The sequence below is a fragment of the Oncorhynchus kisutch genome, linkage group LG25 (assembly GCF_002021735.2).
Source record: "Oncorhynchus kisutch isolate 150728-3 linkage group LG25, Okis_V2, whole genome shotgun sequence".
NCBI lineage: Eukaryota > Metazoa > Chordata > Actinopteri > Salmoniformes > Salmonidae > Oncorhynchus > Oncorhynchus kisutch.
Genome location: NC_034198.2, coordinates 2,234,754 through 2,306,842, shown reverse-complemented (window position 1 = coordinate 2,306,842; position 72,089 = coordinate 2,234,754). Strand labels below are relative to the sequence as shown.

The following is a 72,089-nucleotide window of genomic DNA, read 5'->3' as shown; positions in this document are numbered from 1 at the left end:
TTTGGTGTTAAATCAATCCCAGAACAACAGCAAAGGACCTTGTGAAGATTCTGGAGGAAACGGGTACAAAAGTATCTATAAACACAGTAAAATAAGTCCTATATTGACATAACCTGAAAGGCCGCTCAGCAAGGAAGAAGCCACTGCTCCAAAACTGCCATAAAAAAAGCCAGACTATGGTTTGCAACTGCACATTGGGCCAAAGATCATACTTTTTGGAGAAATGTCCTCTGGTCTGATGATACAAAAATATAACTGTTTGGCCATATTGCCCATCGTTATGTTTGGAGGAAAAAGAGGGAGGCTTGCAAGCTGAAGAATACCGTCATTTATTTGATCATCAATCTACATACAATACCTCATAATGACAAAGCGAAAACAGGTTTGCAAAAATGTTTGTAAATATATTCAAAATAAAAATAACTTATTTCCATAAGTATTCAGACCCTTTGCTATGAGACTCGAAATTGAGCTCAGGTGCATCCTGTTTCCATTGATCATCCTTGAGATGTTTCTACAACTTAATTGGAGTCCACCTGTGGTAAATTCAATTCACATACCTGTTTATATAAGGTCCAACAGTTGACAGTGCATGTCAGAAGAAAAAACAAGTCGGTAGAGCTCCAAGACAGGATTATGTCGAGGCACAGATCTAGGGAAGGGTACCAAAACATTTCTGCAGCATTGAAGGTCCCCAAGAACACAGTGGCCTCCATCATTCTTAAATGGAAGAAGCTTTGTAACCACCAGACTCTCCCTAGAGCTGGACTTACGACCAAACTGAGCAATCGGGGAGAAGGGCCTTGGTTGGGGAGGTGACCAAGAACCCGATGGTCACTCTGACAAAGCTCCAGAGTTCCCCTGTGGAGATGGGAGAACCTTCCAGATGGACAACCATCTCTGCAGGACTCAGTAAAAGGCAAATAACAGTCCGTTTGGAGTTTGCCAAAAGGCAACTAAAGGACTCTCAGACCATGAGAAATGTTGTGACATTGCTACAATTAATGCGATGCCGATTATTTTATCAAATAAATTAACTATGTTTAATTAATACGATGATTAAATTAATTATTTAACAATTTGGGCACCACGGAAAAAGTACACAATTTCAGACAGAGGACAGAGATGTGAGCGTCGAATTGTTGCCAAATTTGCTGTCTTTACGTATAAAGTAAAGGTTAAAAGCCTGGGTAAAAGACACGAAAATAAGCATGAATGATCCGTTCCTGAGGGAGCATGCAGAACGGAGCAATCTTCAAGGAAAATAGATTGAAAGGGAAGTGTGTAGCTCTCGAATAATGAAGAACCAATGTGTGTCTGTGAGCAGGTCTTGTGAGAGAGAGCTTTCAGTTTTGTGCAGATGAGGTATATACATTTTATATGAATTATACATCTAATTTATTTCTGTATTGTTCTATCATGATGGAACTACATTAAAAAATAAATTATACATCGAATTTATTTATTTATTGTCCTATCATAATGGAATGGTCCACAACTCTATACCCACCTGAATGACCCATACACTAAAGAGAAGTCCCTAACTGTTTTATGGGCCTGCTGTAAGCTGCCTATATGCAGTCAAAACAGAAAGATAAATGTGGTCAGAGACCTACTAGAGCAGCACTGCCCACTAAATATTCTGAGCTTGCCTGGCAGGGTTGGTCCATCAAAGCCAAAGACCCCTAAAGGGAGAGCATAATATACAAGGAAATTCTCAAAGCTGCTAATGAGAACCTTGATGACCTTGTACCTAGCCGGTGGGTATTCTGGTGGGGTGCCTCCATCCAGGTAGTGGCAGTGCTGGCAAAATGATCACAACGGGGGACAGGCGTGAGTGTGTTTCAGGGGAACGGGTGGATATGATCTCCATCATCTCAATCTCAATCATCTGTAACTGTATATCTATTCATACATCAGATCCTTTCTTGAGTTGGACAATATCTCTCTCATCATCACTCAATGCCTAGGTTTACCTCCACTGCATCCCCATCCTACCATACCTTTGTCTGAACATTATGCCTTGAATCTATTCTATCGCACCCAGAAACCTGCTCCTTTTACTCTCTGTTCCGGACGTACTAGACAACCAGTTCTCATAGCTTTTAGCCGTACCCATATCCCACTCCTCCTCTGTTCCTCTGGTGAGGTAGAGATAAATCCAGGTCCTGCAGCACCTAGCTCCACTCCTATTCACCAGGTGCTCTCATTTGTTGACTTCTATAACCATAAAAGCCTTGGTTTCATGCATGTTAATTTATTCACTGCTTTAGCACACTCTGCCAACCCAGATGCCCTAGCCGTGTCTGAATCCGGGCTTAGGAAGACCACCAAAACCCCTGAAATTTCCATCCCTAACTATAACATTTTCTGAGAAGATAGAACTGCCAAAGGGGGCGGTGTTGCAATCTACAGCAGAGATAGCCTGCAGAGTTCTTTATTACTATGCTGGTCTGTAAAACAATTCGAGCTTCTACTTTTAACTTATTGGTGACAGGGGGCAGTATTTTCACGTCTGGATGAAATGCATGCCCAAATTCAACTGCTTGCTACTCATCCCCAGAAGATAAGATATGCATATTATTAGTATTTGGATGGAAAACACTCTGAAGTTTCTAAAACTGTTTGAATCATGTCTATGAGTATACAGAACTTATTTAGCAGGCGAAACCCTTTTTTTTTAGGTCACGCTTTTAAGAGTTTTCATTGGGAATCCAGATTTCTAAGGGACCCTCTTCCAGTTCGCTTCCACTGGATGTCAACAGTCTTTAGAAATTGGTTGAGGTTTTTCCTTTGTGTAATGAAGAAGTACGGCCATCTTGAACGAGGGTAACTTGAAGTGTATTGTTAGAAAGAGGCGCATGACCAGAAAGCTAGCTACAGTTTGTTTTCCTCCTGTATTGAACACAGATCATCCCGTCTTCAATTTAATTTAATTATTTACGTTAAATACCTAAAGTTGTATTACAAAAGTAGTTTGAAATGTTTTGGCAAAGTTTACAGGTAACTTTTGAGATATTTTGTAGTCACGTTGCGCAAGTTGGAACCAGTGTTTTTCTGGATCAAATGCGCCAAATAAATTGACATTTTGGATATATATCGACGGAATTAATCGAACAAAAGGACCATTTGTGATGTTTATGGGACATATTGGAGTGCCAACAAAAGAAGCTTGTCAAAGTTAAGGCATGAATTATATTTTCTATTTCTGCGTTTTTGTGTCGCGCCTGCAGGGTTGAAATATGCTTTTCTCTCTTTGTTTACTATGGTGCTATCCTCAGATAATAGCATTGTTTGCTTTCGCCAAAAAGCCTTTTTGAAATCTGACATGTTGGCTGGATTCACAATAAGTTTAGCTTTAATTTGTTATCTTGCATGTGTGATTTCATGAAAGCTAGATTTTTTATAGTAATTTATTTGAATTTGGCGCTCTGCATTTTCACTGGCTTTTGGCCAGGTGGGACGCTACCACCCCACATATCCCAGAGAGGTTAAAAATCCACCTTTCCAGAAACAAGTCTCTCACCGTTGTCGCTTGCTGTAGACCACCCTTTGCCCCCAGCTGTGCTCTGGACATATGTGAACTGATTGCCCCCCATCTATCTTCAGAGTTCGTGCTGCTAAGTGACCTAAACACCCCGGCTATCCTACAATCTAAGCTTGATGCCCTCAATCTCACACAAATGATCAATGAACCTACCAGGTACAACCCCAAAGCTGTGAACACGGGCACCCTCATAGTTATCATCCTAACCAACTTGCCCTCCAAATACACCTCTGCTGTTTTCAACCAAGATCTCAGCAATCACTGCCTCATTGCCTGCATACGTAATGGGTCTGCGGTCAAACGACCACCCCTCATCACTGTCAAACGCTCCCTAAAACACTTCAGCGAGCAGGCCTTTCTAATCGACCTGGCCCGGATATTTCCTGGAAGGATATTGACCTCATCCCGTCAGTAGTGGATTCCTGGTTATTCTTTAAAAGTGCTTTCCTCATCATCTTAAATAAGCATGCCCCATTCAACAAATGTAGAACCAGGAACAGATATAGCCCTTGGTTCTCTCCAGACCTGACTGCCGTTGACCAGCACAAAAACATCCTGTGGCATTCTGCATTAGCATCAAATAGCCCCCGTGTCACGAATCCCGCCGAAGGTGGTTTCTCTTCCTGTTCGGGCGGCACTCGGCGGTCGTCGTCGCCGGTCTACTAGCTGCCACCGATCCCCTTTTCTGTTTCAGTTAGTTTTGTCTGATTTGTTACAACTGTTTGGGTTTTGATTTGGGCTATTTAAACCAGGTATGCCCGCCTGCTTTTGTGCGGGCTTGTTTTTCTGTTCATGTGGTGTGTATTCTCGTGGACTATTTTCTCCGGACTGTTTGGTCCTGCTTTTGGGCTGGTTTAAGTGATACGCCTTAGTGTTTGGCGTTACTGTTACTTGTTGTCCTGGATTAAAAGATCACAATTGAACTACCTCTGCTCTCTGCACCTGACTTCTCCACCCACTACTCCTATAAGCCGTGACACCCCGTGATATGCAACCTTTCAGGGAAGCTAGAAACCAATATACACAGGGAGTTAGGAAACAATGAGCGAGCTACATGACATTGAGCATGAAGTCACTCAGGTGTCCCACACAAATGTACCCAAGTGGCCGAATTGGTACAGTGATACATTTGGAAGGAAATAACTATATACAAAATACATAAATGCTATTCTATCACCCCCCCCCCCCCCCAATTTTTTTTTTATATAAAAATAATAACAATAGTTAAACATAAACAAATAACAAGGGTAACTATTTACAATATTGTGAAGACCCTCAGTCCTGTACACAACATTGTGCTGCTGGTGCCATGGCCCATAACAGTCTCTTTCTGCTGTAAAGCAGAGGGTTACGGAACAGGTGGTGCAGGTGATGGGGCATTTCCTGTGACAGCGCACAACGACGCCTCCTTACTGTGCCCTTTTTGCCCTGAGGCACATTCATGCCTGCAGAGATGAATCTGGGCAGGTGAACACCACAGGTTGGAGCAGAAGGGACAGAGGTAGAGGGGACAGAAGGTGCTACAGTGGACTTGCTGTAGCTAGCAAGCTCCTGGATGAGCAGCTCCCTGAAGTCTAGCTGTGAGATGGGGGGCTGTCCACAACTCTCAGCCATTTCCTTCTGGAGGATGAAGGCATTCACCACAGCACTGTCGATGAAATTATAAAACAATGTCTTATACCATTTCATTGTCTTGTGGAGAACCTTGTCAGATGCACTGATAGGATACTACAGGTCCACACCTCCCATGCCCTTGTTGTAGTCCGTCACAGCAGCTGGAATGGGGAATTTTTTGGTGGTCAATGCACCAGTAGCGTCCTTCACACGCCTGACGACGTGATCGCCACTGAAGGACTTAGTTGTGGTAGTTGTGCACATGACCACCTCTCTGGTATCCATCCACTTTACAAAGAGCAGGGCATCCTCGGGAATCCATCTCATGGTACCCCAAACAATCCGCTTAGGCATGTCATTCACCCTGGTTTTTGGAAAGCCCACTCTGTTGGCCCGAATGGTGCCACAATCCCACACATCCCGCTTCCTCAGCTCTGTAAACAGGGTAGGGTTTGTGTAGAAGTTGTCCACAAACAGTTTGTAGCTCTTCCACAGCAGTTGAAAATCTAATAACTCCATAACAGAATCATAACTCAGTCCATTACCGGTCGCACAACTGCTCTTCCCCTCATAAACAAAAGAATTGCACGTGTAGGCACACACAGAATCAGCCAAAACAAACAGTTTGTAACCCCATTTGGTTGGTTTGTTACACATGTATTGTTTGAGGCTGATTCTGGCCTTTGAGGCTACCATCCTCTCATCGATGGACAGGTCCTGGGCAGGCTGAAAATAGGTCTTGCAGGCCTCAACGATGTTGGTGTAGAGAGCTTTGATTTTGCAGAGCCTAACAAACCTTGGTGTGCCTCTCTTCTTCTCATTATCCCCATCAACGTCTGGGTCACTGATATGAAGCGCCCGTGAGATAGTCAGAAACCTTTTACAAGACATGACAGTCATGGGGAAAGGCAGTTGATAGAGAGCTGACGTTTTCCAGTAGTCCCTTGGAGTTTTCAACTTCACCAGCTCCATGTAAATGACCATTGAAAGGTAGCAGAAAAGGTCTGACCTGGAAATGGTCTTCCATGCCTCTTTCTTTCCTGCCTGCTTCTTAGTCCCGTACTTATTGGTGTTCGACACCAGGGAATCAACAACTGATGAGGTGAAAAACAGTTGAAAAAGTTGAAGGGGGCTGTACTTTGCAGTCATGTCTAGTTGAGGTCCTGGCTGCCTTTTGGTTCTAAAGACTGGTGGATTTGGTTCCACATCATCTTCTAACACAGAGTGCCAACGACCCTCTGGCCCTCTGTCTGCAGGTTTCTCTCTTACCCACCTCCTCTTCTTTGTCACTGACTTCACATCTCTAGATGGCCGGGTAGGTGTGGAGCCGGAGACAGCGGGGGTCCTGCTGGATGAACCAGCTTCAGAGGGAGATGGACACCTAGACATTGGCAGCTCATAATCAGAATCACTGCCACTGTGAAAGATACAAAAATAAATCAGTAACAATACTTTCACGTATGAGCCCTGTATCAACACGTAATATAAACAGATATATATATATAGAGTACAGGGAACATAATCACTATGGTGAAGTGATGAAGGGCTGTTCCATTTCATGTTTATGGCAAATAAATGTAATAAATACAACACACACACACACTATAGCCAATGTGTACTTTACATATTTCATTACTCATGATATTTTTATACATTGCAAGTAAAATAAGAAAATCGGAAAAAAAATCTCAAATTAATAATATTTGATATTATTAATTTCAAACGACATTAGCATTAGACCATATTACCAGTCCAGCATGGCATCTTCACCGTGCAGGAAGATGTCTTCCGCCTGGGAGTCAAAACTAGCTTCGCTGAAAGATTCATCTTCCTGAAGCAACTCGGTCTCGCTTTCTCTATCAATTTCCTCTATAATTTGGGTTAAATCTGTATACCTAGACTTTGATTGAGCTTTTCCTGTTTTATTCGCCACAATTTAAATATATAAACTGGCTGAAAATGCTCTTGACTATGTACTGCTATGCGTAACACTTGTGGCTCCGTCAAGTAGGATTTGCACTAGCGAATTAACCTCTTTTACGCCAGAGTTTACGACAAAGGATGGTCTTCGAACGTATAACCATTACATATTGCCGTTTACCTCAGCTCATTGGCTATCTTCCAAGCTAAATTTCAAGATGATCAGTGGTCATTGGGCCAAAATACAGTCAATCAACGATAGACCGGTCCTACCATTGGTGCGCAATGAGGTCATTGATTGGTGTCTTCAAATTGGTTTGTTCCGGTCAATACGTCCCGGGAAAAGAACCATCAAGTATGGTTGTGTTAGTAACAACCAGAGGATTGCAATGAAACCAACCATGACTGGATAAACGTTTGTTTAGTGTGTGTAATTACCACGAACGCTTCATCCAAAGTTGAATGAGACGGAAATCACAACGCAAGCAGTTTACAAATGTTTTGTGTTAGGCTATAAAAATGGATGTTATTAAACAAAACTAACATTCACTGTGTAGTTAGGACACTTGGCATTGCCACCAGAGGAAGATCTTCAAAGGTAAGCGATTCATTTTATTTTTATTTCTGACTTTCGTGACGCTAAAGCTTGGTTGGAAAATGCTAGTAATACTTGTGTGTGCGGGGAGCTGTCCTCAGAAAATCGCATGGTTTGCTTTCGCAGTAAAGCCTTTTTGAAATCTGACACAGCGGCTGGATTAATAAGGCCTTCATCTTTTAAATTATAAGATACATGTATTTACAAGAATGTTTACTATAACAAATGGTGTATTTAGAATGTTAGCTCTCTGCAGTTTCACCGAATGTTGGCATGGTGGGATGTTAACCTCTCTAAGGTAGGTGAGACGCAAACAAACAGATTTCTGAAAATGTTGAATCCCACCGTACCTTCTCTGCTATGCAATCTGGTTTCAGAGCTGGTCATGGGTGCACCTCAGCCACGCTCAAGGTCCTAAACGATATCATAACCGCCATCGATAAGAGACAATACTGTGCAGCCGTATTCATCGACCTGGCCAAGGCTTTTGACTCTGTCAATCACCACATTCTTATCGGCAGACTCAACAGCCTTGGTTTCTCAAATGATTGGCTCGCCTGGTTCACCAACTACTTCTCTGATAGAGTTCAGTGTTTCAAATCGGAGGGCCTGTTGTCCGGACCTCCGGCAGTCTCTATGGGGGTGCTACAGGGTTCAATTCTCGGGCAGACTCTCTTCTCTGTATACATCAATGATGTCGCTCTTGCTGCTGGTGATTCTCTGATCCACCTCTACGCAGACAACACCATTCTGTATACTTCTGGCCCCTCTTTATACACTGTGTTAACTAACCTCCAGACGAGCTTCAATGCCATAAAACTCTCCTTCCGTGGCCTCCAACTGCTCTTAAATACAAGTAAAACTAAATGCATGCTCTTCAACCGATCGCTGCCCGCTCCTGCCCGCCTGTCCAGCATCACTAATCTGGATGGTTCTGACTTAGAATATGTGGACAACTACTAATACCTAGGTGTCTGGTTAGACTGTAAACTCTCCTTCCAGACTCACATTAAACATCTCCAATCCAAAATTAAATCTAGAATCGGCTTCCTATTTCGCAACAAAGCATCCTTCATTCATGCTGCCAAACATAACCTCTTAAAACTGACCATCCTACTGATCCTCGACTTCGGCGATGTCATTTACAAAATAACCTCCAACACCCTACTCAACAAATTGAATGCAGTCTATCGCAGTGCCATACGTTTTGTCACCAAAGCCCAATATACTACCCACCACTGCGACCTGTACGCTCTCGTTGGTTGGCCCTCGCTTCATACTCATCGCCAAACCCACTGGCTCCAGGTCATCTACAAGTCTTTGCTAGGTAAAGCCCCGCCTTATCTCAGCTCACTGGTCACCATAGCAGCACCCACCCGTAGCACGCGCTCCAGCAGGTATATCTCACTGGTTACCTCTGAAGCCAATTCTTCATTTGGCCGCCTTCCAGTTCTCTGCTGCCAATGACTGGAACGAACTGCAAAAACAACTGAAGCTGGAGACACATCTACCTCACTAGCTTTAAGCACCAGCTGTCATGGCAGCTCACAGATCACTGCACCTGTACATAGACCATCTGTAAACAGCCCATCCAACTACCTCATCCCCATACTGTATTTGTTTATTTATCTTGCTCCTTTGCACCCCAGTATCTCTATTTGCACATTCATCTTCTGCACATCTACCATTCCAGTGTTTAATTGCTATATTGTAATTACTTCACCAACATGGCCTATTTATTGCCTTACCTCCCTTATCTTACCTCACTTGCACACAATGTATATAGACTTTTTTCCTACTGTATTATTGACTGTATGTTTGTTTATTCCATGTGTAACTCTGTGTTGTTGTATGTGTCGAACTGATTGGCTTTATCTTGGCCAGGTTGCAGTTGTAAATGAGAACTTGTTCTCAACTAGCCTACCTGGTTAAGTAAAAGTGCAATGAAATAAATCATGTTTGCAAACAATGTTAAAAATGAGGCCATGTCGCCACTGGTGCAACCTGGAACCAATTTTCAGCCTAGCTCAGTGCTTTCTGCGGTGCCAGCAGAAAATACGAAGCGTAGAGGTTGGTCATGTTCTCTAGTTGCACTGTGATTTGCTCAGTATTCTTTCACTTTCACTCATGGGGATACGACATCACCGCAGAATCTACGGGCAGAGCTCGAAAATTCAAGCCCCATGGGTGCTACCATAGAATTACATTAGAAGTACCCATCCAAGAATGCTCATGGTAATTGGCCACAGATAAAATGATCTACAATCACGTTATATCAAGCTTTGTGTAATGGGATTCTTCCGTCGAAGGAGAGGCGGACCAAAACGCAACGTGGTTAGAGTTCATGTTTTTTAATAAGAAAACTAAACGTGAACAGAATACAAAACAATAAACGTGGCAAAAGCGAAACAGTCCTAACTGGTGCAGAAAACGCAAAGACAGGAAACAACCACCCACAAAACCCAACACAAAACTGGTTACCTAAATATGGTTCCCAATCAGAGACAGAGACAATGACTAACACCTGCCTCTGATTGAGAACCATATCAGGCCAAACATTGAAATAGGCAAATTAGACACACAGCATAGAATGCCCACCCAGCTCACGTCCTGACCAACACTAAAACCAGGAAAACACACAATAACTATGGTCAGAACGTGACACTTTGATTGTACTGATCATGTTCATATCATACTTTCAAAATCTTGGCTAGCAAGCTAGACAAGCATTCATCATCATGAATCATGTTGAAAATCCTTTTCAATCCTTCATATGAAGGATATGAAGAGAAATGACAGATAAAACGTATCGGTGCTTATTGGACATAAACATTACACAACAAGTTGGAAATCACAAATTCAACAATGAGTGGTTTGGAAGGAATCAGTGGCTAACTGCAAGCATTGGAAAGCAATCTCCAGCCTGCTATTCAGTGGAGTGGTTGTGTGGTCCAAGTCTGGGTTTAAGGGTCACTTTTCACAGTCACATGCCATGGGCCAGAAAATGTTTTTTACTACTTTGGTAAATATTTCTTAACTCTTTCTTGAACTGCACTGTTGGCTAAGGGCTTGTAAGTAAGCATTTCATGGTAAGGTCTACACTTGTTGCATTTGGCACATGTGACAAATAAAGTTTGATTTGATGGCGGAAGCTCAATCAAGCTAGTTGTCTTGACTTCTTTCATAAGTCATTCTCATTGGCACCAAACGTGAAAAAAGTGTTGATAGGGATAGAATGCGGTCGGACCATCAGATAATTGGCATATACATTACTCTTACTGAATTTCCACGTGGGTGAGGATATTGGAAATTTAATCAAAGGCTTTTGGATGATAACTTGTTTTTAACTAGGACAGAGGAATTTATGACTGAATGTTTCCGACATAACATAGGTACAGTAAATCCACTTATTGTATGGGATACTTTTAAATGTGCCTTTAGAGGCCATGCTATTCAGTACTTATCTCTAAAACAAAAGCCATTTAGGTCAACGAGTCCATACTAACAAAGGAAATAGGTCTAACAGAACAGATAGACAGCAATACAAACTGTACCATAGAGACGCAGAACAGATAGATAGCAATAAAAACAGTACCATAGAGACTCAGAACAGATAGATAGCAATAAAAACTGTACCATAGAGACGCAGAACAGATAGATAGCAATAAAAACTGTACCATAGAGACGCAGAACAGATAGATAGCAATAAAAACTGTACCATAGAGACGCAGAACAGATAGACAGCAATAAAAACTGTACCATAGAGATGCAGAACAGATAGATAGCAATAAAAACTGTACCATAGAGACGCAGAACAGATAGATAGCAATAAAAACTGTACCATAGAGACGCAGAACAGACAGATAGCAATCAAAACTGTACCATAGAGACGCAGAACAGATAGACAGCAATCAAAACTGTACCATAGAGACGCAGAACAGACAGATAGCAATAAAAACTGTACCATAGAGACGCAGAACAGATAGATCGCAATAAAAACGGTACCATAGAGACGCAGAACAGATAGATAGCAATAAAAACTGTACCATAGAGACGCAGAACAGATAGACAGCAATAAAAACTGTACCATAGAGACGCAGAACAGACAGATAGCAATAAAAACTGTACCATAGAGACGCAGAACAGATAGATCGCAATAAAAACTGTACCATAGAGACGCAGAACAGATAGACAGCAATCAAAACTGTACCATAGAGACGCAGAACAGATAGATAGCAATAAAAACTGTACCATAGAGACGCAGAACAGATAGACAGCAATCAAAACTGTACCATAGAGACGCAGAACAGATAGATAGCAATAAAAACTGTACCATAGAGACGCAGAACAGATAGATCGCAATAAAAACTGTACCATAGAGACGCAGAACAGACAGATAGCAATAAAAACTGTACCATAGAGACGCAGAACAGACAGATAGCAATAAAAACTGTACCATAGAGACGCAGAACAGACAGATAGCAATAAAAACTGTACCATAGAGACGCAGAACAGATAGACAGCAATAAAAACTGTACCATAGAGACGCAGAACAGATAGATAGCAATAAAAACTGTACCATAGAGACGCAGAACAGATAGATAGCAATAAAAACTGTACCATAGAGACGCAGAACAGATAGATAGCAATAAAAACGGTACCATAGAGACGCAGAACAGATAGATAGCAATAAAAACTGTACCATAGAGACGCAGAACAGATAGACAGCAATAAAAACTGTACCATAGAGACGCAGAACAGATAGATAGCAATAAAAACGGTACCATAGAGACGCAGAACAGATAGATAGCAATAAAAACTGTACCATAGAGACGCAGAACAGATAGACAGCAATAAAAACTGTACCATAGAGACGCAGAACAGATAGACAGCAATAAAAACGGTACCATAGAGACGCAGAACAGATAGATAGCAATAAAAACTGTACCATAGAGACGCAGAACAGACAGATAGCAATAAAAACTGTACCATAGAGACGCAGAACAGACAGATAGCAATAAAAACTGTACCATAGAGACGCAGAACAGATAGATAGCAATAAAAACTGTACCATAGAGACGCAGAACAGATAGACAGCAATAAAAACTGTACCATAGAGACGCAGAACAGACAGATAGCAATAAAAACGGTACCATAGAGACGCAGAACAGATAGATAGCAATAAAAACTGTACCATAGAGACGCAGAACAGATAGATAGCAATAAAAACTGTACCATAGAGACGCAGAACAGATAGATAGCAATAAAAACTGTACCATAGAGACGCAGAACAGATAGACAGCAATAAAAACTGTACCATAGAGACGCAGAACAGACAGATAGCAATAAAAACTGTACCATAGAGACGCAGAACAGATAGATAGCAATAAAAACTGTACCATAGAGACGCAGAACAGACAGATAGCAATAAAAACTGTACCATAGAGACGCAGAACAGACAGATAGCAATAAAAACTGTACCATAGAGACGCAGAACAGATAGACAGCAATAAAAACTGTACCATAGAGACGCAGAACAGACAGATAGCAATAAAAACTGTACCATAGAGACGCAGAACAGATAGATAGCAATAAAAACTGTACCATAGAGACGCAGAACAGATAGACAGCAATAAAAACTGTACCATAGAGACGCAGAACAGACAGATAGCAATAAAAACGGTACCATAGAGACGCAGAACAGATAGATAGCAATAAAAACTGTACCATAGAGACGCAGAACAGACAGATAGCAATAAAAACGGTACCATAGAGACGCAGAACAGATAGATAGCAATAAAAACTGTACCATAGAGACGCAGAACAGATAGACAGCAATAAAAACTGTACCATAGAGACGCAGAACAGACAGATAGCAATAAAAACTGTACCATAGAGATGCAGAACAGATAGATAGCAATAAAAACTGTACCATAGAGACGCAGAACAGATAGATAGCAATAAAAACGGTACCATAGAGACGCAGAACAGATAGATAGCAATAAAAACTGTACCATAGAGACGCAGAACAGATAGACAGCAATAAAAACTGTACCATAGAGACGCAGAACAGATAGATAGCAATAAAAACTGTACCATAGAGACGCAGAACAGATAGATAGCAATAAAAACTGTACCATAGAGACGCAGAACAGATAGATAGCAATAAAAACTGTACCATAGAGACGCAGAACAGATAGATAGCAATAAAAACGGTACCATAGAGACGCAGAACAGATAGATAGCAATAAAAACGGTACCATAGAGACGCAGAATAAGTTGGAGGAAAAACTAAAATAAATTGAGGAACTTATTCAACAATGATCAAGTGTAATATATTATAAGAATAAAGCGAACTGGATGGAATATGGGGGAAAATGCACCAAATTAATGTTTTATCTTCAACATAGAAATGACTGAAACTTGTTAAAAATGACGGTCACCTATGATTCACCAAATGATATTTTGAAAGACCGAAGCTAATTATATCTATTAATAATGAAGAAAGAAAGAAAGAAGACTCATGTGAAGGTGAAATTACAGAGGAGGAATTTCTTGATGCAACTGAAACATTTTAAGACCTGTAAAACTCCAGGGCTGGATAGCTTACCAGTTGAGGTATACCAAACTCCAGGGCTGGATAGCTTACCAGTTGAGGTATACCAAACTCCAGGGCTGGATAGCTTACCAGTTGAGGTATACCAAACTCCAGGGCTGGATAGCTTACCAGTTGAGGTATACCAAACTCCAGGGCTGGATAGCTTACCAGTTGAGGTATACCAAACTCCAGGGCTGGATAGCTTACCAGTTGAGGTATACCAAACTCCAGGGCTGGATAGCTTACCAGTTGAGGTATACCAAACTCCAGGGCTGGATAGCTTACCAGTTGAGGTATACCAAACTCCAGGGCTGGATAGCTTACCAGTTGAGGTATACCAAACTCCAGGGCTGGATAGCTTACCAGTTGAGGTATACCAAACTCCAGGGCTGGATAGCTTACCAGTTGAGGTATACCAAACTCCAGGGCTGGATAGCTTACCAGTTGAGGTATACCAAACTCCAGGGCTGGATAGCTTACCAGTTGAGGTATACCAAACTCCAGGGCTGGATAGCTTACCAGTTGAGGTATACCAAACTCCAGGGCTGGATAGCTTACCAGTTGAGGTATACCAAACTCCAGGGCTGGATAGCTTACCAGTTGAGGTATACCAAACTCCAGGGCTGGATAGCTTACCAGTTGAGGTATACCAAACTCCAGGGCTGGATAGCTTACCAGTTGAGGTATACCAAACTCCAGGGCTGGATAGCTTACCAGTTGAGGTATACCAAACTCCAGGGCTGGATAGCTTACCAGTTGAGGTATACCAAACTCCAGGGCTGGATAGCTTACCAGTTGAGGTATACCAAACTCCAGGGCTGGATAGCTTACCAGTTGAGGTATACCAAACCTTTTTTGATATTATTATGATAATTATCATAAATGTACTATATTACGTATTGGATTACAAAAAAAAAAATACAGATTTTATTTACCATGTAGTTACCAATAAAATGGTCTGATGGTGATGTGATATACTCGGTATACATATCCCGAAATAAATACATAATCTCACTATAATACATTTTAATAGAAAGTTAGCAAAAATAGATAAGATCTTGCTACCATGGAAAGGCAAATACCTGTCTATTTGTGAAAAAAAATCACCCTGATTAACTCTTTAGTCATATCCCAGATGACCTATTTGCTTATGGTCTTGCCTACACCTAGCGATCTGCTTTTTAAATGATATGAGAAAAAAAGATTCCATTTTATTTGGAACGACAAACCAGACTAAATTAAACGGGCCAATTTATATAATGAATATGAATTTGGAGGGCAGAAATGATTAAATATTAAAGCATTAGACCTCTCACTAAAGGCTTCAGTCTCACAAAAGTTATACTTAAATCTGAACTGGTTCTCAAGCAAATGATTAAGAATGTCTAACCCTATGTTCAAGAAAGGCCTTTTTCCCTTTATTCAGATTACAACCTCTCACTTTCAGTTATTTGAAAAGGAAATCATCTCCCAAATATCGCTACAGCACAAAACATGGTACAAACATTATTGGGCACAGACAACAGCACAAAGGGCAAGAAGGTAGAGACAACAAGTTTGAGTGTTTGTTGCAGCTCGTTCCAGTCGCTAGCTGCAGCGAACTAAAAAGACGAGAGACCTATGGATGTGTGCTTTGGGGACCTTTAACAGAACGTGACTGCCAGAACAGGTGTTGTTTGTGGAGGATGATGGCTGCAGTAGATATCTCAGATAAGGGGGAGTGAGGCCTATGAGGGTTTTATAAATAAGCATCAACCAGTGGGTCTTGTGACGGATATACAGAGATGACCAGTTTACAGAAGAGTATAGAGTGCAGTGATGTGTCCTATAAGGAGCATTGGTGGCAAATCTGATGGCCCAATGGTAAAGAACATTTAGCACCCTTACCTGCCGATCTATAAATGATGTCTCCATAATCTAGCATGGGTGGAATGGTCATCTGAATCAGGGTTAGTTTGGCAGCTGGGGTGAAAGAAGAGCGATTACGATAGAGGAAACCAAGTCCAGATTTAACTTTAGCCTGCAGCTTTGATATGTGCTGATAGAAGGACAGTGCACTGTTTAGCCATACTCCCAAGTACTTGTATGAGGTGACTACCTCAAGCTCTAAACCCTCAAAGGTAGTAATCACACCTGTGAGGAGAGGGGTATTCTTCTTACCAAACCACATGACCTTTGTTTTGGAGGTGTTCAGAACAAGGTTAAGGGTAAAGAAAGCTTGTTGGACATTAAGAAAGTTTTGTTGTAGAGCATTTAACACAACATCTAGTTTGAGAAACAGACGCCTCAAAAGTCCTCAACTGGCAGCTTCATTAAATAGTACCTGCAATCCACCACATTAACAGTGAAGAGGCGACTCCGGGATGCTGTCCTTCTAGGCAGAGTTGCAAAGAAAAAGACATATCTCAGACTGGCCAATAAAAATGAAAGATTAAGATGTGCAAAAGAACACAGACACTGGACAGAGGAACTCTGCCTAGAAGGCCAGCATCCCGGAGTCGCCTCTTCACTGTTGAAGCATTCCAGGTGAAGCTGGTTGAGAGAATGGGTGGCTACTTTGAAGAATCTAAATTCAAAAATATATTTGGATTTTTTTCAACACTTTGTTACAACATGATTCCATATGTGTTATTTCATAGTTGTGATGTCTTCACTAGTATTCTACAATGTAGAACATAGTGAAATAAAGAAAAAACCCTTGAATGAGTAGGCGTGTCCATACTTTTGACATAATGTGTATATTTATGGTGTATATACAGAGTGCATTTGTAAAAGAGACCTAGGTCTCAAGATGTCTTTCCTGTGAAAATAATAATACAAAATCACTAATAATTTCACTGTAATCGATTCACAAAAACATAGTCAAGAACACACTTCATTGTTTTAATACTGGAATGGATTTGAAAAAGAACAGATTAAAAAACTATTTACAAGTTTAAGTCCAATTCAACAGTTTTTTTAGTTAGAAAAAACAAAACAAAACATGGAACTTGAAAATGTCACCATAGTTTGATGCACAGTAGGTCAACAAACTTTCACACGGACAAAGTCAAAAAAGAAATCTAATTATTTTCCAACAACTTCAACTAATACTACACATAGGATCCTTAAAAGGGCAATACAATCTATACATTTGTATTTATTTATAATGAACACACTTGCTATCACAAAACAGTTTAGCAAAAGGCCACATTTCCAATGAACTGTTTTGACCACTGTAACTCTTCTCTGTTGATTCACTCTCTTTCTCTCCATACACAGCACACCATTTTCTGATGCATGTCATCTTCATAAATTACAACATTGGGGGCATTCGACGTTGCAGCCGACTTTAAAGGTTGATTTCCTGTTGACAACATTGCAGACGCATTCCAGATCTTACTGTACAATGCATGGATAGGTATTTAACATATCAGCTAACCACATCATATGATATAGCAATCTGACGGGCCAACTGCACAGTCGATGACTTGGCACACAACCATTGATTGATGCAATGGAACGCCTGCACATCATGTTGGGCTGAAACTCGGCCATTACCTTCTATCTCCTCTACCTCAGAATACAGCCCTCCCACTCATATCCAGGTAGGACCCCTGAGCGTGGGTGTGGCCATGCTGGTGCTGCCTGTACATGTGCCTGAGAGGTATGGGGAAGGACGAGCGGGGGTCCTGACAGAGGCGCAGAGGATAGGAAGAGAAGGGGGGATAGAGTGCAGGGGGTGTGGAGGAGGAGGAGACACAGGATGAAAGAGAGGGATCCAGTGGAGGCAGGAGTGAGGGATGGTGAAGTACCATTTCTGGAAGATAGGGTGCGCCAGAGTTGAACTGGGAGAAGGAGCCAATCTCGGTGGGCGCTATCGGGGGGTAGGAGGAGGGCGTGGTGGTCTGGTTCTGGAGACATGCCGTTGGAGGGAGGGAGTGGTTGGTCAGGGAGAAGGGTGGGATGTGAGAAGAGGCAGAAGGCTGGAAAGAGGCGACGGACACAGAGGGAATGGCGGAACAGGAAGAGGGTTGGTAAACTGGATTAGGAAGGGAGGATGGGGGGTGAGTGAAGGAGGAAGGAAGAAAGGACGACCCAACAGAGGGAGCTTGGATCTGAGTCGGGATGGGAATAGACACAGAGTGGACGGAGCCGGAGGAAGCATTCGGAAGAGTCCAATTTTGAACTGAAGAGCAAGAAGAGAGGGATGAAGGGAGAGAGGGAAAGGGATAAGATAGAGGTGCGGAATGGGAAGAAAGAGAGTAAGGGAGAGAGGGAACGGGGTGTGATTGAGAAGTTGAGGGACTTGAGAGGTTGAAGAGAGACGGAGGGGTGGTTTGGATGACGTTGGAGAGAGGTAGGTTTGGGTAGGGGTATGCTGTGGGGTTAAAGACCAACAGAGGGGGAGTCTGGTTGGAGATGGGGACAGCTTGTAGAGCCTGGTTCGGGGGAGTGAGCATGGAATGGGTGGTCACCCCATTCTGCTGGATGGGTTGACAGGAGGGAGGAGGGAGTGATGGAAAAGAGGTATTTGTGGGTGTATGAGGACTGAGCAGGCCTTGCTGTGGGATGGATGGAAGGATGGATTGACAGGAGGTGGAGGACAGGAGAGGCTTGGGGGAGGATGAAGTGGAAATAGGCACGGTGGGGTAGGTGAAACTAGTTTGCTGAAGCGAGGGAGATGTGGTGGAGGAAGGGAGGGTAGGAGAAGAGGAGAGAATAGAGGGATAGTCAGTGGTGGCCATGGATGGATAATTAAAAGCAGAAGTGGGGGAGGGTTGGGGGATGGAGGGATCTGAGCGGTAGGAGGACGAAGACTGAGGATGAGGAGCAGGGTCAAAAGAGGAAGAACCAAGAGGAGTAGCTGGATATGTCCCATTGTAAGTGGAAAGACTCATAGAGACGGACCTGCAAGGTAAAAATAAAATACAAATCTCATTATTGTAACCTGCTGTGAATGTAACTGACACATAACAGCTGACCAAAGGTGTTGTACCAATGACTTGTTAATTATTTAAAGACATGGATGGGGTACATCTCAATACTCTAAAGTGTCTTTGTATCCATCTGCACTCACTGACATTAAAGGAGGTTGCAGGTGAAATCCAGCAAAGTCTAGGTAGGCATCCTCGATCTCCACATTGCTTTTATATAGCCAGGATTTTCATATCAGTGCAGATGAAGCATATATATTTTTAAATGTAACCTTTATTCAACTAGGCCTGTCAGTTTAGAATAAATTGTTATTTACATTGGTGGCCTACTGGGGAACAGTGGGTTAAACTGCCTTTTTCAGGAGCAGAATGACAGATTTGCACCTTGTCAGCTCGGGGATTTGTTCCAGCAACCTTTTGGTTACTGGCCCAACGCTCTAACCACTAGGCTACCTGCCGCCCCAAAGAGCTAACCTTGGCCGCAGATCCTTACTTTAGACAATCAGCATGCACCCATTGTGAACTTAAATGTTTATAAACCCAAAACTCACCTGTCCATCATTCCATCGGAGACTTTGTTGCCCGATGCATCTTGTGGCCCCTTGGTTATATCGGCCGTGATGTTAGCTGTGATGTCAGTCATCTGGGAGGCAATGAAGGTTTGGCCCACCAGGTCTAGAGCCTGCTGCTGCTCTGGAACAGGGCTCTCCTGGAAAGGCGTTTCGTTGGAGCCATACCCACACACAGACTCAGGGAGAGGGGGAAGGGATGGAAGAGATGCCAGGGCCAGGCTCTGGAGGTCGGGGGAGGAGGAGGAAGAGGAGTACTGAGACAGGAGCTCAGTGGAGTCACACGGGTCACAGCTCACTGAGAGAGAGGTTCGAGAAAGTAGATATAAAATAGAGGGACAGAAAAACAGAGTAAAATAGGATTTTTGTTGATCATTGTAAAAACAATAAACAAAGCATATGCATAAATCAAATCATTGAGGAGGACACAGAAAATGGTCAGAAAAGCATCATCATTGAGGAGGACACAGAAAATGGTCAGAAAAGCATCATCATTGAGGAGGACACAGAAAATGGTCAGAAAAGCATCATCATTGAGGAGGACACAGAAAATGGTCAGAAAAGCATCATCATTGAGGAGGACACAGAAAATGGTCAGAAAAGCATCATCATTGAGGAGGACACAGAAAATGGTCAGAAAAGCATCATCATTGAGGAGGACACAGAAAATGGTCAGAAAAGCATCATCATTGAGGAGGACACAGAAAATGGTCAGAAAAGCATCATCATTGAGGAGGACACAGAAAATGGTCAGAAAAGCATCATCATTGAGGAGGACACAGAAAATGGTCAGAAAAGCATCATCATTGAGGAGGACACAGAAAATGGTCAGAAAAGCATCATCATTGAGGAGGACACAGAAAATGGTCAGAAAAGCATCATCATTGAGGAGGACACAGAAAATGGTCAGAAAAGCATCATCATTGAGGAGGACACAGAAAATGGTCAGAAAAGCATCATCATTGAGGAGGACACAGAAAATGGTCAGAAAAGCATCATCATTGAGGAGGACACAGAAAATGGTCAGAAAAGCATCATCATTGAGGAGGACACAGAAAATGGTCAGAAAAGCATCATCATTGAGGAGGACACAGAAAATGGTCAGAAAAGCATCATCATTGAGGAGGACACAGAAAATGGTCAGAAAAGCATCATCATTGAGGAGGACACAGAAAATGGTCAGAAAAGCATCATCATTGAGGAGGACACAGAAAATGGTCAGAAAAGCATCATCATTGAGGAGGACACAGAAAATGGTCAGAAAAGCATCATCATTGAGGAGGACACAGAAAATGGTCAGAAAAGCATCATCATTGAGGAGGACACAGAAAATGATCAGAAAAGCATCATCATTGAGGAGGACACAGAAAATGGTCAGAAAAGCATCATCATTGAGGAGGACACAGAAAATGGTCAGAAAAGCATCATCATTGAGGAGGACACAGAAAATGGTCAGAAAAGCATCATCATTGCAATTAATGATTGTAGGATGGAAAAGGAATGAACAAGTTGAATGAAATTTGAGTAATATTATTAAACTCACCAATATCTAGAGGTTCATTTAGCTTCCGCTTTTGCCTCACGTCCCTCTGTCTGGAAGAAAATAAAAATAGAGATAGGTGAGTGTATGTGGAAATATTAGTGTGTGTGGATGTGCGTGCAGGTGTGTGTGTGTGAGCATGTGTGTCTGTGTGTGCTATACCTTTTGCTATTCATGCCATCCTCTCTAAAGCCCTTAGCGAAGGGATTGGATTGGATCTTCAGTTCAGTGATCTGCCAATCAGTCACACAGTCAGTAAGCATTATGAGAAGAATAGAAAGTATTGTATATTAGAAGTGTATAAAAACATTCTCTGAGAAACTATATTATCTTTTACCCATTTGTTATTTTATGCATATATACTGTCACTCGTTCTCTCTCTCTCTCTCTCTCTCTCTCTCTCTCACACACACCCTTCACCCTTCCTTCCCTTACTTTATTGTTCTGGTAGGCGGTGACGGTGAGGAACTGGGTCTCTGGGAAGATGAAGGAGTGTTGCCCTCCCCCCCACCTCAGCACGTCCCTGGCCTCAATCACGTGTACCCGTGGCTGGTAACGGTGGAGGGAGTGGAGGATGATCTACGAGAAAGAAGAGAGAGCGAGGAAGGAAAAAAGTCATTATTATTGTCATTAAGATGATCACCTATAAAACACACACACAACACACACACATCAACCCCCCCTCCCTCCCACACACACACACACTCACTGTCATACTTTATTTCTCCCACTATACTCACATATCCCTGTGTGTCCAGCGTGTTGTTGGTGAGCTTGGCGCGGTGGAAGGAGATGCTCCTGCTCTGCCAGTGGGCACCCGTGGCTGGCGAGTCTGGGTGGATAAACACCCGGTCGGGTAAGCGGGCCTCAGCGCCACCCACCACCTGCCAGGTGTCACCCTGGAAGCGGTAGCGAGAGGTGTCCATGGCCACCATATCCAGCAGCAGGATGTAGCGCAGCGCCGGGTTCAGGCCTGACAGCTTTACCCTCAGCTGGGGGAACATCCGCCTTGGAGGAGGGAGGAAAGAGTGGACGAAGGGAGACAGAAATCAGGTGGGGGAGAAAGAGAGGGAAAGATAATGATTTTATTACACAAATGTATTACACAATTTTAGAAGCATTACAAAGTATCAATGGCAGCTAGGCTGAATTATTTGATTCAATTTACACATTACATTGGAAGAGAGGAAAAGATAGAGAGAGAAAGAAGAAAAGGGAAAGAAAGAGAGAGAGGGATATAAGGAAAGGGAGGGAGATAGAGAGAAAGAAACAGAAGGGTGAGAGAGAGAGAAAGAAATAAGGGAAAGAAAGAGAGAGAGGGATATAAGGAAAGGGAGGGAGATAGAGAGAAAGAAACAGAAGGGTGAGAGAGAGAGAAAGAAATAAGGGAAAGAAAGAGAGAGAGGGATATAAGGAAAGGGAGGGAGATAGAGAGAAAGAAACAGAAGGGTGAGAGAGAGAGAAAGAAATAAGGGAAAGAAAGAGAGAGAGGGATATAAGGAAAGGGAGGGAGATAGAGAGAAAGAAACAGAAGGGTGAGAGAGAGAGAAAGAAATAAGGGAAAGAAAGAGAGAGAGGGATATAAGGAAAGGGAGGGAGATAGAGAGAAAGAAACAGAAGGGTGAGAGAGAGAGAAAGAAATAAGGGAAAGAAAGAGAGAGAGGGATATAAGGAAAGGGTGGGAGATAGAGAGAAAGAAACAGAAGGGTGAGAGAGAGAGAAAGAAATAAGGGAAAGAAAGAGAGAGAGGGATATAAGGAAAGGGAGGGAGATAGAGAGAAAGAAACAGAAGGGTGAGAGAGAGAGAAAGAAATAAGAAGTGGGAGAGAGAGAGATTGATAAATATAATCATTTTGTGAAGGCATTTCCCAGTAAATGCATTTCCTTTATTAACCTTTGACCTTTTAGCAGTGGAGATACATTTAAATTTAAAAAAATCGCAACATGGGTCACAGATGGACAGCACTCACCTGCCCTTCTTGGTGATGATCATCTCTGTGCCCACGGAGCAGAAATGTTTCCACAGTGAACCGTTCTCCAGCTCCATCTTGACGCTGTCCTGCTGGCCTTTACAGGTTGACTCGCTGGGGGCGGGGGGTGGGGCCAGAGGGTGAGAGGGCATGGCCCCGGCAGCCATGTCATAGGAGGAGGGGTAGAGGGGCATGTGGGCAGGAGGTTCCCTATCTGGTAGGGGGGGGGGGGGCATATAATTATAATTAATTGGCTTCAGTTAGGGTTCAAGTAAGCATGGGAGTGCTGTGCAACCTAACATCTAAATTAAAGGACATTTCCACCCAAAAACAGGAATGCCACCGGTATGATGCTAAATGCATCTTATTGGCTCTATTTCTGTATTTTGAAAGTTTTAAAAGTATTTCAGGACTATATCAACATTGGACTAATGAAACAAATACCAAAAGATCATTTTTGGGTGAAATTTTCTAAGGGGCCAGGGTATCCCCATTTCAATTTGTAGCATTGGTGGCATAGTCATAACAAATGACACCACAATAAGTAAATAAGTAATTCCAATCCTGAATTTGGTGTTGATCAATGACCATTTTGGCATTGAGATAAGCATTACCACATAATGTTAACACTCTGACATTCATACTAATACATTTGATCAGATCTTATCATAAAACAATGGTAACGATTGACACATTTTGACAAGGTCAACTTGAACCATGATCTGAATTGGACTGGGTAATTATGACAGTATTTCAAAGGATTAACCATGAATTGTAAAGCACCACATGACATGCACACACACTGATGCTTTCTCTCAAATACACATTGACACAGACAGACAGATGCACACACTCGCCTCTATAGTAGCAGTCTCCCACTCGTTGGTGCCCAAGGGCCAAACTGGGGTACATCTCCACACTCAGCATCTCTTCGTTCTCGCTATACCTCTCTTTCTCTCCTTTTCCTCTCCCTTGCTCAGTAACTCACTCGATTTATCTCTTTCTCTCTCTGTCCATTTACTCCCAATCAGTGTGTTTGTTCTCCAGTGCGATTTGTCCTTGATGTTTCGATCTTGTCCTTGTAGTATTCTCTGAGTTTTCTTTTTGGCTATGGTATTTCTTCTTTTTTTCCCCCTTCACTCTGTCTGTCTTGTCCCTCTCTCTTTCTCTTCTTTAAGTGTCCCTCTCGCTCAGGGCCTATGTGTTATATAGGTGAGTGAGGCTTCACACGTCGGGCCAAATGGTTTTCACACTTCCTTCTTTTTAACTCTCCCTAGGACCAACCTGCAGGCTGCAGGCCCCCTCTCTGTTCTCATTCTCTAAACAGACAGCTGACCAACACAAAAACAGCACAGAGCAGCGTGTTTACATCAAGAAATAAGGCCAGTTATATACACACACACAATATATATATATACACAGTACCAGTCAAAAGTTTAGACACCTACTCATTCAAGGGTTTTTCTTTATTTTTAGAAAAAATGTATTGTAGAATAATAGTGAAGACATCAAAACTATGAAACAACAAGTAGTAAGCAAAAAAGTGTTCAACAAATCAAAATATAATTTATATTTGAGATTCTTCCAAGAAGCCACCCTTTGCCTTGATGACAGCTTTGCACACTCTTGGCATTCTCTCAACCAGCTTCATGAGGCCACCTGGAATGCATTTCAATTAACAGGTGTGCCTTGTTAATTTGTGGAATTTATTTCCTTCTTAATGCGTTTGAGGCGATCAGTTGTGTTGTGACAAAGTAGAAATAGCCCTATTTGGTAAAAGACCAAGTCCATATTATGACAAGAACAGCTCAAATAAGTAAAGAGAAACAACATGAAAGTCAGTCAATCCGGAAAATGTCAAGAACATTTAAAGTTTCTTCATGTGCAGTCACAACGACTATCAAGCTCTATGATGAAACTGGCTCTCATGAGGACCATCACAGGAAAGGAAGACCCAGAGTTACCTCTGCTGCAGAGCATAAGATCATTAGAGTTACCAGACTCAGATATTGCAGCCCAAATAGATGCTTCAAAGAGTTCAAGTAACAGACACATCAACCTCAACTGTTCAGAGGAGACTGTGTGAATCAGGCCTTCATGGTCGAATTATTGCAAAGAAACCACTACTAAAGGACACCAATAAGAATAGACTTTCTAGGGACAAGAAACACGAGCAATGGACATTAGACCGGTGGAAATCTGTCCTTAGGTCTGATGAGTCCAAATTTGAGATTTTTGGTTCCAAACGCTGTGTCTTTGTGAGACGGATGATCTCTGCACGTGTGGTTCCCATCGTGAAGCATGGAGGAGGAGGTATGATGGTGTGGAGATGGTTTGCTAGTGACACTGTCAGTGATTTATTTAGAATTAAAGTCACATTTTTTTGCAAATTTAGTAAAACAGAAATACCTTATTTACATAACTATTCAGACCCTTTGCTTTCAGACTTGAAATTGAGCTCAGGTGCATCCTGTTTCCATTGATCATCCTTGAGATGTTTATTCAACTAGATTGGAGTCAACCTGTGGTAAATTCAATTGATTGGACATGACTCTGAAAGGTACAGACCTGTCTATATAAGGTCACACAGTTGACTGCGTGTCAGAGCAAAAACCAAACCATGAATTGTCCGTAGAGCTCCGAGACAGGATTGTGTCAAGGCACAGATCTGGGGAAGGGTACCAAAACATTTCTGCAGCATTAAAAGTCCCCAAGAACAGCATGACCTCCGTCATTCTTAAATGGAAAAAGTTTGGAACCACCAAGACTCTTCCTAGAGCTGGAAGCCACGGCCAAACTGAGCAATCGGGGGAGAAGTGCCTTGGTCAGGGAGGTGACCAAGAACTCGATGGTCACTCTGACAGAGCTCTAGAGTTCCTCTGTGGAGATGGGAGAACCTTACAGATGGAGAACCATCTCTGTAGCACTCCACCAATCAGACCTTTATGGTAGAGTGGTCAGATGGAAGCCACCCCTCAATAAAAGGCACGTGACAGCCTGCTTGGAGTTTGTCAAAAGGAACCTAAAGACTCTCAGACCATAAGAAACAAGATTATCTGGTCTGATGAAACCAAGATTGAACTCTTTGGCCTGAATGCCAAGCGTCACGTCTGGAGGAAACCTGGCACCATCCCTATGGTGAATCATGGTGGTGGCAGCATCATGCTGTGGATGTGTTTTTCAGGGGAACGGACTGGGAGACTAGTCAGTATCAAGGCAAAGATGAATGGAGCAAAGTACAGAGAGATCCTTGATGAAAACCTGCTCAACAGCCTTCAGGACCTCAGACTGGGTCAACTGTTCACCTTCCAATAGGACAACTACCCTAAGCACACAGCCAAGAAAATGCAGGAGTAGCTTTGGTACAAGTTTCTGAATGGGAGAAACTCCCCAAATACAGGTGTGCCAAGCTTTTAGCATCATACCCAAGAAGACTCAATGCTGTAATTGCTGCCAAAGGTGCTTCAACAAAGTACTGAGTAAAGGGTCTGAATACTTATGTAAATGTCATATTTTAGTTTTGTATTTTTTATTTGATTCTAAAAACCTGTTTTTGCTTTGTCATTATGGGGTATTGTGTGTAGTTTGATTGGGGGAAAAAGTCTGTAACCTAACAACATGTGGAATAGTCAAGGGGTCTGAATACTTTCAGAAGGCACTGTATATATACACTACATGACCAAAGTATGTGGACACCTGCTTGTCAAACGTCTCATTCCAAAATCATGGGCATTAATATGGAGTTGGTCCCCCCTTCGCTGCTTTAACAGACTCTACTCTTCTGAGAAGGTTTTCCACTAGAACATTGCTTTACAGATTTGCTTCCATTCAGCCACAAGAGCATTAGTAAGGTTGGGCGATTCAATTATCTCCACAAACCATTACTCTCGCTTTCAGCATTGTCATGCTGAAACAGGAAAGGGTGTTCCCCAAACTGTTGCCACAAAGTTAGAAACACAGAATCGTCTAGAATGTCATTGTATGATGTAGTGTTAAGATTTCCCCTCACTGAAACAAAGGGGCCTAGCACAAACCATGAAAAACATCACCAGACCATTTTTCCTCCTCCACCAATCTTACCAGTTGGCACTATGCATTGGGGCAGGTAGCGTTCTCCTGGCATCCGTCAAACCCAGTTTTGTCCGTTGGACTGCCAGATGGTGAAGCGTGATTCCTCACTCCAGAGAACGCATTTCCACTGCTCCAGAGTCCAATGGCGGTGAGCATAACAAAACTACAGCCGATGAACAGTTATTGGGCTTCCAGAGGTAGTTTGAAACTTGGAGGAGGAGGATAGGCGATTTTTACACGCATACACACTTTAGCACTCGGTGGTCCCGTAATGTAAGCTTGTGTGGTTTACCACATTGTAGACGTTTCCACTTCACAATAAGAGCACTTACAGTTGACCGTGGCAGCTCTAGCAGAACAGAAATTTGACAAACTGACTTGTTGGAAAGGTTCTATGACGGTGCCACATTGAAAGTCACTGAGCTCTTCAGGCCATTCTACTGCCAATGTTAATCTATGGAGATTGCTGTGTGCTCGATGTTATACACCTGTCAGCAACGGGTGTGGCTGAAATAGCCGAATCCACTAATTTGAATGGGTGTCCACATACAGTTGAAGTCGTAAATTTACCTTAGCCAAATGCATTTAAACTCATGTTTTCACAATTCCTGACATTTAATCCGAGTACAAATTCCCTGTCTTATTTTAAGGATGTGGAATGACAGAATAATAGTAGAGTGATTTATTTCAGCTTTTATTTATTTCATCACATTCCCATTGGGTCAGAAGTTTACATACACTCAATTAGTATTTGGTAGCATTGCCTATAAATTGTTTAACGTAGGTCAAACATTTCGGGTAGCCTTCCACAAGCTTCCCACAATAAGCTGGGTGAATTTTGGCCCATTCCTCCAGACAGAGCTGGTGAAATTGAGTCAGGTTTGGAGGCCTCCTTGCTCGCACACTCTTTTTCAAATGTTCTATAGGATTGAGGTCAGGGCTTTGTGATGGCCACTCCAATACCTTGACTTTGTTGTCCTTAAGCCATTTTGCCATAACTTTGGAAGTATGCTTGGGGTCATTGTCCATTTGGAAGACTCATTTGCGACCAAGCTTTAACTTCCTGACTGATGTCTTGAGATGTTGCTTCAATATATCCACATAATTTCCAGCCTCATGATGCCATCTATTTTGTGAAGTGCACTAGTCCCTCCTGCAGCAAAGCACCCGCACAACATGATGCTCCCACCCCCGTGCTTCACGGTTGGGATGGTGTTCTTCAGCTTGCAAGCCTCCCCCTTTTCCCTCCAAACATAACGATGGTCATTATGGCCAAACAGTTCTATTTTTGTTTCATCTGACCAGAGGACATTTCTCCAAAAAGTATGATCTTTGTCCCCATGTGCAGTTGCAAACCGTAGTCTGGCATTTTTATGGCGGTTTTGGAGCAGTGGCTTCTTCCTTGCTGAGAGGCCTTTCAGGTTACGTCGATGTAGGACTTGTTTTACTGTGGATATAGATATTTTTGTACCTGTTTCCTCCATCATATTCACTAGGTTCTTTGCTGTTGTTCTGGGAATGATTTGCACTTTTAACACCAAAGTACTTTCATCTCTAGGAGACTGCTTCTCCTTCCTGAACGGTATGATGGCTGTGTGGTCCCATGGTGCCTATACTTGCATTCTATTGTTTGTACAGATGAACGTGGTACCTTCAGGCATTTGGAAATGGCTCCCAAAGATGAACTAGACTTGTGGAGGTCTACAATTTTTTTTGTGAGGTCTTGGCTGATTTCTTTAGATTTTCCCATGATGTCAAACAAAGAGGCACTGAGTTTGAAGGTAGGCCTTGAAATACATCCACAGGTACACCTCCAATTGGCTCAAATGATGTTAATTAGCCTATCAGAATCTTCTAAAGCCATTACAAATTTCTGGAATTTTCTAAGCTGTTTTAAAGGCACAGTCAACTTAGTGTATGTACAATTCTGACCCACTGGAATTGTGATACAGTGAATTATAAGTGAAATAATCTGTCTGTAAACAATTGTTGGAAAAACTTACTTGTGTCATGCACAAAGTAGATGTCCTAACCGACTTGTCAAAACTATAGTTTGTTACAAGAATTGTGTGGAGTGGTTGAAAAACAAGTTTTAATGACTCCAACCTAAGTGTATGTAAACTTCAACTGTATCTTGGTGTATATGGTGTATGTATATCATTTTTTTACCGTCATACCTTGTCATTACTGAAATATTAACTTGGTTGTCATCTTAGATGTATTTGTGACATGCATACAGCCCCTGAAATGTCTCTCACCTCTGTACCTTAATCCATCTGTCAAGGGTTTGTCACAGTAAAAGGACAGATATCACTGACATTAGTACCAATACCTTTCCCTAGTGATGAACCAGCAGTTAACATGTTTTCAGATTCAGAGTGTTTAATAGTCACATGTACAGAGGTGCAGCACTATATACATCATAACTGCAGCGGTGTTTAATAAATACATGTCCATGGGGGGGGGCAGAGTAAAGACTGTTGATGGGGAGGGAATGACCATTGAGGGGGTGTGGGGACCAAGTTAAATAAAAACAATAATCAAAATGATCTATAATATACTGCCCATCACTGTCAACACACACACACACCCCCATCACACACATGCCTATATTGGGGGGCTACTGACGGGTTCCCTGTGGTCATGTGATTACTTTAGTCTTCCTCTCTGGGACTCCCTGTCACCCTCTCCCAGTAGGAGACCAGGGGTCGTATGCAGGTGGAAGACTTGGACAGAGGCAGTTTGGTCCTGGGCTGCCAGTTTGGTCTTTACATAAACAAGGATGTCTAGAATTCTCTAGAATTCTAAAAAGAAGCATGGTGTAAGAATTTAAATTTGTGAAATAATCAATACCCGCACACTGATGAACGTTTCAGCTGATTTACAACGGTTTGATCCGATTGTCTTCATCAGAACTAAATTCAAAGCATTTATTTGCTAGTTCAATTAATGGTTAATTAATGCTAGGTTATTAATGGCTGTAATAACAATGGAGGTGATATCAGTTATGCTCAGAAATGCAGTCCATACATTTCCATAGATGCAGTTCGACATATGCTGATTTTTCAGGATCACAGCACATTCCTCAGTTAAGTTTAGTGAGTGCTGGTTAGACAGGGGTTAAATTGATATTTGGAGGTGTTAAACTGTCATCATAACAGTTTTGCATTCCATTGTAATTTTGGACTGAAATCTATTTTCAGTATGATCCTCAATTTGACCTGTTGTACTATTTTACAACAGAGTGACTTCTTGTCAACATTCATCCATGCTGATTTATCCAGATTCGTTGAATATATACTGAACCAAAAATATAAATGCAACATGCAACAATTTCAACGATTTGAACGAGTTACAGTTCCTATAAGGAAATAAATCAATTGAAATAAATAAATGAGGCCCTAATCTATGGATTTCACATGACTGGGCAGGGACGCAGCCATTGTTGGGCCTGCGAGGGTATAGGCCCACCCCTTGGGGAGCCAGGCTCAGCCAATCACAATGATTTTTTCCTCAGTTTGATCAGCTGTCTGGGTGGCTGGTCTCAGACAATCCAGCAGGTGAAGAAGCCGGACGTGAAGGTCCTTGGCTGGCGTGGTTACACGTTGTCTGCGGTTGGACGTACTGCCAAATTCTCTAAAACGATGTTGGAGGCAGCTTATGGTAGAGAAATGAACATACAATTCTGGTGGACATTCCTGCAGTCAGCATGTCATTTGCATGCTCCCTCAAAACTTGAGACATCTGTGGCATTGTGTTGGTGTCAAAACGGCACATTTTAGAGTGGCCTTTTATTGCCCCCAGCTTGTTGATATGCCACACCTGTCAGGTGGATGGATTATCTTGGCAAAGGAGAAATGTTCACTAACAGGAATGTAAACACATTTGTGCACATCATTGGAGAGAAGTAAGATTTTAGTGCATATGGGCAATTTCTGGGATCTTTTATTTTAGCTTATGAAACATGGGACCAATGTGTTACATGTTGGCTTTATATGTGTTGTTTTTCAGTATAGATTTCCCCATCATCTAACATGTTACATGTTGGCTTTATATGTGTTGTTTTTCAGTATAGATTTCCCCATCATCTAACATGTTACATGTTGGCTTTATATGTGTTGTTTTTCAGTATAGATTTCCCCATCATCTAACATGTTGGGTTTATATGTGTTGTTTTTCAGTTAATCGGGAGGTACCGGAACAAAAAGTGAGATTGGGGAGGATCTGGGGAGTTTTGAGGTACCGGAACAAAAAGTGAGATTGGGGAGGATCTGGGGAGTTTTGAGGTACCGGAACAAAAAGTGAGAGTGGGGGGGATCTGGGAAGTTTTGAGGTACCGGAACAAAAAGTGAGATTGGGGAGGATCTGGGGAGTTTTGAGGTACCGGAACAAAAAGTGAGAGTGGGGGGGGATCTGGGGAGTTTTGAGGTACCGGAACAAAAAGTGAGAGTGGGGGGGATCTGGGGAGTTTTGAGGTAGAACAAAAAGTGAGTGTGGGGGGAATCTGGGGAGTTTTGAGGTACCGGAACAAAAAGTGAGAGTGGGGGGGATCTGGGGAGTTTTGAGGTACCGGAACAAAAAGTGAGATTGGGGAGGATCTGGGGAGTTTAGAGGTACCGGAACGCGTGGGGGGGGGGGGGGGGGGTGGAATCATCTTTATAATAAAGTATTGCATGCATGTCATCACATTTGCATAGTGGCATACATCAGTAGAGTAGAGGCACTCACAGAAGTTGCACACATGGTGAACAGTATTTATAGCCTAGGGTCCAGGAATTTTTTTAATAAATGCATTTCATGCAATTCTGCTTCATTTTACATGACTGAAGAATTTGGCCAAATATTTTTTTATGCCGCACACATGATCGAAATGGCAGGCTACTTTGACACTGACAAACTGAGAACCTGAGATTAACCAAAATGACCGTGTCTTGAATCCATCAATAGCCTAGGTGTGTGGAGACACATGCAGTATCGTAGGCTTCAATAGTTCTAAAAAGCCTTTCCAGTTTCAAACTCACCCAATGACGAGCAGCTTACTGGCTGGTGATCTCTTGTAAAACAATATTTGGAAGTTGATCAAATATTTTGGCAGCCTATATTTTAGAGTCTTCTATTTTCATTAGGAGACATTTGCTTTCCATCCGGTGCTTTCCCTCCATTGTATTTGAAATATTGCTAAAGGCCTGTTTTGTCTGCGTGCTGTTTTTTTCACTGATGATTTGCGTGTGTTCACGAATGTAGGCTATTCCTTCTTATTGGGCTACAATCCACAGCTAGGCTATTTAAAAAAAAGAAGCTATTGATCATATGTGGCTAAATTAAATTATAGGCTTTCTCATGGTGTACAGCAGTGGAATATTCTGAATGACTACATTTATTTCTGAACAGACAGCAGTAATTCTTTGGAAAATGTATTTTCACTTATCAGTGATGCTCGCAGTTCCTTCAGAACCCTTCAGGCGGCTATGATTCTATTAGAAAACAAATGACCTGCAACGCTGGAGAGATGAGAGTTGCAGGGCTCATGTCTATCAGGGCAGAGAGGGAGAGAGATACTGGCACGCTTCTCACAAGGCCACTGCCATGCGTTGGTCTCAAACATAGGTTACAATGTTGCTCAAACCATAAACCCGGGCCGCACAACCCTAATCAACTCTTGGAATAACTAGGGCCATGCTGAAAATGGCTCAAATTAAGCACAGGCTCAAATACAGGTAAAAGCCAAACCAATGTGGTTCAGTTGGTTCGTTGTGTGTTTTATTCCTGCATGAAAGTATATTCACTCAAGTAAGTCACTGGATAAAAGCGTCTGCTAAGTGCATATATCCCCGTTATGACTAAAATGAACTCATTTTTTCGTCTTTATTGGCTTTGAATCAAATCAGGTTTTTGCCATCTGTGTTCACCCTGAATGTGCTAACTCTGAATGTAACAGTAAACGCAGATGCAGATGACAAATGTCAAATAAAAAGCAAATAGATAAAAAAAAATAGGAATTCAATCTAGTCACAAAGGGGCTAAGTAACAGACATTCATGGCAGGCCAAAGTAACACATTTAGGGGAAAAGGGAGGGAGAGGCTGAATGTTGTTGTAGTTGTTGTTTTTCTTGTCCATTTGTGGGGGGTTGGAGAGAGGGATGAAAGGCAGCCAGTGGGGTGGAAGGGAAGTGGAGGTGAGAAGTAAGGACACCTCGCCTGTCTGCCACAGAGGGGGTGGGGAGTGGGGAGTGAGGTCATTACCCATGTTGGGGGGGGTTAATGTGTTTATGGGCCGACAGGTGTGATGGTACCAGGCTTCCATTATCAGTAATGATGGGGATCATTTCCCTCTGTGGGTTCTGTTCAGGTCTACTAGAGTGAGTTGTTGGTATTGTGTACTGTAGCCAGTGTTTGTTTCGTGTTGTTCTATAGCCATTACCACAACCTCGCACTTTCCCTCTGTGGGTTCTGTTCAGGTCTACTAGAGTGAGTTGTTGGTATTGTGTACTGTAGCCTGTGTTTGTTTCGTGTTGTTATATAGACATTACCACAACCCCCCCCACCAGCCTCTTCTCTCACCACTACCATGTGCTTTGTAAGCCTTATTTGCTTATTTCATAGTTTATTTCTTTGTGAGTCTTTCCAACACAATCTATATTGAAAGTATCGTAAATTCAGGGTTGATTAAGTGTCTCAGAGTAGGAGTAATTCTAAATCAGGTCAGGGCTACGTGCAGGCCAGTCAAGTTCTTCCACACGATCTCGACAAACCTTTCCTGTATGGATCTCACTTTGTGCAAGGGGGCGTTGTCATGCTGAAACAGGAAAGGGTGTTCCCCAAACTGTTGTCACAAAGTTGGAAACACAGAATGTCATCTAGAATGTCATTGTATGCTGTAGCATTAAGATTTCCCTTCACTGGAACTAAGGGGCCTAGTCTGAACCATGAAAACAGCCCCAGACCATTATTCCTCCTCCACCAAACATTTCCCCTGCTCCAGAGTCCAATGGCGATGAGCTTTACACCAGTCCAGCCGACGCTTAGCACTGCGATCTTAGGCTTGTGTGCAGCTGCTTGGCAATGGAAACCCATTTCATGACACTCCCTGATGAACAGTTCTTGTGCTGACATTGCTTTCAGTGTCAGCTTGGAACTCAGTAGTGAGTGTTGCAACCGAGGACAGACAAATTTTTACGTGCCCTGCGCTTCAGCGGTCCCATCCTGTGTGCTTGTGTGGCCTACCACTTCGCGGCTGAGCTATTTTTGCTCCTAGACTGGGGCAGCTCTTGCAGGGCCGACATTTTATCAACTGACTTGTTGAAAAGCTGGCATCCCATGAACGTGCCACATTCTTCAGTAACATTTGTCTATGGAGATTACATTGCTTTGTGCTCAAGTGTATACACCTGTCAGCAATGGGTGTGGCTGAAATAGCCAAATCCATCAATTTGAAGGGGTGTCCACATTTGTGTGTGTGTATATATTATTATATTTTCCCCCTGAACAAGGCAGTTAACCCACTGATCCTAGGCCGTCATTGTAAGTAAGAATTTGTTCTTAACTGACTTGCCCAGTTATACTGTATACCGTATATCTCGCTGGTCACCACCAAAACCAATTCTTCCTTTGGCCGCCTCTCCTTCCAGTTCTCTGCTGCCAATGGCTGGAACAAACTACAAAAATCTCTGAAACTGGAAACACTTATCTCCCTCACTAGCTTTAAGCACCAGCGGTCAGAGCAGCTCACAGATTACTGCACCTGTACATAGCACATCTATAATTTAGCCAAAACAACTACCTCTCCCCGTAATGTATTTATTTATTTAGCTCCTTTGCACCCCATTATTTCTACTTTGCACATTCTTCCACTGAAAATCTACCATTCCAGTGTTTTACTTGCTATATTTTATTTACTTCACCACCATGGCCTCTTTTTTGCCTTTACCTCCCTTATCTCACCTCATTTGCTCACATCGTATATAGACTTATTTTTCTACTGTATTATTGACTGTATGTTTGTTTTACTCCATGTGTAACTCTGTGTTGTTGTATGTGTCGAACTGCTTTGCTTTATCTTGGCCAGGTCACAATTGTAAATGAGAACTTGTTCACAACTTGCCTACCTGGTTAAATAAAGGTGTTCTCAACTAGCCTACCTGGTTAAATAAAGGTGTTCTCAACTAGCCTACCTGGTTAAATAAAGGTGTTCTCAACTAGCCTACCTGGTTAAATAAAGGTGTTCTCAACCTGCCTACCCGGTTAAATAAAGGTGTTCTCAACCTGCCTACCCGGTTAAATAAAGGTGTTCTCAACTAGCCTACCCGGTTAAATAAAGGTGTTCTCAACTAGCCTACCTGGTTAAATAAAGGTGTTCTCAACTAGCCTACCTGGTTAAATAAAGGTGTTCTCAACTAGCCTACCTGGTTAAATAAAGGTGTTCTCAACTAGCCTACCTGGTTAAATAAAGGTGTTCTCAACTAGCCTACCCGGTTAAATAAAGGTGTTCTCAACTAGCCTACCCGGTTAAATAAAGGTGTTCTCAACTAGCCTACCTGGTTAAATAAAGGTGTTCTCAACTAGCCTACCTGGTTAAATAAAGGTGTTCTCAACTAGCCTACCTGGTTAAATAAAGGTGTTCTCAACTAGCCTACCTGGTTAAATTAAGGTGTTCTCAACAAGCCTACCTGGTTAAATAAAGGTGAAATAAAAAAATAAAACATTTGACAGAGTGAAACATATTCCAAAACATGCATCCTGTTTGCAACAAGGCACTAAAGTAATACTGCAATTCGCTTTCTGTCCTGAATACAGTCTTATGTTTGGGCAAATCCAATACCATACATTACTGAGTAACACTCTCCATATTTCCAAGTGTAGTGGTAGCTGCATTGTGTTATGAGTATGCTTATAATTGTTAAGGACTGAGGAATTTTTCAGGATAAAAAAGAAACCCTGTTCAGTCCTGGTTCAGTCTGCTTTCCACAGGAGATTAACTCACCTTTCAGCAGGACAATAACCTGAAACACAAGTTAAAATCTAGACTGGAGTTGCTTACCAAGAAGACAGTGAATGTTCCTGAGTGGTCGAGATAGATTTTCAAGTATATTTAAGTCAAAACTATGGCAAGACCTGAAAATGGTTGTCTAGCAATGACCAAGAACCAATTTGCCAGACTTTGAAGAGTTTTGAAAAGAATAATGGACAAATGTTGCACAATCCAGGTGTGGAAAGCTCTTAGATACTTACTCAGAAAGACTCGCGGCTGCAATCACTACCAAAGGTGTGTGGTAAACCGCTGGGTGTTGGGTTGAGCGTGCAGATATTAACACAGAGACAGTGAGGTTCTAGTCAGAAAACACAACTTTACTAGGCAACAAAATAACATAGGTTTGGCTCGTTCCACCTTCTCAGGTTCTGCTCCATGTCGTTCTCTCTGTTCCTCCTCACGGTGTGCCACGGTGATCCCTTTATGTGGCCTGCACGGCTGGTTGGCACTCTCCCCTAATTACCTCTACTTGGAGCAGTCAGCGTCGGGGTGCCCAGCCCAAGTACTCCCAGCAGAGGGAGCCAACGTCGCGGCACATCCTCTCCTCTATCACCAACCCCCGGGGTAGACCTCCCGGGATACCACAGGTTCTTCTACAAAGTATTGACAAGGGGTGTGAATACTTATGCAAAATAGATATTTCTTTATTTCATTTAAATACATTTGCAAATATGTCTAAAAACATGTTTTCACCTTGTCATTATGGGGTATTGTGTGTAGATGGGTGAGAGAAATAATGGTTTCATCCAAATAGCATCACATTTCATGAAAAACATAATTTTTTACTATTTGGGACCTTTAAGCAAGTCAGCCATATCAGCTAGGCTCCCTGATGACCAGGTGTAGCTGTGGTTATGATTAACTCCATGGTCAGCTCATGTCACCGTTATTGTGCATTAATACATGTGTAGTGTTGTGTCTTCAATGGCATGCATCTAAAGAAAGAAGACTTTGCCCTACCAAGATGTACATGTTAAAATCACCACTGAAGATTTGTGCACTTCGACATACAACAATGTGATGGTGCGCTAATGAGCTATATCCCTCCCCCGGGGCTAGTTTAGGGCCCTTCAAAAACTCAATTTAGTTTTTTCAGGTTTCTGATTTTTCCCAGTTTATTAAAGTTTTCACCCTCAAAATCACACATTTTTATTAAAAAAACAACTAAAAAGCCTAAAACACACAAGGAGACCCCTTTAATTCAAGTGCGCACCAATTAAGAGACTGTTGTGTTTATCTAGCTGTGTTTCTGTGCTGCACATGTGATGGCAGAGTTTTCTAAACAAATGCCCACCCGATTGATACAAATCATCATGATATAATTCCGCCAGGTAGACCGGCTTTGCAGTCAACATGGGTGTCATGAATACCACCGAAGGTGACTCCCCTTCCTGCTCGGGTGGTGCTCGGCGGTCGTCGTCGCCGGTCTACTAGCTGCCACTGAAGGTGGCTCCCCTTCCTGTTTGGGTGGCGCTCGGCGGTCGTCGTCGCCGGTCTATTGGCTGCCACTGAAGGTGACTCCCCTTCCTGTTCGGGTGGAGCTCGGCGGTCGTCGTCGCCGGCCTATTGGCTGCCACTGAAGGTGACTCCCCTTCCTGTTCGGGTGGAGCTCGGCGGTCGTCGTCGCCGGTCTATTAGCTGCCACTGAAGGTGACTCCCCTTCCTGTTCGGGTGGAGCTCGGCGGTCGTCGTCGCCGGTCTATTAGCTGCCACTGAAGGTGACTCCCCTTCCTGTTCGGGTGGAGCTCGGCGGTCCTCGTCGCCGGTCTATTAGCTGCCACTGAAGGTGACTCCCCTTCCTGTTCGGGTGGAGCTCGGCGGTCCTCGTCGCCGGTCTATTAGCTGCCACTGAAGGTGACTCCCCTTCCTGTTCGGGTGGAGCTCGGCGGTCGTCGTCCCCGGTCTATTAGCTGCCACTGAAGGTGGCTCCCCTTCCTGTTCGGGTGGTGCTCGGCGGTCTTCATCGCCGGTCTATTAGCTGCCACTGAATGTGGCTCCCCTTCCTGTTCGGGTGGTGCTCGGCGGTCGTCGTCGCCGGTCTATTAGCTGCCACTGATCCCTTTTTTCCTTTTCATTTGGTTCTGTCTAATTGTTTTTACCTGTTCCTTGTTGGGGTTTTGGGATGGGTGTTATTTAAGTTAGTTCTGCCCGCTGGTGTTTGTGCGAGCTTGTTGGGTTTGCTACGTTTATAGTGTATCGTCAGTTTTGGGTTTTATATGTCCGGGTTTGTGTAACTAGGTTTTGGGTTTTCTATGTCCGGGTTTGTGTAACTAGGTTTTGGGTGTTCGCTGTCCGGGTTTGTGTAACTAGGTTTTGGGTGTTCGCTGTCCGGGTTTGTGTAACTAGGTTTTGGGTGTTCGCTGTCCGGGTTTGTGTAACTAGGTTTTGGGTTTTCTATGTCCGGGTTTGTGTAACTAGGTTTTGGGTGTTCGCTGTCCGGGTTTGTGTAACTAGGTTTTGGGTGTTCGCTGTCCGGGATTGTGTAACCAGGTTTTGGGTTTTCCCTGTCCGGGTTTGTGTAACTAGGTTTTGGGTGTTCGCTGTCCGGGATTGTGTAACTAGGTTTTAGACGTTCTCTGTCTGGGTTTGTGTAACTAGGTTTTGGGTTTTCTATGTCCGGGTTTGTGTAACTAGGTTTTGGGTTTTCTCTGTCCGGGTTTGTGTAACTAGGTTTTGGGTTTTCCCTGTCCGGGTTTGTGTAACGAGGTTTTGGGTGTTCTCTGTCCGGGTTTGTGTAACGAGGTTTTGGGTTTTCTCTGTCCGGGTTTGTGTAACTAGGTTTTGGGTTTTCCCTGTCCGGGTTTGTGTAACTAGGTTTTGGGTTTGTGTAACTAGGTTTTGGGTTTGTGTAACTAGGTTTTGGGTTTTCCCTGTCCGGGTTTGTGTAACGAGATTTTGGGTTTTCTCTGTCCGGGTTTGTGTAACTAGGTTTTGGGTTTTCCCTGTCCGGGTTTGTGTAACTAGGTTTTGGGTTTGTGTAACTAGGTTTTGGGTTTTCCCTGTCCGGGTTTGTGTAACTAGGTTTTGGGTTTTCTCTGTCCGGGTTTGTGTAACGAGGTTTTGGGTGTTCTCTGTCCGGGTTTGTGTAACGAGGTTTTGGGTTTTCTCTGTCCGGGTTTGTGTAACTAGGTTTTGGGTTTTCGCTGTCCGGGTTTGTGTAACTAGGTTTTGGGTTTTCGCTGTCCGGGTTTGTGTAACTAGGTTTTGGGTTTTCTCTGTCCGGGTTTGTGTAACTAGGTTTTGGGTTTTCTCTGTCCGGGTTTGTGTAACTAGGTTTTGGGTTTGTGTAACTAGGTTTTAGGCGTTCTCTGTCTGGGTTTGTGTAACTAGGTTTTGGGTTTGTGTAACTAGGTTTTGGGTTTGTGTAACTTGGTTTTAGGCGTTCTCTGTCCGGGTTTGTGTAACTAGGTTTTGGGTTTGTGTAACTAGGTTTTGGGTTTTCTCTGTCCGGGTTTGTGTAACGAGGTTTTAGGCGTTCTCTGTCCGGGTTTGTGTAACTAGGTTTTGGGTTTGTGTAACTAGGTTTTGGGTTTGTGTAACTAGGTTTTAGGCGTTCTCTGTTCGGGTTTGTGTAACTAGGTTTTGGGTTTGTTTTTGCACCTGTGTTTTAGGGCTTCAACCATGTTTTTTCCCATTTACTTTGTCTCTGCGTTTGACTCCTCACCCATCATTCACCCACCATTACACTGGGAAGATTTTTTGAGAAAGAAATGACAATTTCGCCCTGCTAACTGGCTACACAACACTAACAGGCACATTTCCATATCATTACCTTGCAAGAAATATTTATCCTTGATGCATTATTATGAATTATGAGAAACTAATGGAATTTAACTCACTTCAATACCTTTAATACATGTTCAATACAAGTTTTCAATTGTTTAATTTGATTTTAATGTCTGGATTCTGTGATTTCGTCCCCGTTTTCTGCATTATACAGTTTATAGGGCCCTACTAAGGGTGGCAGGTAGCCTAGCGGTTAGAGTGTTGGGCCAGTAACTGAAAAGTTACTGGTTTGAAAACCAGACAACGTGAAATGTCTGTTGATGTGCCCTTGAGCAAGGCACTTAACCCTAATTTACTACAGTAGCACTGTACTACTATGGCTAAGCCTGTAAAACAACACATTTCACTGCACCTATCTGGTGTATGTGATAATAAAACAATGATGAATTGGAATAGTGGGTTTCAACGTAAAGGCATCACCTATGAGCGTATAAAATATATACCCTTTTTCTGATTCTGGAGTGGGTGGGTGGTAGTGCAATGGGGGGCTGGTCAAAAAATGCCCCTTATATTTACATTTTTAAAATCCTTTTGGTTGAAGGGTAATGATGTCAGGAGCTGTGTGGGAATTTTCTTCAGCCTCTCCTAAATATAGCAAATTTGAAAATTACAGTTCCGCACCATTATAAAATGTACACAATGGGGCGCTAGTGAAAACACACATGAACAGAGGGTTTTTCTTTGCATTGGTCCTTTCGGGTGAAGGCTTGGGAAATGATGTCAGGAGGTGTATGAAAATTGTCTACAATTCTATTCACTAATATTCAACTTTGTCCACAGGTCCTACCAGACATTCCTATAATAATCAGTCCACAAAGCTTATGATATGAAAATAATATTTTAACAGCATTTCAGAAATTGGAGAAATGACATACATTTTTTTTCATTTGACTACAGGGGAAGGTACAAAATGTGATAACGTAATCATTTTTAGCTATTAATTGAAAACAGAATTGTTTTCAGTATGTTGATTCAATTACAAAATTGTTCCTTGCTGATATTACTCCATTTGCAGGTGTGAGTCAGGTTCTCCCAGCTTGGGTCAGTTGCAGAGATCAGTTGTGCAGCATTCCGTCACCACACTTCTTTGCGACTTGACATTACATTCATTTTCAGTAGCACATTTTCTCACCTCACCATCTGAAATTGAAGGCACACACATTAATGGGGGCCCTAGTGGAGAAATATACAAATGCCCAATCGTTCTGTACAATGTCATAACAAATAGATACACAATCAAAAATACTCAACAAGGAAGGAAATTGTTGATAGGAAAGTAGGTGCATCAGTTAAAGCAGAAGTCAGCAGTTGAAACAGTAACAAAGCGTTCTCTACTCCCCTGTTTCAGTAAAAAGCCTAGAGATTGGGCTGGAGAAATCTAACCACTCTCAACTTCATAGACAGAGTTATGGATGCAAGGACTGACCATCCATGATATTCAAATTATTAACCATGTTTTGAGGCTTTATGGTGTTTGTTTGCAATCATTGGAGTAAAAATAAGCTTATATTTTTTTGCCTTTTGGGAAACTCCAAGCGGGCTGTCATGTGTCTTTTACTCAGGAGTGGCTTCTGTCTGGCCACTCTACCCTAAAAGCCTGATTGGTGGAGTGCTGCAGAGACGGTTGTCCTTCTTTAAGGTTCTTCCATCTCCACAGAGGAAGTTTGGAGCTCTACCAGAGTGGCCATTGGGTTCTTGGTCACCTCCCTGACCAAGGCACTTCTCCCCCAATTGCTCAGTTTGGCTGGGGCTTCCAGCTCTAGGAAGAGTCTTGGTGGTTCCAAAGTTATTCCATTTAACTTGTAATGGCTGGAGGCAGTATTGAGTAGCTTGGATGAAAAAGGTGCCCCGAGTAAAGTGTCTGCTACTCAGGCCCAATATATGCATATTATTGGTACATTTGGATAGAAAACACTATGAAGTTTCTAAAACTGTTTGAATGATGTCTGTGAGTATTACATAACTCATATGGCAGGCAAAAACATGAGAAAAATTCCAACCAGGAAGTGGGGAATCTGAGATTTGTAGTTTTTCAACTCATTGCCTATCGAATCCACCGTGTCTATGGGGTCATATTGCACTTCCTACGGCTTCCACTAGATGTATGTCAACAGTCTTTAGAACCTTGTTTGATGCTTCTACTGTGAAGTGGGGGTGAATGAGAGGGGATTGAGTAAGAGGTCTGCCAGAGAGGCATGAGCTGGTCATGCGCGTTCACGTGAGAGTTAGCTTGCTTTCCATTGCAATTCTACAGACAAAGGAATACTCCGGTTGGAACATCATTGAAGATTAATGTTAAAAACATCCTAAAGATTGATTCTATACATTGTTTGACATGTTTCTACGGACTGTAACTGAACTTTTTGACTTTTCGTCTGGCCCGCGCGTCATGAATTTGGATTACTGGGTTAAAAGCGTGAACAAAAAGGAGGCATTTGGACATAAATGGACTTTATCGAACAAATCAACATTTATTGTGGAACTGGGATTCCTGGGAGTGCATTCCGATGAAGATCATCAAAGGTAAGTGAATATTTACAATGCCATTTCTGACTTTTGTTGACTCCACAACATGGCGGATATCTGTACAGAATGATTTTGTTGTCTGAGCGCTGTACTCAGATTATTGCATGGTGTGCTTTTTCGGTAAAGCTTTTTTGAAATCTGACACAGCGGTTGCATTAAGGAGAAGTGCATCTATAATTCCATGCATAATAGTTGTATCTTTTTATCAATGTTTATTATGAGTATTTCTGTAAATTGATGTGGCTCTCTGCAAAATCACCTGATGTTTTGGAACTACTAAACATAACGCGCCAATGTAAACTGAGATTTTTGGATATAAATATGAACTTTATCGAACAAAACATACATGTATTGTGTAACATGAAGTCCTATGAGTGTCATCTGATGAAGATCATCAAAGGTTAGTGATTCATTTTATCTCTATTTCTGCTTTTTGTGACTCCTCTCTTTGGCTGGAAAAATAGCTGTGTTTTTCTGTGACTAGGTGCAGACCTAACATAATCGTTTGGTGTGCTTTCGTCGTAAAGCCTTTTTGAAATCAGACACTGTGGTGGGATTAACAACAAGTGTATCTTTAAAACGGTGTAAAATACCTCTATGTTTGAGGAATTTTAATTATGAGATATTTGAATTTGGCACCCTGCACTTTCGCTGGCTGTTGTCATATCGATCCCGTTAGTGGGATTCAAGCCATAAGAAGTTTAAGAATGATGGAGGCCACTGTGTTCTTGGGGACCTTCAAAACTGCAGAAATTTCTTGGTACCCTTCCCGAGATCTGTGCCTTGACACAATCCTGTCTCGGAGCCCATTGACATTTCCTTCGATCTCATGGCTTGGTTTTTGCTCTGACATGCACTGTCAACTGTTTGACGTTAAATAGACAGGTGTGTGCCTTTCCAAATCATCTCCAATCAATTGAATTTACCACAGGCGGACTCCAATAAAGTTGTAGAAACATCTCAAGGATGATCAATGGAAACAGGATGCACCTGTTTCGAGTCTCATAGAAAAGGGTCTGAAAACGTATGTAAATAAGGTATTTCTGTTTTTTAAACCTGTTTTTGCATAGTCATTGTGGGGTATTGTGTGTAGATTAATGTTAAGGGAATTTTTTATCAATAATGACTAATTATGTATACATTTCAATCAGGACTGACTAAACAGAATACTATTATGTTACTGTATATATACTAATCAGAATACTATTATGTTACTGTATATGTACTAATCAGAATACTATTATGTTACTGTATATGTACTAATCAGAATACTATTATGTTACTGTATATGTACTAATCAGAATACTATTATGTTACTGTATATGTACTAATCAGAATACTATTATGTTACTGTATATATACTAATCAGAATACTATTATGTTACTGTATATGTACTAATCAGAATACTATTATGTTACTGTATATATACTAATCAGAATACTATTATGTTACTGTATATGTACTAATCAGAATACTATTATGTTACTGTATATGTACTAATCAGAATACTATTATGTTACTGTATATGTACTAATCAGAATACTATTATGTTACTGTATATGTACTAATCAGAATACTATTATGTTACTGTATATGTACTAATCAGAATACTATTATGTTACTGTATATGTACTAATCAGAATACTATTATGTTACTGTATATGTACTAATCAGAATACTATTATGTTACTGTATATGTACTAATCAGAATACTATTATGTTACTGTATATGTATGAATTTTCTTTCTTAATCCTAGTACTGAATATGATGTGTGTAAATATAATCAAGAATTAGAACAATGACTGTCTGTTCCTTGGTAGAAATGAATTAACTATATCTTCAGACTTGCTAGAATGCTTATCGACACAAGAAGACCTTGGCTCATAAATTATATTAAATTGGTAGGGAGACGATGTGGGAAGGTTTGAGATACTGCCTTTGTACCAGGGTGGGAGAAGAGACGGGTTGGTACTGGAACTAATGACGTCATTTTCAGTTTATAACCTGTGGTAAACTGTATCGTGTTCAGTACTCTCGTGAATAAAAGCTGCTATTTGACTTTAAGACTGGGCTCTGTCCATTTTTATAAAACAAGGGTCATACAAATCCTTATGAATTGACAGAGTGTTTAATTTTAATTGGGTGTTTAAACATAGAGGAATTAAATTCCTGCAGCAATTAATGAAGAAAAGTGTTTATTTAATTAATTTTAGAATAAAGCTGTAATGTAACAAAATATGGAAAAAGTCAAGGGGTCTGAGTACTTTCCAAATGCAATATCAGTCAAATGCGGCGGCGGGGCTGAGCCTTAGACTTTGAATGTTTATTAGAGCCCCAACTATTGGCCAATCTGTGTTGTTTTTGGTGTCTGGGTAGCGGTGTTGATATTGATTTGATCAGTTGTGCACTGATATATTGCAACAAAGGTGGAAGAATAATAAGAAAGAAAGAACGAAAGAAGAATTCCATCAAAATCAATTGGTTTGCTTGCAAGTCCTAATAATTTGTTCACTTACAGGCTGGTTTGTGGAAAACAATTCTTGCACAGTGGGTGAAACTGACACCACACTCCACCTCGGTTATGTCAGTCTGGGTACAGGTTGGATGGTCTGGATTGATGGTAGTACATTTGTGACACTTCAGTGCCACGGTAGCTGAGTTGGACAAACAATGTGAATGTTATTTTCTGTATTTGTGAAAAATATTATTAGCTTTTGTTCTATAAAATCTTTATGGGCTAGATTTAGCAAGTCCCTGTCCCTGAGGAAATACATATTCAAGGAGAGAACAACACAGGTCATAAAGAGAGACATTGTTAAAAGGTGAGACATTTGTGTCTCTGGTAATCCTTAACTGAATTGTTTTGTGTGGTACTGCCAACATGGAATAAACAGAAATAATTATTTAACAAAGGTAATTAGTTATTCAGAGGTTTTTAAGAGAGGTACGATCTTAAAGTATAACATTTATATAGCACATTCATGTTAAAGATGCAGTCGAATGTGTACTGATTGCTCTGATATCAGTTGACCCATTCCCAATAACAATGCTATTCTACTACAACCAATCTAGAATAATATGTAGAATGTTTTCATGGATCACTTTCAACTCACCACAGAATACTGCAACAAGCACTGTTAAAGCAAGTGTCATGGATGCCATTGTATTGACCTAAATCAAGCAGAAACATATAGTTATTGTTAGACATAGATTTCAGAATATTAAATATAGCAAAAATGATTTCAGCCCACTGTTGCTACACATTATTTCCTTATGTATTATAATAGTACCAAAACATATGTTTTAAGTGAAATATTAGCTATTGTCTGAAGCTGAAAAAGACAAGACATGTAAAAGCTCATTTGACCTATGCACCAAGGCTTTTCAGCATCAGCAGCTTGACGACTGCTAGAGTACTGCAGCTTTATTGATCTACTGTACTTCACTAACAGATGTGCACATTGGATGGGTGGATTAGGGTTCCAACCTCTCAAACAGTCTAATACTTACTCTTAGAGTAGGTTTACCCTGATAATGTAAACGTGTTTTAAACATTATGGGGAGGTTTGCCCGGACAAAGATTAAGCCTAGTCATGGATTAAAAAAAACAAGATTATATACTCCAGGACGAGGTGTAATCTGTGTCCTCGAAACCGCTCTTTAACCCTATATTTGACCTAGCTTAAAACATATTACTCGGATGGGAAATAGACAAGGTAGTGGACACCGTTTGAACTTATTTTACATTTTTCATGTTTCCGTTATACGGAATGGAGTAATGCAACCTTATATTTTGAGTTATGATAGGGTAAGACAGCTATGCTAGAGACATTTATAAGTTATCGTACTTAAAGCTGAGGTGGCACCACAGGTTCAAAAGTGATGTGGCAAAAGTTGTACATGTCTTTCTGGGGCCTGGAGTTTTTCCTGATTTCATCACCTGGTCAGGTAAAACTTTGGTTCCTATTCATAGGCTAGGACAGGGTCCAACGTGAATTGTTTTTCTTACTGTCATGACCGGACCAGTTTGACAAAAATCTAATGGCCCGAACAGAATTTCTACTGGCAAGGACATGGTATAGTTTTCAATGCATTGGGGTCATGCAGGGCCTCTAGGCTGGCATGCTTTCTCTCAATATGCAGCTATTAACAGTCTATATTTATAATGAATAAATACAAATAATTTGGTGGGTGCTTATATTTGTCCTACTTCACACATGTACAAGTGTGTATTAATACGCATGTGTGAATTGGAAATGTGTTTTTTTGCATATCACAACTCTCCCTGAGACACCATCGGAGAGTGGGGTCACAGCCAGTGTCCGCCATTATTAACGGCAACCCTGGAGCAATTAGAGTTAAGTGCCTTGCTCAAGGGTACATCAACAGAGTTCTCACCTTGTTGGCTAGTGGATTCAAACAAGTAACCTTTCGGTTACTGGCCCAATGCTCTAACCTGCTGACACCTTTGGTTATTATGAAGCTTTTTAATATAATTTAGCAATGTAAGTCATTACTCTATTCTTTAGAATTGCATTTTATTAATTTATTTGATTTTTGTTTCTAAATTATGTCATTTAGATTAAAAAAAATTACATCTCAAAATAGGACGCTGCTCCTTTAAGAGAATTTGACCTGGCTACAGTATAGACAAGACAAATGCTACAGTGTATTGTTGTGGCTTTCTTTTTGTCGACTATCAACAGTAGCCAGCACATTGCTAGTATGTTCACTATTGAAGGTGTACTTTTGTAAATTACTTTCCCCGAAATAAAAATAAAAGCTCAGCGAGCAGATTGATGGGCGCTTCTTTTTGCTCAGGACAGCTTGCATGTGCTTTGTGAACGTATCAACTTCTGTACTGCTCGAGTGCTCGAGAAGTCACTCGTGGGGGTGTAGTGGTGCTTGAATGAATAGCCAGTCATATTGCTCAAATAAAAATAGCACAGCGCTTCTGCATGTAGTCTTCAGTTGTTTTCTATAGTAGACTGCGACAGAGCAGGTAAATGTTGAACTGGACCGCAGAAATGCACTGAGAACTGACCCGGTTGCTGCTGCTGCTGCTTTCTTTGAAAGTGGTGAGAAGTAAATGCCAAATGCGGTCTTGCAACATGTTTCCGGCGGCTCTGATTGAAAGGGTCCATCTGTGATTGCTTCATAAAATGTTTTACTTTTAAATTATTTAAATAAAACACCCATTGATTCTTGAAGAATTTAACTTATATTTAAAAAAAATTAAAAAATCATGAGCTTAGTCCAATTGTCATACCATCAGAACCCCACCTATTTATTTGTTCAACTCAACTGTTTGAAAACAATGTAATTTTTTAACAAACACTGTTTAGCCTCTGAATATGTGACTCGTTTCAAGAAGCTAGGCACATGTCGCACATCACTACTTCACAGGAGAGGCATTTGAACATAATTTTAAAATGTTTTATCCCAATTTTTTTTTGCCATGTGCCTTAATAACAAACTTGTATGCCATCTGTAAATACGAATACAATTGTTTAATTACAAGCCGAGTTGGTTTAGCCACGGAAAAAGACAGGAACCTTCCCGCTAGCCATGAATAGCTAAGATAATGGTTGGGCTGGACATGCCGAGAGATGAGTATGAATTGAACTGCCATTCAGCACGTGTCTTTCTATAACATAAGCTGCTCAGTATGGGTAGATTATCCTTGCTACTGCAGCTTTTTTGTCAAATATAACATAAGCCCTAGAGAACTGCAAAAGTCTTGCTACGGCTCTCAACAACATTGCTCCCCAACTTAGCAGGTGCTATCGACAAAAACTGGTGGCAAATGGTTGTGATTGACTACTTTCTGCACATGGTCAGTGTAAACTGGAGTGACTTGACACAACGGGCCAAACAAGCTGTAGCTAGCTATAATCAAAATGGAAAAGACACGCTGCCGTAAAGCGCTCATCCATGTATACTGGTAAGAGTCTAGCTACATTTTCAGATAATATAAGTTTCAAATATTGTCAGAAAGTTTTTTTCATCGTAAGTTTAGGCACACTGTTAGCTAGCTAACGTTAGATTGCTGGCTCGCTAGATAACGTTACATGTATGATCTGTGTATTAATATTATTTGTATCTCAGAAAGCCATTTACATTGCTAGTTATAGCCTAATGTTAGCTAGCTAGCTAACATTGATCCTAGTTGGTTAGCTTTAGCTACCTGCGGATTCATACTACAGCATTAAATGCATGGTGGCTAGGTTTGACAATCTGTTTGTATTGTAGCTATTAGATTTTTTATATTGTGTTATTGACTGTACGTTTGTTTATTCCAAGTGCAACTCTGTGTTATTTGCTTTATCTTGGCCACGCCGCAGTTGTAAATGAGAACTTGTTCTCAACCTTGTGAAATAAAAAATCAATTAAACAAATAATAGTTATAATCTTAAAATGGTATGTACCCTATATCACTCCACTGAATCAATGCAGCCTCATCAGTCTCCTCTGGACAACTTGGTGTAGGTTACACAGTGAGAGTGTGCATAACTGTACACGCTGCACTGCTTTCAATATCTGGGAAAGATCTACATCGGGCAGGAGGTGAGCAATGTCGGCAAGGGGAGAAATGTCACCATGGACAATTTCTTAACTTCACTGCCATTAGCGAACAATTTGTTTGCAAAGACAAAAAGGAGGTCCCTCCTGTGCAAAATAAGGCACCTGCAGAGTCATTACTGTACAATGTTGCTGAAGAATGACAAGACTACCCCATTTCCAACCAGAATGCCTGTATTTATACTGGTATACCTTACTGATAAGACCATGTCAATTTTTGTCTCCTTCCCATCTAGCATGCCTTGGATGAATGAGACCGAGAGAAAGCAACCCCCCAGTACCACCCCATCTCACTGAAGAGCGATGAAGGCAAGACTGAGGAGTACAGCACCATGGTCTAAGAGAGAGGCAACATGAATGAGTAGTGTCGAGGGCAGGTGGGTCACGAGAGGAATCACATACATACACTTATACATGATCATATACAAACGCTTAATCCGGTTAAGAACTTGCTGTTTGCTGACGGGGACAGTGGAGGAAGATATACTGGTTTGTGCCCAGTGTGGGACAGTAGAGGAAGATATACTGGTTTGAGACCAGTGTGGTTCAGTGGAGGAAGATATACTGGTTTGAGACCAGTGTGGGACAGTAGAGGAAGATATACTGGTTTGAGACCAGTGTGGGACAGGGACAGTGGAGGAAGATATACTGGTTTGTGCCCAGTGTGGGACAGTAGAGGAAGATATACTGGTTTGTGCCCAGTGTGGGACAGTAGAGGAAGATATACTGGTTTGAGACCAGTGTGGGACAGTGGAGGAAGATATACTGGTTTGAGACCAGTGTGGGACAGTGGAGGAAGAGATACTGGTTTGAGACCAGTGTGGGACAGTAGAGGAAGATATACTGGTTTGAGACCAGTGTGGGACAGGGACAGTGGAGGAAGATATACTGGTTTGAGACCATTGAGGTACAGGGACAGTGGAGGAAGATATACTGGTTTGAGACCAGTGTGGGACAGTGGAGGAAGATATACTGGTTTGCATTAGCACTAGTTTAATCAGGTGTATCAGCTGACGCTGGGGAAAAAGTGTGACACCGATGAGGCCCCCCGAGTACCACGATGAGGATGACCAAAAGAAGATGGAATCAACAGACTCGACACAAGATCAAGCGTCATCTTATACAACATGTTTCCCAAACTCGATCCTGGCCAAAGAGTAACAAATACTGCGACAATCAAGGTAAGACATAGCCATAACGTTCTACTTATGCTTGATAAAACTGTCACGGCATTATACTGTTATGTCATTTCAGACAATTGTTTTAATTAGCTATTGTAGCTAACTAGCTAGCTACGTAAGGTGGAGAAGTTAGTTAGATTCAACAAATGTAATGTTTGTAGCTGATCTGAGCTCATGCCTGTTAGATAGTTCATCTGCCTTGAATGTAATTGTGACTATGGCTGAGATAATTTAACCAAATAATTATGTTGAGGGTTAATCTTGTCAAGATACGATGAGTTAGCTAGCCAGCTAGTATACTTATGCCGTAAGTGGGCTGCTCGGACGAGACGTGAACCCGGGAGCCTGGCTAGCAAGCTAGTTAGGTACCTAACAACTGACATTACAACATCAACTAACAAAACAGATACAATTTCAATCATGTAAGCTATCTGGCTTGAATTCAACTTTGAATGTGGCTGAGAACAAAAATATTTTTAGTGTCAATGTTGTCGGGATATAAGTAAGTTTATCTAGATAGAAACTTGTGTAGCTAGCTACTGTTGCTAGGAGAGAGTGGCTAGGTGTCAGTTTTGCTTCACAGCTTGGTACATAGACCTTCTAGATTTCCAATGAAGGTACGCCTCATTTCTCAATTTGAATGAGACTGTATGATCTGTAATCCTAACTCTGTCTTTTTCTGTTTCTCCTTCAACAAACATGAAGTATTAGCCTGTTAGCCCCAATGTAATTTAGTTAGCTTACCTTCATTCTTTGCTGTAAAAGATAACAGAAAAAAAATATTGTTTTTAATTACATCAACAACACCTTTCTCAGATATTCAAAAGCAAGGCACTTCTGTTATGTAATCTTTTTCTGTCATTTGAGTGTCACTGTTGACAATTTAGTGGATTTTCTTAAATGTCATTGTAGATATTTTCTACACATCCTTCAAGACAGAAAATGAGAGAGTGGATCTCGGCACCATCAGCTTGCCATGGAATTGAGCTCTCAACCGCTGTGCCACATTACGTTCCGTAATATGGAATATTGAAATTATAAGGGCGAAAAACTCTTCAACATGCATTGCTATAGTCACGTCTATAATAATACAATTGTTTAGCCAACATTTGATAAGACTTGCATCTCAAAGGACATAAGGAGATGTCACATATTTTCCAATCGCAAATAGCCCTAAACATCAATTTTTTTGTGAAGATACATACATACATACATACATACATACATACATACATACATACATACATACATACATACATACATACATACATACATACATACATACATACATACATACATACAATATGCTTAACAGACATCAAGATTACAACATACATTTGATGGATTATGATAAGATAAAGTAGTATTAAGCTATTTCAAAGCCACATTCTTCAAAACATTTACAAAATAGCAATACAACACTAAGACAAGACTAAAAGTTCACGTGCTGTATCAAACATTTTTCAAAATAATTTACTAAGTTTGAGAAGACTTTAAAGTACCTTCAATATTCTTAAATGTCAAGAAAAGTCCATAAAGGTTTTTATACAGAGGAAAGGGAACTCTTACCTCTCTGACTACTTGAATGTATGGTTCAAAAGCAACCAACTCCTTCATTTATATATGACATCTGAGCCTCACCCCAGGCATCCGTTTCAGCCAATAGTCGTCTCACAGATATTTGCTTTGGCCTCCATGGTGTTGTGCATGTGATTTAAAGCCACAATCTGGATTTTGTTTCAGCCTAATGACAACCCCTGAGGTATGGGGCGGAATATGTGTATATGTATGGTAAAGTATTTTTGGTATATGCTTTAGGAGACTATAAAACAGCTATTTTCTCACTCGTGTTAAACTCCCTCAAACAAACAAACCAAAACCCCCTCTCTCATCCAGTCAGTTTTTTCATGTGAAGTGGGACTTCTTGTTTGGTTTGACAGTAGTTTTTTTATTAAAAGGTGCTTCTTTGCCACCTCACTATAAATATCATTTTTTTCAACAATTAACAATCAGCAATGTTTATTAACAATCATTATCCATTTCTCTCAGCCCTGGGCTAATGGTACCATTCCTCGAATATTGTGCATTTGATCCAACCTTCACATTATGTTGGGGTCTTTGGCAGCCGGCTTTGTACACTTCTCATTTCTTGTTGGGTTGGTCACCTGTTGTTCTGCTTCTCCTGTGCACTTTCTCAATGTAGAAGAAGTGCTCCTGGCTAAAGTTGCATATTGTGGCTTCTTTGTCCTATTCTCTTGTCTTAGTATTGTTACCAGATCTTTGAAGCTGTTGGCAAGCATTGGTGGGTATGTGGCAGCGGCGGCCCGCCCATCAGGGCATTAGGGTCGGTGACCTACTTGTGATAAAAATAAATTTATAATAGTTATAATTTAAAATATACAGTGCCTTGCGAAAGTATTCGGCCCTCTTGAACTTTGCGACCTTTTGCCACATTTCAGGCTTCAAACATAAAGATATAAAACTGTATTTTTTTGTGAAGAATCAACAACAAGTGGGACACAATCATGAAGTGGAACGACATTTATTGTGGAACGACATCAAAATTTATGAAGTGGAACGACATCAAACTTTTTTAACAAATCAAAAACTGAAAAATTGGGCGTGCAAAATTATTCATCCCCTTTACTTTCAGTGCAGCAAACTCTCTCCAGAAGTTCAGTGAGGATCTCTGAATGATCCAATGTTGACCTAAATGACTAATGATGATAAATACAATCCACCTGTGTGTAATCAAGTCTCCGTATAAATGCACCTGCACTGTGATAGTCTCAGAGGTCCGTTAAGAGCGCAGAGAGCATCATGAAGAACAAGGAACACACCAGGCAGGTCCGAGATACTGTTGTGAAGAAGTTTAAAGCCGGATTTGGATACAAAAAGATTTCCCAAGGAGAACATCCCAAGGAGCACTGGGCAAGCGATAATATTGAAATGGAAGGAGTATCAGACCACTGCAAATCTACCAAGACCTGGCCGTCCCTCTAAACTTTCAGCTCATACAAGGAGAAGACTGATCAGAGATGCAGCCAAGAGGCCCATGATCACTCTGGATGAACTGCAGAGATCTACAGCTGAGGTGGGAGACTCTGTCCATAGGACAACAATCAGTCGTATATTGCACAAATCTGGCCTTTATGGAAGAGTGGCAAGAAGAAAGCCATTTCTTAAAGATATCCATAAAAAGTGTTGTTTAAAGTTTGCCACAAGCCATCTGGGAGACACACCAAACATGTGGAAGAAGGTGCTCTGTTCAGATGAAACCAAAATTTAACTTTTTGACAACAATGCAAAACGTTATATTTGGCGTAAAAGCAACACAGCGCATCACCCTGTACACACCATCCCCACTGTCAAACATGGTGGTGGCAGCATCATGGTTTGGGCCTGCTTTTCTTCAGCAGGGACAGGGAAGATGGTTAAAATTGATGGGAAGATGGATGGAGCCAAATACAGGACCATTCTGGAAGAAAACCTGATGGAGTCTGCAAAAGACCTGAGACTGGGACGGAGATTTGTCTTCCAACAAGACAATGATCCAAAACATAAAGCAAAATCTACAATGGAATGGTTCAAAAATAAACATATCCAGGTGTTAGAATGGCCAGACCTGAATCCAATCGAGAATCTGTGGAAAGAACTGAAAACTGCTGTTCACAAATGCTCTCCATCCAACCTCACTGAGCTCGAGCTGTTTTGCAAGGAGGAATGGGAAATAATTTCAGTCTCTCGATGTGCAAAACTGATAGAGACATACCCCAAGCGACTTACAGCTGTAATCGCAGCAAAAGGTGGCGCTACAAAGTATTAATTTAAGGGGGCTGAATAATTTTGCATGCCTAAATATCCAATAAATGTGGTTCCACTTCATGATTGTGTCCCACTTGTTGTTGATTCTTCACAAAAAAATACAGTTTTATATCTTTATGTTTGAAGCCTGAAATGTGGCAAAAGGTTGCAAAGTTCAAGGGGGCCGAATACTTTCGCAAGGCACTGTATATATATACAGTACCAGTCAAAAGTTTGGACACCTACTCATTACAGGGTTTTTCTTTATTTGTACTATTTTCTACATTGTACAATAATAGTGAAGACATCAAAACTATGAAATAACAGATATGGAATCATCTTGTAACCAGCAAAAGTGTTAAACAAATCAAAATATATGTTATATTTGAGATTCTTCAAAGTAGTCACCCTTTGCCTTGATGACAGCTTTGCACACTCTTGGAATTCTCTCAACCAGATTCATGAGGTAGTCACCAATGCATTTAAATTAACAGGTGTGCCTGGTTAAAAGTTCATTTGTGGAATTTATTTCCTTCTTAATGCTTTTGAGCCAATCAGTTGTGTTGTGACAAGATAGGGGGTGGTATACAGTAGATAGCCCTATTTGGTAAAAGACCAAGTCCATATTATGGCAAGAACAGCTCAAAATAAGCAAAGAGAAACGACAGTCCATCATTAGTTTAAGCCATGAAGGTCAGTCATTCAGGCAGTTGCAAAACCATCAAGTGCTATGATGAAACTGGCTCTCATGAGGACCGCCACAGGAATGGAAGACCCAGAGTTACCTCTGCTGCAGAGGATAAGATCATTAGAGCTACCAGCCTCAGAAAGTGCAGCCCAAATAATTGCTTCACAAAGTTCAAGTGACAGACATCTCAACATCAACTGTTCAGAGGAGACTGAATCAGACCTTCATGGTTGAATTGCTGCAAAGAAACCACTACTAAAGGACACCAATAATAATAAGAGACTTGCTTGGGCTAAGAAGCACAAGCAATGGACATTAGATTGGTGGAAATCTGTCCAAATTTGAGATTTTTGGTTCCAACCGCCATGCCTTTGTGAGACGCTGAGTAGGTGAACGGATGATCTCCGCATGTGTGGTTCCCACCGTGAAGCATGGAGGAGGAGGTGTGATGGTGAAACTATAATTTGTTTTTCAACAGGACAATAACAGGACAATGACCCAACACACCTCCAGGCTGTGTAAGGGCTATTCGACCAAGAAGGAGAGTGATGGAGTGCTGCATCAGATTACCTGGCCTCCACAATCACCCAACCTCAATCCAATTGAGATGGTTTGTGATGAGTTGGACCACAGGGTGAAGGAAACGAAGCCAACAATTGCTCATCATATGTGGAAACTACTTCAAAACTGTTGGAAATGCATTCCAGGTGGAACCGGTTGAGAGAGTGCAAGAGTGTGCAAAGCTGTCATCAAGGCAATAGGTGGCTACTTTGAAAAATATAAAATATCTTCTGATTTGTTTAACAGTTTTTTGGTTACTACATGATGTGTTATTTCATTGTTTTATATATCGTGAACACATGTAGAAAATAATAGCTTTAAAAAAAAAAAATGTTTTTAAAATGTTTTAATTAATCTATATTTTAAATGCATTTATGAAATGAGTCTGCGTCAACCTATTATATTTCCATGTCCCTATCTCCCTGTACGGTAATAGTGTTTGGCATACTGGGGCCAGTTGCACCAATTAAGTGTAACAAACGTTTAAATTAACCCATGTTTCTATAATCAGTTTATTGTTAGAAGGTGTGGCGTATTTTAGCTTTCAGCTAGTTTGTTTTGGCCACTTATGAGAGTAAATGTCATTCCTGTTCATCATGGTAAGTTTGTACACTGCAAATTAAAATGTTGGCATAATATTTCTGTCGTGCTGCTTTGTTGACAATATTATTGTCTTGAAGACATATTTTCTGTAATTCGTTTTTTTTAGAAAAGTAAAAAAAAAATCCATGTCAAAGTCAGTTTGGCAAATTTCTACGCTGCTAGACCTGCCCCAGTCAACTGTAAGTGCTATTATTGTGAAGTGGAAACCTCTAGGAGCAACAACGGCTCAGCCACAAAGTGGTAGGCCACACAAGCTCACAGAACAGGACAGCCGAGGTATGAAGCGCGTAGCACATTAATATCGTCTGTCCTCGGTTGCAAGATCAGTGTGGAAGAAATTGACTCGACTAGCCTGCACAGAGCCCTGACCTCAACTCCATCAAACATCTTTGGGATGAATTGGAACGCCGACTGTGAGCCAGGCCTAATCTCCCAACATCAGTGGCCGACCTCACTAATGCTCTTGTGGCTGAATGGAAGCAAGTCCCTGCAGCAATGTTCTAACATCTAGTGGAAAGCCTTCCCAGACGACTGGAGGCTGTTATGGCAGCAAGGGGGGGGACCAACTCCATATTAATGCCCATGGTTTTGGAATGAGTTGTTCAAGGAGCAGGTGTCCATATACTTTTGGTCATCTAGTGTAGCTTAAATGCATTTATGAAATGAGGCTGTGTGTCAATCTATTCAAAGTGCACGGGTAGGGGGGTTGTGACAGTTATAGGGTGTAGGGTGTGAGGCATACTGGGGCCAGTTGCACCAGTTAAACTTTCTTGTCGGTCTTGTGAATGATGGTGACCAAGTTGGTTAGTCCCATCTTTAGGGCACAGGGACTAACCAACTTGGTCACCATCATTCACAAGACCGACAAGAAAGTCGGGATCGCCGCTAATGTAGGCTAATGTGATTAGCATGAGGTGGTAAGTAACAAAAACATTTCCCAGGACATAGACATATCTGATATGGGCAGAAAACTTAAATTTGTGCTAATGTAACTGCACTGTCCAATTTACAGTAGCTATTACAGTGAAAGAATAACATGCTATTGTTTGAGGAGAGTGCACAATTATGAACTTGAAAATGTATTAATAAACCAATTAGGCACATTTAGGCAGTCTTGATGCAGCATTTTGAACAGATATGCAACGGTTCATTGCATCAGTCTAAAACTTTGCACATACACTACTGCCATCTAGCTTTCAAAATCTAAATTGTGCCTGGGCTGGAATAATACATTTGGTTCTTTCTCTTGCATCTTTTACCAGATCTAATGTGTTATAATCTCCTACATTGCAGCTGTAGGACCTTTTGAGGATGTCAGGACCCATGCCAAATCTTTTTAGTTTCCTGAGAGGGAATAGGCTTTGTCGTGCCCTCTTCACGACTGTCTTGGTGTGTTTGGTCCATTCTAGTTTGTTGTTGATGTGGACACTGATGTGGAACTTGAAGCTCTCAACCTGCTCCATTACAGCCCCGTCGATGAGAATGGGGGCGTGCTTGGTCCTCCTTTTCCTGTAGTCCACAATCATATCCTTAATCTTGGTTACGTTGAGGGATAGGTTGTTATTCTGGCACTACCCGGCCAGGTCTCTGATCTCCTCCCTATAGGCTGTCTCGTCGTTGTCGGTGATCAGGCCTATCACTGTTGTGTCGTCTGCAAACTTAATGGTGTTGGAGTCATGCCTGGCCATGCAGTCGTGGGTGAACAGGGAGTACAGGCGGGGACTGAGCACGCACCCCTGGGGAGCTCCAGTGTTGAGGATTGCTACCCACCCTCACCACCTGGGGGCGACCTGTCAGAAAGTCCAGGATCCAGTTACAGAGGGAGGTGTTTAGTCCCAGGATCCTTATCTTAGTGATGAGCTTTGAGGGTACTATGGTCTTGAACGCTGAGCTGTAGTCAATGAATAGCATTCTCACATAAGTGGAGAATGTGTCAGAAAGGAGGAATGTTTGGATTTGTTAAACAGGGCTGAATCTTTGCACATTCTGAATTTTGACCAAAACTGTTCTTGCAACTGTGGGGTCTTGAAACTGGCTTCAAATGATTCCTGTGGCCCTGGGGCTTTCACCAGGAAGTTCAGGTCAGACGGCACAAAGCTCATACCTCTCTGGCGATTGGTGGCGCCGTCCTCTCCCCTTAAGGCCTGCAGTCCGTCGTCTCCTCCTTAGGCAGCTGGTACGTTGCTGGTTCTGGATGCTGGGGAGTTGTCCCTCTTTCCCAGTCCTTCAGGCCTTCTCTGCCCTTTTCACTGGACCAGAAAGGCACCGCCAGCCGCTGTTAATGAAGTCACTGTTACTGTTGCTGCCTCCTGGTCCATTCAAAGAAAAGGATAGGAGAGAGAGAGAGTAGAGAAAAGGAAACAACCCTAGAAAATCTCCACCATACAGCTTTTAGGAAACTCACACTTCTGTAAGTGTCATTGAAGCTACCTAGATGTGATAACTATGCATCAGAACAGATGGGTGGTTTAAAAGAACTAGCTGAATGCCACACCACAACTAAACCACACCTCCAGTCTTCTGGTCTGACCCGCTGGGTAATATCTCAATAACCCAGTACCAATAATCCAGCACCCAGCATCAATAACCCAGCAGTTTTTAAAGAAAACAACCCAACTAAGTGATCAAACGCAGCAGTTGGGTCAACCAAACAATATAGCATTTTTCTGATCAGACCATTTTTCTAGCATGTTATGTAGCCTAAAACAACTGGATTATTTTGCTATTCACTCTAGCAATGGCAAGTTCGACTCTTTATACCGACTCGGATCTTTTTAACTTGTTCGGTCAAAATAATACATCTCTCTGTCACGCCTGCCCCCGCTCCTCCTCCCTGGTGCTTGAGGGCGCCAGGCTGCCCATCATTATGCACACCTTATGCAACCTAACAGAGCTTGAGGGGATCTGCAGAGAAGAATTGGAGAAACTCCCCAAATTCATATGTGCAAAGCTTGTAGCATCATACCCAAGAAGACTCGAGGGTCTAACCGCTGCCAAAGGTGCTTCAACAAAGTACTGAGTAAAGGGTCTGAATACTGATGGAAATGTGATATTTCAGTGTTTTATTTTTAGTACATTTGCAACAATTCTAAAAAACTGTTTTTGCTTTGTCATTATAAGGTATGGTGTGTATATTGATGAGGGAAAAAGATTGAATCAATTTAAGAATAAGCCTGTAACGTAACAAAATTTTGAAAAAGTCAAGGGGTCTGAATACTTTCCGAATGCACTGTATACTTCCATACATGTTTTCAACTGGTCGTGTGAGGCCTTGTGGGCATCCTAGAGCAGAACAACCGACATGTACGTGTTCGTGAGAGTCTCGCTTGAGTGTATTAGTGTATTAGTGTGTACCCCAAACTATTCGGACGCGACAGACAGAAATTGGCAGATCGGCTGACTTTAGACAGGTCGGAGAGCAAAACGGAGAACTCCATCGTGTTCATGAGAGTCTCCTCTTTCCATAGAGGGCTCATAACAGTTTGTAGGCCAAACCGTTTTGGACGCTACAGACAATTTTGTGATGTCTCATGGTCTGACAGACACCTCTCTAGCTTGTCGCCATTCAACGCAGATGAGGAAGTGCGACGTAGGCAGATGCGGTGGATTGAGATGCATATCTCTAGCTTCATCTCACAGATTTTTATGGGGATTTTTGTGTTATGCTAAATAGTTTTCCGTGGAGGCGCAGACATCGACCTTAGGGGGTTAATATTATATAGTACATCAAGCATTACTGGCCGGGTGCCATACTAAAATGCGCTCGATGCTGGACCTAAGAATTTTACCCGTTGCACCACCTCGGCGAAAGCCTTCTATGAGCACACCAGGGTGTAAATTCTACGCCTAGTAAGGAGCAGGAGTAGGGTGTTTAATTTGGACAACCTTCATCATGATACCTTTAGAAAATAATAGCAATCTATATTTTCAAAAGCATGTGAGTCTGGTGTTCATAATTTCCAAACTCAGCAGGCGTTTGGAGTTGCCTACGATGTGTTACAGATATCACACTGCTTGCTTAGCTCACACCGAGCCTCAAACCTGGGACCTCTGCCTTGCTAACACACATGACCGCCCTCTTTAACAATGTACCAACAGTTTGAGCTTTTGAAAAATCTAAAATTCGATAGCTCCATCGGCAACATTTCAAGCTAGCTGTGGAGTGAACTTTTGGTACGTTCTTAACTCTTTTACATATCCGCGAGTCCATAGCAAAATAATAATCTTGATTTAGGCTACATTATGGCATGCTAAATGTTTCTGATCAGTGATAGATGAGCAGCCGACTAGATGAGCTACCACCTCTGCTTATTTGCCCATCAAGAGAAAAATTAACTAATGGAGATTCAGTGAAACAAAATCACATTATCAGACAAGTCACAGGCTTTTGTTCAGGAATAGGCTACTACGTGAGTGAAGAAGTGATGTGCAGTTCGCTAACGATTCATTCTTTTTTTAACTACTCTTTTTATTCTCGAGTTTCATGATTGTTTTTTCTGAGTGACTGCAATGAATTCTACAGCAGGATTAATACTAGCTAAGTGGCTCTGGAGACGTGCTCAGTTCACCATCATGCTGCAGGCCAGTGGCAGTCGGTGAGGGAGGAAATGTTACATTTTTTATGAGTCTTATTTCTATGACAGCATATTGGATGATTGTCGTTCATATTCCCATTCATCCATCTCAATGTAACATCGATAGGTTCAGGCTACTGCACGATACTCACATTTTCCCTATACCCCATCATGAGGTTGCTCCAACCTAGCCTATGAATGAAAGTTTACAATGTAGGTGCACAGGTAGAGAGAAAATAATTGAGTTATCAAGGTGACAGTGACACATTCAATACCGCTTTGCACAGTCTTACCTGCATCCTGCCGATCTAGGTTGTAATCATTAGTCCAACAGTTGTAAACTAGAGTTTCTATTGGACAAATTCAGGTATGTTTATCCCTGTTTCATTCTGTTTATGATTCGTTTTCTAAACATAATGAATACATACCTGATCACACGCAAACAGCATGATCACTTTGCTCGTTGTATAATTTTTCTAGTATCTACGCGTTCTCCCCCTTTCACTTTTTCCCTTCACGTGTGGACTTCAGCTGTCTGTGACCAGGTGGAAAAGCCTTTTCATATTATAACTGTTAAAAATAGAAGGCCAGGTTTATAAAACATTTTAGTGAATAACAGTTGCTTATGTTACATTTATTTTAGCATTATAGTTATACAGCACTGTTTAAGCTTAAACATGTGTTCCACATCTCCTGACAAAAGCTGTCCCACTTCTGAGAACATATCAATTCTAAAAATCCTTCAGGAAGAACTTGTTGCAACTAAAATGTCTGAGCTGGTAAATAGAATAGCTTGAGAAATACACAGTAGAACACATCTTTGGAACAGATTCCAGGTCATGTATTGTCTGTCTAACAATAGTCTGCCCCTGGAGAGCCTCTTGACAGTCTTGACACAATAATGGACCTAGGAGGTTGAATAACCCTATTTCACTATTACATCACCTTGTAAACCGAACGCTGAATACCACTATGAAGGAAGTAAATACTAGTCAACCGATCGTGATATAGCATGCAGCCAGCAGCATGCAGCCAGCAGAAAGCAGCCAGCAGAAAGCAGCCGGCAGAAAAGAGCATGCAGCCAGCAGAAAGCAGGCAGCAGAAAGCAGGCAGCAGAAAGCAGGCAGCAGAAAGCAGTATGCAGCCATCAGAAAGCTGCATGCAGCCAGCAGCATGCAGCCAGCAGCATGCAGCCAGCAGAAAGCAGCCAGCAGCATGCAGCCAGCAGAAAGCAGCATGCAGCCAGCAGAAAGCAGCATGTATTCGGCAGCATGCAGCCAGCAGAAAGCAGCCAGCAGCATGCTGCCAGCAGAAAGCAGCCAGCAGCATGCAGCCAGCCAGCAGAAAGCAGCCAGCAGCATGCAGCCAGCAGAAAGCAGCCAGCAGTATGCAGCCAGCCAGCAGAAAGAAGCCAGCAGAAAGTAGCCAGCAAAAAGCAGCCAGCAAAAAGCAGCCAGCAGCATGCAGCCAGCAGAAAGCAGCATGCAGCCAGCAGAAAGCAGCCAGCAGAAAGCAGCATGCAGAAAGCAGCCAGCAGCATGCAGCCAGCAGCACGCAGCCAGCAGCATTCAGCCAGCAGAAAGCAGCCAGCAGAAAGCATCCAGCAGAAATCATCATGCAGCCAGCAGAAAACAGCATGCAGCATGCAGCCAGCAGAAAGCAGCCAGCAGAAAGCAGCCAGCAAAAAGCAGCCAACAGAAAGAAGCCAGCAGCATGCAGCCAGCAACATGCAGCCATCAGAAAGTAGCCAGCAAAAAGCAGCCAGCAGCATGCAGCCAGCAGAAAGCAGCCAGCAGAAAGCAGCCAGCAGCATGCAGCCAGCAGCATGCAGCCAGCAGCATGTAGTCAGCAGCATGTAGCCAGCAGAAAGCAGCATGCCGAAAGCAGCCAGCAGCATGAAGCCAGCAGAAAGCAGCCAGCAGAAAGCAGCCAGAAGCATGCAGCCAGCAGAAAGCAGCCAGCAGCATTCAGCCAGCCAGCAGAAAGCAGCCAGCAGCATGCAGCTAGCAGAAAGCAGCCAGTAGAAAGCAGCCGGCAGAAAGCAGCATGCAGCCAGCAGAAAGCAGCCAGCAGCATGCAGCCATCAGAAAGCAGCCAGCAGAAAGCAGCATGCAGCCAGCAGAAAGCAGCCAGCAGAAAGCAGCCAGCAGCATACAGCCAGCAGAAAGCAGCCAGCAGAAAGCAGCATGCAGCCAACAGAAAGCAGCATGCAGCCAGCAGAAAGCAGCCAGCAGCATGCAGCCAGCAGAAAGCAGCCAGCAGCATGCAGCCAGCAGAAAGAAGCCAGCAGAAAGCAGCATGCAGCCAGCAGAAAGCAGCCGGCAGAAAGCAGCATGCAGCCAGCAGAAAGCAGCCAGCAGAAAGCAGCATGCAGCCAGCAGAAAGCAGCATGCAGCCAACAGAAAGCAGCCAGCAGAAAGCAGTTGGCAGAAAGCAGCATGCAGCCAGCAGAAAGCAGCCAGTAGAAAGCAGCATGCAGCCAGCAGAAAGCAGCATGCAGCCAGCAGAAAGCAGCCGGCAGAAAGCAGCATGCAGCCAGCAGAAAGCAGCCAGCAGAAAGCAACATGCAGCATGTGTGCATTTTACAGTCAGAGCAAAAAAGTTGGAACAATAGTCCAGCCACAGACGGTTAGGGACAAAATGGTGGACTTTATTTAGAGTGCATTTATCAGGCGTGCTTGCTGAACTTTGGAAATTGTTCATACTTCGTCTTCTTCTTATTCTCCTTCCACTGATACCTGTAGCGCCAAAACCATAAAAGCTACCAACACCAAAACAACTTTAAAACACCAATACTGCCACTTATCAGGTTGATTGAATACAATTATTTGATACTACTTGTACTTTTCACACTACAACCATATTTGCATAAATCCCTATGCATTTCAATGGCCATAGAATGGTCATTGAATGGTACAAATTCTGGTCATAACTTCAATCATTTTATCTTTTACTGCAGTGGGTGTTAGAGGTTCACCTAGGGGTCATGATTGGGGCTGTACCAAATGTTTGATGTATTAGAATCATTGATTATGCTTATGTTGTATTAATAGAAGGGGAGGGGTTATAAGACCCCTCCCTCCTTACATTTATAGGGTCCTAGACAACAGATTAACAATATATATACATTATGAGGTTTGTTCCACAGTCCTTTTCTAGGCTCTCTGCCTCCTATAAAGAAACTATCTGTGAAATGTGTGACTGTGAAGACAACTCTGCAGGGGAGTGTACGAGATAAGAGATTAGTTAGACATTCCACTATAATTCAACTTGGACATTTACTAAGATTTTAGATAACACTAAAAACCTTGTTTATATAGTTGTGTAGGCATGGTTTTGGTCTCATGAGTAAAAGATAATGACGTAGGCAGTGACATCACTAGGGCTGGACTTCGGGTTTAATAAAATAACATGGGACCTTTTCTTTGATACAGAACTTACTTGGAAACATGTGTAATGTTCCTGTTGTCAACTTCTGTCTGCAATTGCATTAGTAAAGGTCTTGAATGATTTCATTAACGATATTGTCGTAATGCTAATTTCACCAATGAGCCAATGATTGACAAGGAAACAAATCCCAACATGGGCTAAATTAGAGTCTTTCTTGGTAGTCTTAAACAACTTTACTTTGAAACAAAAGTATACACCTCACAGGCATGGTTATTGGCTAAATAAAAAGAAGACACTTGTAACATGTCAGACATAGTGTTGAAATGTTTAACATTTTTAGTTTGCATCCTAATATTAAACTTGATATACCTGACAGAACACTGAAATATAACAAAACGGTTTAACATAGAAACACCGGATTTTCTGCATCTTCAAAAAAACAATGTTTATTAATTATGAAATGATGAAAACTATGAATAACATTCCACCCATGAAGCCACTAGGTCATTTGACTGCATGAAAAACGTACAGACCGGTGTAAAATAGTGTGCTTGTATTAAGCTTTTTGATACCATTGATACTTTTTTAACTAGAACCATTTTAAATGTCCATAAAAGCCCCATAGGCTTGAATGGGGAGTATTTGGATTCACTAATTCTCTTGAACAGTTAAATCTACAAACACCAAGCCAATGTTGGCATGTTCAAATTGACTCAACATAGATTGCTTGTCAAAAGATTGTGATGCTATTTGTACTTTTGAAATATAACCATTTTAAACTAGCATAAAAGCTCCATATACTTCTAAGGCAAAATGTGGATTCAACACTGCTCTTGATCCATTTCAGATACTAACACCAACCCAACGTTAACATGTGCAGACTAACTCAACTTATTATGTTTTTCAAATGATTTTTGATAGGATTGTACTTTTTGAACGATAACCATATTAAATGTGTTTAAATCTCTATAGGCTTCAAAGCTACAAACACAAACCCAACGTTGAAATGTGGAGACTGATTAAACTAAAATTGATTCAACACAGCTTTTTGCTACCATTCATATTCCATAAACTATAAAGCTTGTTGTATCCCATATATTTTAATGGCGGAATGCAATCTTCAACATTCTGAACTGAAATCACTGCCACAAACATTCAGAATGTTCCAAATTTTGAGAGCTTTATAAACATTCTATGGCTTATGATGATATAGTACTTACAAACCAGCCCAAAACATGTCACTATAGCTAACACATAGCCTATGAAAACACCATTAAATCCTTTACTACTTCTACCATCATTGTCTGCCGTCAATACTACTACCACTGAGGCATGATTTGAAGCTTCTATAATCTGTGATGAATTTAGCTATAAACTACAAAAGCACATTAACCGAAGTAAATGTGCGTACTTGGTTGTCTTGAAGCACTTATGGTTATGAAATAGTAGTAATAGACACAGCAATGTAATGTATCAATACAAAAAATAAAGTTATGAAGAAATGAGCAAGACTGAAGGAGTTACATTACAGCAATCGATTCATTAAAGTACACACAAATTTGAACAATGAATAATGCAACTATCTATTTCTTATTTCACTTTATAAACATAGAAACACCAATTATATCATTCACAGATGTTTATGCTCTGTCCTACTTTATGAGTATTGCATCAGCATGCTGTAATCCAGGCTGGTCCATCTATACAGACACATCGAAAGGGTCATACCACATAGCTGGAGAGAGAAAGAGAGAGAGAGAGAGAGAGAGAATCATTAACATATACATGCATAACCTATGGGCCCCTCGTCCATTTGCACATGAGCATCATAGATGGGAGATCATTTGGGGGCCACATTGGGATTCAGAAATTCAACAGTGAGTCAAAACGTTTTTTCCCCACCCCTGATCTATATACATCTTTAGAAAAACCACGTGGACAAATTCTGACCAACATATTAGATCAATGAATCAGATTTTTTGGTATTACAGTAGGTATCGTAAGTACTCATCCCCCTTGGATTTCTTCACATTTTATTGTGTTACAAAGTGGGATTTAAATGGATTTAATTGGACAGTTTATAAAATAAGAATAATTAAACACTTCTAAAGTATATTCTAAAATGTAATTTTAATTAGAAAGCAAATTACAGACTCCTCTTTCAATCTGTGTATTTCTCCAAAACTCAGTTGTCCTGAGTATTCGTAGAATGCCAGGACGTAAGATCAATGGAGACACTCAAGTTTTTGAATTCTATATCTCCTTACACATTCACAAAAATAGTCATGGCCTCTGAACCTTCCAGCTGCCTACTGGACCCTATTCCAACTTAACTACTGAAAGAGCTACTTCCTGTGCTTGGCCCTCCTATGTTGAACATAATAAACAGCTCCTTATCCTCCGGATTTGTACCAGACCCACTAAAAGTAGCAGTAAAACACCTCTCCTAAAAAGTCAAACCTTGACCTGGCAAATGTAAAAAACTAAAGACAACTGACATTTACTCCTGAGGTCCTGATCTGTTGCACCCTCTACAACCACTGTGATTATTATTTGACCCTGCTGGTCAGCTATGACCATTTGAACATCTTGAAGAACAATCTGGCCTAAATGGCCATTTACTCTTATAATCTCCACCTGGCACAGCCAGAAGAGGACTGGCCACCCCTCAGAGCCTGGTTCCTCTCTAGGTTTCTTCCTATGTTCCTGCCTTTCTAGGGAGTTTTTCCTAGCCACTGTGCTTCTACATCTGCATTGCTTGCTGTTTGGGGTTTGAGGCTGGGTTTCTGTATAAACACGTTGTGACATCTGCTGATGTAAAAAGGGCTTTACAGTGCATTCGGAAAGTATTCAGACTAATTTACTTTTTCCACATTTTGTTAGGTTACAACCTAATTCTGAAATGGATTAAATAATGTTTTTCCATCATCGATCTACACACAATACCCCATAATGACAAAGACAAAACAGTAAAAAAATAAAACATTTTCAACTGAAATATCTTATTTACATAATTATTCAGACTCCTTGCTATGACACTCGAAATTGAGCTCAGGTGCTTCATGTTTCCAATGATCATCATTGAGATGTTTCTACAATGGTATTGGAGGCCACCTGTGGTAAATTCAATTGATTGGACATGATTTGGAAAGGCACACACCTCTCTATATAAGGTCTCACAATTGACAGTGTCAGAGCAAACACCAAGCCACGAGGTCGAAGGAATTGTCCCTAGATCTCCGAAACAAGATTTTGTTGAGGCACAGATCTGGGGAAGGGTACCAAAAAGTGTCTGCATCATTGAAGGTCCACAAGAACACAGTGGCCTCCATCATTCCTAAATGGGAGAAGTTTGGAACCACCAAGACTCATTCTAGAGCTGGCAAACCGTCCAAACTGAACAATCGGGGGAGAAGGGCCTTGGTCAGGGAGGTGACCAAGAACCAGATAGTCACACCGACAGAGCTCCAGAGTTCCTCTGTGGAGATGGGAGAACCTTCCAGAAGGACAACCATCTCTGCAGCACTTAATCAGGCCTTTATGTTAGAGTGGTCAGACGGAAGGCACTCCTCAGTAAAAAGCACATGACAGCCTGCTTGGAGTTTGCCAAAAGGCCCCTATAGGTCTGAGACCATGAGAAACAAGATTCTCTGATCTGATGAAACCAAGCTTGAACTTTTTGGCCTGAATGCCAAGCGTCACGTCTGGAGGAAACCTTGCACCATCCCTATCATCCACAGCATAATTGTTAACTTGGCCATGCTTAAAGAGATATTCAGTGTCTGATTTGTTCATTTTAACCATGTACAGTGCCTTGCGAAAGTATTCGGCCCCCTTGAACTTTGCAACCTTTTGCCATATTTCAGGCTTCAAACATAAAGATATAAAACTGTATTTTTTTGTGAAGAATCAACAGCAAGTGGGACATAATCATGAAGTGGAACGACATTTATTGGATATTTCAAACTTTTTTAACAAATCAAAAACTGAAAAATTGGGCGTGCAAAATTATTCAGCCCCTTTACTTTCAGTGCAGCAAACTCTCTCCAGAAGTTCAGTGAGGATCTCTGAATGATCCAATGTTGACCTAAATGACTAATGATGATAAATACAATCCACCTGTGTGTAATCAAGTCTCCGTATAAATGCACCTGCACTGTGATAGTCTCAGAGGTCCGTTAAAAGCGCAGAGAGCATCATGAAGAACAAGGAACACACCAGGCAGGTCCGAGATACTGTTGTGAAGAAGTTTAAAGCCGGATACAAAAAGATTTCCCAAGCTTTAAACATCCCAAGGAGTACTGTGCAAGCGATAATATTCAAATGGAAGGAGTATCAGACCACTGCAAATCTACCAAGACCTGGCCGTCCCTCTAAACTTTCAGCTCATACAAGGAGAAGACTGATCAGAGATGCAGCCAAGAGGCCCATGATCACTCTGGATGAACTGCAGAGATCTACAGCTGAGGTGGGAGACTCTGTCCATAGGACAACAATCAGTCGTATATTGCACAAATCTGGCCTTTATGGAAGAGTGGCAAGAAGAAAGCCATTTCTTAAAGATATCCATAAAAAGTGTCGTTTAAAGTTTGCCACAAGCCACCTGGGAGACACACCAAACATGTGGAAGAAGGTGCTCTGGTCAGATGAAACCGAAATTTAACTTTTTGGCAACAATGCAAAACGTTATGTTTGGCGTAAAAGCAACACAGCTCATCACCCTGAACACATCATCCCCACTGTCAAACATGGTGGTGGCAGCATCATGGTTTGGGCCTGCTTTTCTTCAGCAGGGACAGGGAAGATGGTTAAAATTGATGGGAAGATGGATGGAGCCAAATACAGGACCATTCTGGAAGAAAACCTGATGGAGTCTGCAAAAGACTTGAGACTGGGACGGAGATTTGTCTTCCAACAAGACAATGATCCAAAACATAAAGCAAAATCTACAATGGAATGGTTAAAAAATAAACATATCCAGGTGTTAGAATGTCCAAGTCAAAGTCCAGACCTGAATCCAATCGAGAATCTGTGGAAAGAACTGAAAACTGCTGTTCACAAATGCTCTCCATCCAACCTCACTGAGCTCGAGCTGTTTTGCAAGGAGGAATGGGAAAAAATTTCAGTCTCTCGATGTGCAAAACTGATAGAGACATACCCCAAGCGACTTACAGCTGTAATCGCAGCAAAAGGTGGCGCTACAAAGTATTAACTTAAGGGGGCTGAATAATTTTGCACGCCCAATTTTTCAGTTTTTGATTTGTTAAAAAAGTTTGAAATATCCAATAAATGTCGTTCCACTTCATGATTGTGTCCCACTTGTTGTTGATTCTTCACAAAAAAATACAGTTTTATATCTTTATGTTTGAAGCCTGAAATGTGGCAAAAGGTCGCAAAGTTCAAGGGAGCCGAATACTTTCGCAAGGCACTGTACCAATCACTGTCTTTCTTTGAGGCTTTCGAGGCTTTGTAATTGAATCTGCGCTTAAATTCAATACTTGACTGAAGGACCTTACAGATGTTGTTCAATGGGGGACCGAGGAAGGAGTAGTCATTCAAAATTCATATCAACCCCTATTATTTCACACAGATTGAGACCATGTAACTTATTATCTGTTACACAAAGTTTTACTTCTGAACTATTTTAGGCTTGCCTAAACAAAGGTGATGAATACTGATGCAACAACAATATTTTTGTCATTTAATTTGTGAAAATGTGTCAAATTTTCTTTTCACTTTGACATTATGGAGTATTATGTGTAGATCAATGACAAATCACAATGAAATATTCTGTATTTCAATCCCACTTTGTAACTCAACAAAATGGGATGAAATCCAACAGGTGAATACGTACTTATGACACACACTGAATATGTCTTACATTCTGTCATATATCATTCATTGGTCCAATGAATTTCGAGACACTATTTTTTGTTGTTTTTATCTTTATTTAACTAGGCAAGTCAGTTAAGAACAAATTCTTATTTTCAATGACAACCTAGGAACAGTGGGTTAACTGCCTGTTCAGGGGCAGAACGACAGATTTGTACCTTGTCAGCTCGGGGGTTTGAACTTACAACCTTCCGGTTACTAGTCCAACGCTCTAACCACTAGGCTACCCTGCCGCCCCGTTAAAGACACACTGTCAGAAGATGCTCTGTCAGAAGAATATTGTTAATACCTGATCAAACCTTTTTAATTAAATGGCACTATTTTAACAAAACAGTTATTGAAAACACACACTAAGATTACACTGCACCACATTGAGGGACAAAGTGTTGTCATCATACCCTGCCATTTTGGACTCAGACATACAATCTAACTATTTGAAAATCAAATAAATGATTCTGTAAAACACAGGGCAGAAAAGGCCCTTGGGCAGGAACAATGCAATGCCACTTTGGCTCTCAGTCTCTATAATGTCAAACATCAAACCATGAAACATGAAAGCAGTCAAAATATACCTTGCCAATATTCCATATAAATATCACTGGAGGGAGTTAAATGATTCAGAAAGATTATTCATTTTAAACATAATCTGAAATTCAACCATTACATACAGTGCCTATTCAAAGTTTACACACCCTGGCACAATTTTCACATTTGGCTGCCTTAAATTTCAATCTAAAAAGGGATTCAACTGGGGTTTTCTTCCACTGATCTAAAAACTATAGACATGTTCTGAAATGAATAAAACAAATAAGTGCTTTTTGAAAAGGTCTTCCCACCACCCATTGCTGTGGCACTTCTAAATATGTTCAGGTGATAATATTGTCAGAAACTAAATCACACAATTTGTTGAATGAGGTCCATCTGTTAGCAGAAGTAGTAGTTGTCATGATTTAAGAATAACTCATACTGTACATACAACCTCAGAGCCACCAATGAGCCTTACAAGTATGTATGGGATACATTTAGTTTGGAATAGATCAGGGGAGGTCAAATAAAATATCCCACTGAATATCCCTTTCAGTATGGTAATTCATCTGTGGATGGTATATCATATCACCCAGACACTGAAAAGATCTGGCCATCCTTCCTAACTCAGCTGCGGGAGAGAATGGAAACTTCTCAGGGATATCACAATGATGCTTAAGATCATTTTAAAACAGTCACAGAATGTAATGGCTGAGGTGAAAGAGCTGTGCATGGATCAACAACATTGCATTCACTCCACATTACTGGCCTATATGTGAATCATCCATCCTGTTTGCAACAATGCCCATAATACTGCAAGACAACATGACCAATAAATTCACTTTTTGGCCTAAATGACAACTTCAGGTTTGGGTCTAATCCAATACAACACATCCGAGTGAAACCCTCTGTGTTTTCAAGTATTGTGGTGGCAGCATCTTGGTATGGGTCTGCTTGTCACCAACAGGAACAAAGTCCAGGTAAAAACTTAGAGGAAAACCCAGTCTTCTGAAGACTTAACCCTGGGATAGAGTTTTGTTTAACAGCTGCACAATTATGCAAATGTGACTTTACAACCTGCAGTATTAAAACAAGCTGTGTAAAACTACGTGTTATTTCCTAACAGTAAAAAAGTGTGTCAGCGTCAACTCTAATAAAGTGTTCATTTAAGTCGGAATTTGCAACACCCGTGATGTTAGGGACCAACACTCTAGGGGTGTGAGTTTGTGAACACTGAAAGATTTTTGTTTAAAACTATTTCTGTGGGGCACTTCCTTTCTAAGAAAGTGTTCAATTGAACAATGTGGGCGTTAAAATTCTGATCTCAAATTTGCTGTGTCAATCGAGTCATCTTTGACTTATTTTTTTATTTTTAATTTAATTTTGTTTTCCTTTTTTAGATTTTAATTTAAGGCAGCAAAATGAGAGAACTGTGCAAAGTGTGTGTAAACTTTCATTAGGAATTATACAGCATAAATATATACACTACCGTTCAAAAGTTTGGGGTCACTTAGAAATGTTCTTGTTTTTGAAAGAAAAGCACATTCTTTGTCCATTAAAATAACATAAAATTGATCAGAAATACAGTGACCTCAAACTTTTGAACG

The 72,089-nt window shown here is 41.5% G+C and overlaps 3 protein-coding genes across 5 annotated transcripts in view; all 3 read right to left on the bottom strand.

Moving 5' to 3' along the window:
* Positions 1–17,144: 17,144 nt before the first annotated feature.
* tbx6 (T-box transcription factor 6) lies at positions 17,145–36,765 on the bottom strand. Its single transcript, XM_031804601.1, has 8 exons — positions 36,569–36,765; positions 23,270–23,483; positions 22,040–22,307; positions 21,735–21,878; positions 21,462–21,532; positions 21,303–21,352; positions 19,742–20,057; positions 17,145–19,164 (listed from the first exon to the last, which is right to left on the bottom strand). The coding sequence occupies exons 2-8, from the start codon at positions 23,461–23,463 to the stop codon at positions 17,832–17,834; spliced, it is 2,376 nt and encodes a 791-aa protein (XP_031660461.1). The 5' UTR covers positions 23,464–23,483; positions 36,569–36,765; the 3' UTR covers positions 17,145–17,831.
* Positions 36,766–40,976: 4,211 nt separating this feature from the next.
* On the bottom strand, positions 40,977–52,077 carry LOC109881729 (lymphocyte antigen 6D-like). 2 transcript variants are annotated; one of them, XR_004205454.1, is made up of 5 exons: positions 51,948–52,011; positions 51,190–51,201; positions 45,796–45,853; positions 45,199–45,336; positions 40,977–41,294 (listed from the first exon to the last, which is right to left on the bottom strand). XR_004205454.1 is itself a non-coding variant. In XM_020473845.2 (5 exons), the coding sequence occupies exons 1-5, from the start codon at positions 52,060–52,062 to the stop codon at positions 41,197–41,199; spliced, it is 354 nt and encodes a 117-aa protein (XP_020329434.2). In that variant the 5' UTR covers positions 52,063–52,077; the 3' UTR covers positions 40,977–41,196. The 2 variants fall into 2 exon arrangements, 1 of the variants encoding a protein (XP_020329434.2); XM_020473845.2 differs by lacking the exon at positions 51,948–52,011 and adding an exon at positions 52,015–52,077.
* A 12,416-nt stretch (positions 52,078–64,493) lies between these two features.
* cd37 (CD37 molecule) overlaps positions 64,494–72,089 on the bottom strand; it is a 22,773-nt gene continuing 15,177 nt past the window's right edge. For both annotated transcript variants that reach the window (XM_031804939.1, XM_020473851.2), the window contains exon 9: positions 64,494–65,800. In XM_031804939.1, coding sequence (XP_031660799.1) covers positions 65,723–65,800 — 78 coding nt within the window. In that variant the 3' untranslated portion in view covers positions 64,494–65,722. The remainder of the gene's footprint in view (positions 65,801–72,089) is intronic.

Coding starts and splice junctions, on each gene's coding strand:
- LOC109881729 (XM_020473845.2), bottom strand. CDS start 52,062: ATGAAGGAGTTGGTTGCTTTTGAACCATACATTCAAGTAGTCAGAGAG. Junction 45,337..45,795: donor GCTTGTTGCAGTATTCTGTG/GTGAGTTGAAAG, acceptor TGTCCAACTCAG/CTACCGTGGCACTGAAGTGT. Junction 41,295..45,198: donor TGTTTTCCACAAACCAGCCT/GTAAGTGAACAA, acceptor CTTCAATTTCAG/ATGGTGAGGTGAGAAAATGT.
- tbx6 (XM_031804601.1), bottom strand. CDS start 23,463: ATGCCCCTCTACCCCTCCTCCTATGACATGGCTGCCGGGGCCATGCCC. Junction 21,879..22,039: donor CGCTGGACACACAGGGATAT/GTGAGTATAGTG, acceptor TCTTTCTCGTAG/ATCATCCTCCACTCCCTCCA. Junction 21,533..21,734: donor CCGCCTACCAGAACAATAAA/GTAAGGGAAGGA, acceptor ACTGATTGGCAG/ATCACTGAACTGAAGATCCA.